General features: G+C 37.2%; 1 pseudogene; it reads right to left on the bottom strand.

The window, feature by feature from the left end:
* Window positions 1-261: 261 nt before the first annotated feature.
* On the bottom strand, window positions 262-56,423 carry LOC149264927 (longifolene synthase-like; annotated as a pseudogene).
* Between the last annotated feature and the right edge of the window lie 15,666 nt (window positions 56,424-72,089).

The following is a 72,089-nucleotide window of genomic DNA, read 5'->3' on the forward strand; positions in this document are numbered from 1 at the left end:
GCCCCAAAAAAAACCATCAAAGCATTGCGGTGATAAACTATTTTTTACAAAATAAAAAGGTTTCTATTCATTGTCGAATTGGCCGCTATCCATTCAAAATCTTCACGGAGAGAGTGCGAAGGTGAAATCGAATTGGCCGCTATCCATTGTGAGAAGGTTTTAAATGGTTTATGATATTAGAAATATATTACGACTGCCCACCAAAAGACATGGAATATTTTGAACGACATTTAGTGTATAGCGGTGGCAAATAAAAGACGATCAAATATAAACCCCTCTGCGCAAATTGATAAGGCTCTGCGCCATGACCATAATATTTAGAGCTGCACTGGCTCCATAAGAACTTTGAATATTTGGTCCTTTACCTCTTTGTCAGAAATGGATACGAAATCTTTGTATTTGTAGAGGAAGTGCATGCCTCGTGCAACATTGAAAGAAAACCTTTTGCAACACGGAGGTACGTTGTCATGCTTTAGAAATTCCCAATTCAGTTGGCTGACAGAAACATCCAGGATGCCTTTCATATGATTTAAAGCATCTTCACGGGTACATTCCGGATTGTCTTTGAGGTAACACTCTAAACTAGAAGCTAACTCACTGTCGTCCTTCATTCGGACCGTTAATTCTAAGAGATCATGGATCTTGGATGGATAGAATATTTCCTTCAGAATGTCGTCTGGTAGAATTTGGCCCATTAACAGAAGCGGAATCAAATTTAACACACACATCCCGGAGCTAGCGAGGCCATTCTTATAGTACTCATTAAACGAGGGGATATGTCCAGCCGCCGTCCATTCCGCTTCTTGCAGATAAGACTCAAGGCATCGCTCCCACTAAAAATGAAGGCAACATAATCATAACAACCTTTTTATTAGAGAAAAACTACAAGTATGTTTTGCGTAGTTGTCTATAATAACTATAAATAATACATACGCCATTTTTTTGTATGTACGCTGCCATATCCCGCCCTTGCATTTTTTCCACTTCAGCAGTCCATTCATTGAACGTATTCATGAAGAACTCGAACAATTTTTTAATGTGGTCTGGAAGGCGGCCTGTTAACGAACTATCCCATCTGTAAATAATACAAGATGTTTATTAAAAATATAAAAGTTTTTGGCTATCATACAATGTCACTGGCACAGAAATTACAACGAATGAATGGATAGCGGCCAATTCAACTTCACCTTCTCACTCGCTCAGTGAAGATTTTGATTTGGTCCAAAGTTCCGTGAGTATCATATAGGTCATCTAGAACAATCAACAGTGTTGAAACCTGTGTGAAGGCGATTCTGCTGCTACAAAATTCGGGCTCGAATGTGCTTAGAACCGCCCAAAAGTAAAACTCCACGTGACGTGTCCTATAGAAATTCAGCCGCGCGAGATATGAGTCTGCCCACCACCTATATTATATTGCACACGGTCATGTCCCTAAATAGGCAGGCAATCAATCTAATGATGATGATGAGATACATAATCTCAAATCCTAGTGCACCTGGAGATAAGTTGCATCTCTTTCTTATGCGCGCATTACAGAATATTGAAGTCCAATTTCGCCAACTCTAAAATTTTCTGGTTCATATTAAACCTGAAATAATAAATGGCGAACATAGATTAGTGTATTGAGAACACTTACTGGAATTCAGGACTCTTTTTTCTGTACTCATTTGGACAAGGTTAGTACTTGAGCCATGAATAGTTTTGTTCATATATTTCGATAAAGTTCCTAGCCTCCCATCTAGGCACACTGCAATGCCATGGAAATTCCAATGCAAATTCCAATTCATATTTCACCTTGAAAACAGTAATTACACTACTACACCAAGGGCACTTTTGAGACATTTTTTTGAGACAAAACGAATATTTTGTCTCAAAAACTTATTTTTTATTTTACATTAAAAATTAATATCAATTGATTTGTCTCAAATATAACAAAAATAGGTTGAGACAAAAATATTTTAAGACAAAACGTTATGTTTAAGACAAAAATATTTTAAAACAAAAGTAGTTTGAGACAAAAATTTTTTAAGACAAAACTTTATAATTAAGACAAAAATAATTTAAAACTAAAATATTTTGAGATAAAACTTTATATTTAAGACAAAAGTAGTTTGAGACAAAAATTTAAAGACAAAAATAGTTTAAGACAAAATTATTTTAAGACAAAAACAATTTAAGACAAAATTATTTTAAGACAAAAACAATTTAAGACAAAATTAGTTTAAGACAAAACTTTATATTTAAGACAAAAGCATTTTGAGACAAAAATATTTTAAGACAAAACTTTATATTTAATACAATGACCACTTTAGATCAAACCTATGTTTAATATGATATTTCACTTCGAATGAAAATGGAGAGCGGAGCGCTCAGGGTTTGACGTTGCTCTGCAACTGGCAGACCTTCACAGACTGCGCCGTTCTACCATTAACCTTCAGCCATAAGGAAACTACAGCACAATAAGGAACAGCTATTGGGCAATGGAACCCGCTCAGGGGGAGGACATGATGCCTCCCCCCGTTGATACGGAAAACGGCCTGCGACAGACTGAAAATGTTAGGATGGACCATCCAGAAGATACAGCAACAGAGAATGAAAATATGCCGACGAATAACAACACAAATGAAGAACCACAAGTGACGTCAAACACCTGCAAGCTGGTAGCAGTTGACAGACCCAAAATTGAGCTCCCAAATCTGTGCATTAACACTCAGATCTAGTTTATGAGGGATCATGCTTTGATAGGAAAGTTCATAGGCCTTTGGCCAATGGAAAAAGCTTTGCATGACTGGATCGCAGCCAAATGGAAGCCAAAATGGCACATAACATTGTAGTTAGGGCCTAAGGGCTTCTTTACCGCCATTTTCAATTGTCTGGAGGACCAAAATAGGGTATTGGATGGAGGACCATATTTCTTCAACGCAGTAGGGCTATACCTAAGAGGATGGATCGAGCGCTTTAACCCGGACAAAGAAGATCTGAGCTAGGCCCTGGTGTGGTTGCGCCTTTATTCTCTCCCTCTGGAGTATTGGGACGAAGACTCTTTACGAGACATTGGGAATCGTTTAGGCGAATTCATCAAAGTGGCAGAGGAGACAAAGCTGAAGCGATACACCTCCTATGCGCGGATTTGTGTATACATCCACCTCAGCAAAGCTCTCCCGGACGCGGTAAGCCTCTACCATGATGATTATGAATGGTTACAAACAATATATTATGAGCATGTACCATTCCGCTGTCGAAAATGCCACGCCCTGGGCCATTTATTCTTAGACTGTCCCTCCAATATGAAATCCATGACCACACCAGCAATGGACAAATCTGACTCGGATGGGTTCACAAAAGTTCCAAATCGCAAAAAGACCCATAAAAATCCCTCTACCTCAGTCAAAAAACCTGTCACCGGCACCTCCTTGCCTTCGACAAGCAACAGCTTTGAAATCCTGCTCCAGCTGGAGGTTCATATTTCAGATAATCAGAAACAACCTGAAGCCATTCCTAAGACTTCCGCCCATTCTGCTCCATCAAGCTCAAAGAAAGCCCTCACTTCTAAGCAACCCGCGGACACCAAAACGCCCTCTCCCAATAACATGCAGAAAAGGACTGCTCAAGGTATGGAGGTAGATAGCACTCAGATGCAGCTCATGATTGTAGACGATACAGAGGCAGAGCAAGAAATAGTACAGCACATGGAAGAGGAACCGGAGAGCTTCGACATCGGAGATCTAGATATACTAGGACTTGAACAGGCTTGTAAGAAAAAGGAATATGACGAAATTCTTGAGTGACAGCTAGAGAACTTAGAAGTAATTCTCTCAAGAGCACAGAAGCAAAGATTATTAGGCGTCCAAATTGGTAGTCAGTTGGTTGGAAGAAATATCTTCAAAGACAACAAGAAACGAGGATGGAAAACCGATCTTTAGAGAACCATCCACATAGGGGAGATGCTGGTGGAATTTGGAAGATACTCCAAGCTCACCGAATACTATAATCCCCTTCCCAATCGTGAATCATGAAGCTCATATCATGGAACATCACAGGGCTCAATGACCTAGGGAAGGGACGATTAATAAGGAACATGCTACAACAGGAAAGGCCTCAAATTCTCTTCTTGCAGGAGACCAAGTATAATTCCACAACGTTGGATCAGATCCTTGCCAAAGCGTGGCTAGGAAGCAAAGAAGTGGTGGTGGAAGCCATGGGAGCCTCAAGAGGGCTAGCCATCATTTGGGATGATAGAGCTATAACACTTACCAACATACATGCCAGTAAGCACTTTATTCAGGCCAAGTTTCATTTAACAGGGTCAAATGTTCATGGAAACTTAACTAATGTCTACTTCCTCCAGGAGGCAACAAAAAAAGTAGACACATTGAACACCCTAACTCAAATCAACTCAAAACGATCCCACCCACTTTGGATCACAGGAGGGGACTTCAACATGATTACAAGATTGGAGGAAAAAAGAGGAGGACGGATCAAGCTGGACTGTGAAAGCACACACTTCAAAAACTACATTCATAACAACAGGCTTATAGATAGGGAATTCAACAATGGCGTTTATACTAGGAACAACAAGCATGCAGATGCCCACCAAATTGCATCTCGGTTAGACAGATTCCTGATTTTTGATAACGCAATACATCTTGGTGGGGATCTCTTGGCCTCTATATTGCCACTCTCTAGCTCGAACTATTAGCCTATTAGGCTTCAATGGCAAAGACCAAGAGACAATGTTTGTAGGCCCTTTTGCTTTGAAGCCTTTTGGCTGAATCACCCGATTTTCATAACCTGATAACATAGACATGGAGAAATTTCACACCACCAGAAGGCGCAAAAATGTACAAGCTCCAACAAAAGCTAAAACATATCAAGGAAAAAATAAAACAGTGGAATCACTTTACCTTCGGCAATATCTTTCAGGCGCAAAGCACTATTGAACAAGAAATGCAAAAATTACAGCAGAGAATCACAGCTGAAGGCAGATCCGAAACCATAGCAGAACAGGAACGTCAACTACAAATGCAGATCTCAAAAAGAGCAAGACAAGCAGAGATTCTTTGGAGACAAAAATCGAGAATCCGATGGCTTAAAGAGGGCGAACACAATACAAAGTTCTTCCACCATACCACTATCCAATGGAGAATGCACAACATCATTACTCTCCTCCAAAATCGACAGGGGGCACATCTAGAGAAGCATGAAGATATAGAACAGGAACTCCTCACCCACTTTCAGAGAGTGCATCAGGAAACGGAGACTGATCGGCTGCCAATTATAGAGAAGATCATCCAGATTATTCCTAAGGTCGTAATTGAGGAACACAATCAAATACTCCTCAGGCCTATTTCTTTACAGGAAGTGGAGACAGCGATGTGACAGCTCAAAGTTGGGAAAGCACCCGGACCAGACGGCTTCACTTCGGACTTCTTTCACAACTTCTGGGATCTAATCAAGGAGGAAGTCTGGCAAGTAGTCGAGGAGTCCAGAGTTAACAGATGGATGCTTCCATCCTTGAATGCCACCTTCATCGCCCTCATCCCTAAGGAGGAGAAGAGCCAGACTCTAGACAAATTCTGACCTATTACACTATGCAATGTATTGTATAAAATTGTCTCCAAAGTGATCGCCACACGCCTCAAGTCCTTGCTTCCTCTTCTTATATCACCGGAGCAATCAAGTTACATGGAAGGAAGGCAGATCACCGATGGCATAATTCTCACTCATGAAATCATGCACTCCCTAAAGCAAATCGAAAAGGCAAGTATGCTCCTAAACATCGACCTCTCAAAAGCTTTCGATACTTTAAGCTGGAAATATATTCAAAAAATATTGCTAGCCTTTGGCTTTACCCCCCCTTGGGTAAGATGGATTATGAGTCTCATCACTTCTACCCTTTTCTCAATTCTTGTCAACAGGACCCCCTCCACCCCCTTCCACCCGTCCAGAGGTATCCGACAAGGGGACCCTCTCTCACCCTTTCTATTTGTTATTATGGTGGAAGGTCTTGGACGTTACATCAAATATGCCCTTCAAAACCAGCAATTACGTGGCCTTTCTTTCCAGAATACCCCTACTTTCACCCACCAGCAATTTGTGGATGACAATATGTTATTTGGTCATCCTTCAGTCCAGGAAGCCCGTAAGCTAAAATCAATTTTATCTAACTTTTCGGATGCCTCTGGCGCCTGCATTAACAAATCAAAATTGCAAGTCTTCTTCTTTCACACACCTCCCATCACTCAAGCCTCTATAGCCAGAATTCTGGGCTTCTCGATTGCATCTCTGCCCTCCAAATACCTGGGAGCTCCAATGACAGCCTCTGCCTTAAAGCACTCATCCTAGAAAATTCTCCTAGAAAAATTGGAAGCCCGTATCTCTTCATGGACCTTCAGAGCTCTCAATATGGCGAGTCATCTAGTTCTAATCAAGGCAGTGCTACAATATATGCCGCTCTACCTCTTCACAGTCATGGCAGCACCCAAATGGGTTCTTAAAGCAATCAAAAATCTTCAACGGGATTTTTTATGGGGGAATATGAAACAAAAAAGAAAATGGGCTCTGGTAAAGTGGGAAACAGTGTGTCACCTAAAATCCTCTGGAGGCACTGGATTACGGGATCCTCAGGATAGCAACGAGGTCATGGGAGCGCGCATCTAGTGGAGATGGCTCTCGAACCCATATACTCCTTGGGCTATCCTCTCGACAGCTAAGTATGCTCATAATAAACCAGTGGATGATTTAATTTGGCTCAAAGAAGTTGGCACGGGCTCTCTAATTTGGAATGCTACCAAACAACATAAAGATCTAATCCAACAACACAGTTTTTGGGAAATCAGGAATGGAGATAATGCAAGGTTTTAGGAGGACTGCTGGCAGCAAAGACCAAAATTGAAGGACCTACTCACGCCCCACCAGCTTCAGGATTGGGTAGAGCAACTGATGATCAAAGTAAATCAACTTTGGGAGGAAGTTCACAACCAAGGTTATAGGCAATGGTTATGCTTGAACCTCATTCTTGGGCAAGCCATGCTATCCATCAAAGATAGCCTGGATACAGAACTCTCAAACAGGAAAATTCGCCTATCAAATAAGAAAGATATCATCAGATGGGGTTATGAAACGAGAGGTACTGTCACTTCCTAGGAAGCATATCACATAATACTAAGGGACCATACTGTCAAGGATAGCCTCTGTCACAAAGTTTGGGAACCACCAATTTGGCCAAAAATCTCCACCTTTCTCTGGTTGTTGTGCCAAAATAGAATCCTTACTTGGGATAATCTAAGGAAACGGAGTTTTCACGGACCTTCCATCTGCCCAAATTGTAAACAGGCATAAGAAACTAAGGAACATCTCCCAAACTCATGTCTGTTAGCAACCCGACTTTGGCAGAAGGTTAGCTTCAGATGTCAAAGAGATGGATGAAATAAGGAGAATTCAGCCAGCACTATTCATTGTTGGGCACCTCACCCTTATAAAAGAAAAATCTTAAACACCTTATGGAAGCTAATACCAGGTTTCCTCATGAGGACAATCTAGATAGAGAGAAATAGCCGCATCTTCAAAGAGCATTCCTCTCCCATAGAAGTTCTATGGATCAATATATGTCAAAACATATGAGAAACCTTGATGCTCCAAACGTGGCTTGATGATGATTTCCCATCCACACCACAGGAACAAAATATATGGATGAACTGGAACCTTCAGTGGAACCATGAACAGGTACACCTAAGGAAAATCCCTCCCTCTGGAGATACACCTGACAAATGGACTCCACCCCCACCACACATGGTACTGCTCAACTTTGATGGAGCATCAAAGGGAAATCAAGGTAAAGCATGATTTGGGGGAATATTTAGAAATCACAAGGTCAATGTTCTCCAAACATTCATGGAGTAAATAGGTTGGGATACAAACAACTTAGTTGAATTAGAAGGAATTTGGCAAGGACTTCTCCTGGCTCAGAACAATAGATTCTTCCCACTCATAATTGAAGGGGACTCTCAGATCTTAATTAACATGATCAACAAGATCTTACAGGGAACTCTAGCACATAAAGTGGATAGCAGTTGGAGATTGGCGTAAAGGCTGGAATAGATTGAAAAATGGCTACTCATTCACAGAGCAGTTACCATCAGGCACACTCGTCGGAATGGTAACAAAGTAGCAGACCTCCTAGCAAACATTGGCATTGAAAGTGGTAAGACTCTTCATGTAGGAGCTCTTAGCACTATAGCCAATACTCATAAATTGTAGTATTTCAATGATCTAGTGCAAAAGGAAAGGGGAAATGCAGAGGAAATGTACCCGGATGCGGTTGTCATCAACGAAGTTTAAATGACAAGACGGATCGCCGGCGGGTTGGGAAGCCATCTGGCTAAGTTCTTCGTCCTAAGAGCTCACTGCAGATGGATTAAAAACACCTTTCAGGTGACATTTATTGACTCCGAAAGTTATGATGAGCTCACCTTCTTCAACACCATGGCCCCTGCAAACCATTTGTTACTCCTCCCCTTGTCCATGGCATTTGTCCTCCGCAAGCGGCTGAACCATGTTTCAAAATTGCTACAGGCAGTGGCTGCCTAATTCTCCCTTGTTAAGATTTCGGTAATGGTTTTCATTTTTCGCATTCCTGTCATTGTCTTCTTGATTGTGGTTTGCCCACCCCTGCTACCACTCATCGTTGCCTTCATTCCAATTCTTCTGTTGTCAATTCAGCCATGGCTCGCCTAAGGCACCGCATGCACAGTTGGCGTGGAGGTTCGCGTGGAGGTTTTAACTGCTCGCGAGCTTCTACCAGTTCCACCTCCGACTCCCCGGACTCAACTACTAAATTGCCCAACTCACTCATTAACCCCACTCATAGCTACCTGAATACCAGAAGTGGGAGAGGTTGGAGGGACAACGCTGTCCACACTGTGGATCTCCCACTCCCTCCTCTTTCTGGCCCTCACAGCACACAATTTCGTTTCTACAGTTCACTAAACATGCCTACAATCACTGCTACCATCACAATTTCTTTCAAGGAAGAGTCTGCGATGCAAGCTACTCTGTCCAGTTATGGGAACAAGCAGAACAGGGAAGAGACAGGTAGTCATGGGATCAACAACAAGCAACAAGGTGAAAGCAGTAAGGCTCTGCATGACAAAGATAAAGCTGGGGATGCTGGTAAGCGACAGATGGATGCTGAAGGCACTATAGATTCTCCAACTGCTCAAGGTCGCGACGCATCTGAGGAGGATGACGATTGGTATCAGTTTACCTATCGGCTTGAGGAAGAGCCAGCTCCGGAGGAACCACCAGCGTAACACGTGGCCTCATGCAAAGGTCTCCGGCTCCCAGGTGGATTCGTCTCACTTTTTGTGCTTTTTGGTCTCTTGCAAAGGTGTCCGGCTTCCAGGCGGATATGTTTCTATGATTCATGGTTTTGTGGTCTGGATGTGTTCTGTCTTCACGCCAAGTGTCTTGAATTCTCCATTTGACTCTCTGCTAGGTGGAAATGGCATATTGTTACTTGGTTATGTCCCTGTCTTTTTGGTTCAGGATTGCATTCCTCTTTGTTCATTTTGGAAAACCAAGGTCTACTTTGAAATAGTTATTCTAGTTCAATGGCTGGTTTCCCCCATAATGGGGGTAGTCTTCAAAGCTTCTTGGACTGGTTTCCCCTCTGTTGGGGCAGTCCAATACCAACAGTTGCATTTTGTGATGATGACTGATGCTTAACATCTCTGAGATCAGGTTTCTTTATAACTTTTTTTGTATTATATTAATAGATCAATACTACTTAGAAACAAAAAACCTATGTTTAATACAATTAACAATTAAGACACAAACATATCAATTTAAGATGATATTATCTAATTACAACTGAAAAATTGACTGTGACAGTGCACCCTAAGTCAGCCAGCTTGTAGACAACTATTGTCTTGCGCCTATACCGAGGTTGTTATTTTATTTACCATTCACGTTATCTTATATAAAGACAAAGATTTGTTGGGCTCTTTGTTTTGTGGGGGTAATCGACTAAGAAGAACGCGACAAGTTTTACTGACAAGATTTCTCGGACATCAATTCCTCTTCTGTCCCTTTCATATATGCTGATACGATTAGAGACAACTTGTCTATTGTTGCATTCGGTACTACTACATGGAGGGGGACTTTAAGACAATTTTTTAAGAGAGAAGAAATATTTTGTCTTCAAAATTTCAATATGAGGCGATAGTAAAAAAAGGTAAAGGTAAAGTATTAGGGGTCTATCTACTGGCATTCACTGAGTGGTTGGTTTACCATGGTTGTGAAGTGATATTCAACAAAGGAAAAGCATTCCTGAGACACATAGCCACGGGGCAGGTGAAGCAAATCGGGGTTTGTGTGAAGAACCTGTATAAGCTAGATGTGGAAGAATGTGCTACATTAAGCACTAAGGCGGAGAAAGTGAAGGTCGCGACGTCGATGAACTTTGGCACAAAATACTTGGTCATTTGTATCATGGTGCCTCGAATATTATAGAACAAATAACCACTCGCCTCTCTAAAGGAGCACTTAAGCAATAGGATATATGCAAAGGATGTACATTACAAAAGTACATAAAATCCACATTCCATGATCAGGAAAACAAAGCACATGCAGTCCTAGAAAGGATCCACTATGACGTTTATGGACCTGTCTTGACAACCTACACTGTCAGACACAAATATTTTGTCACTTTTATTGCTGACTTCTCACGGAAGTGTTGGATCTTCTTCACGTGGAATAAAGATGAGACATTCTCTTAGTTCGTAGAATTCAAGACACTAGTTGAAAACGAAGCTAGCAAGAAGGTGAAGGCTCTGTTGTAGAGGCTGCAACACCCTCCAAAATTTTGGCCTGCACTTAAATTTCAGAGCCTACTATGGATATAGTGATCAATCATTCCTTAGTTAGTTATTGGTAAGTTGATGATCTCAAGCTCCCCTTTTCAATCTTAAGAGTCGTTTATGCTTTTATCTTTACATAGAATGTGTCATCTTTGGGCATGGGGGTAATCGCTTGTCATGGAAAGGGACGTTTGTTTTGCTTCAAGGGGAAATATTTATGAGAATGATACATGTTTAACACTCATTTCACACACTCTTACACAAGTGTCGCCTTTATCCTCCCGAAATCTATAATCGAAGTCGCACTTGCCATAAGCTACCACAAAGGTTGTTGCATTAAGTGAAGTATGTGTTATATGTTCTAGATGGTCTATGTTGTATCGATAAGTTTTCAAGTGTGTGATCGTAGTGAAGTTTTATCACTATTCACATAAGTTCCACTGATCCCACACTTAGCTAAATTTCGGAGTTTCCTCAGCAACCTAGCCTCATCCAACTTTCCTGAACTACATACTTCACATATGTAACCCTCAAGCTTTTCCGTTGCTTGTTCGAACCGTGCAATGTGCAAAAATCCCAACCTCCCTTACCATTCAAAAATGCGCAGTGGTTTCCTCCAGTGTCCTTCCCTCAGGCGGAACCCACTGTCTCCAAAAACTGTGCAGTTTTGTCCCTTAACTACCCAGTCTGCCTTGCATCCTGAAATTGCATAGATGTGTCCTCCCAGGGCCTCGTCCCAAGTAGTGCCTTACATCCTAAAACTGTGTAAATGTGTCCTCCTAAGGCCTCATCCCGCAACAGTCACTGCCCATTGAAACTACACAATTATGTCTCTCACGAGCCACGAAGAAAGATGGTAAATACTTTTTTAGCTGTGTGCGTATGAAATTTAAAGTTAGACACGTTTTAAAGAAATTGAAGAATTCCAATTACATATAAACTTAAGATCATTGCATATTTATTGTGTTAAAGGAAATATGTATTTAAAAGGAATGGAAACTCCACTCCATTTATGTTTATCTATTTAAATATATGTTTGGGTGGAGTACTCCACTCCATTATCTCCCACGGTCTTCAAACATTTTCTCAACCTTTCGGTTAAGCGTTGCCATAGATGGGCCAGTCATTGACCCTTCCTTTGCACTCTATGCTGTGAACTTTCCTCGTTATGCCACAATCTCATCCGACAGACGTTTGGCTGTGATGCACTGCATGTCAACGTGGGGTGAGCTTCCCTCAAGTGGCTCCCATTGTGCGTTTACTCCACAACCCATGAAGGCCACTAAACGAAACCGTCTAGGGGCATTGTGCAACTACCACGTGCCAAATGCTAAGGGACAATTACGACCTCTATGACCTAAACCTAAGTTTTCTACCTCTACTATATTAGGTATCATGGTATTCTCCTAGTTGTATAGCCAAGTGATTAGGAGTAGGCTCCCCTACCGTTTTCCACTACCTCAGTAGGCTACCCTACCGTCCACTACCTTCCAGGGTAGTCTTTGTTCTTATTTTTTAGGTTATAAATTCCTGCTATATTTTATGTTTGACATATATATTTTAGAAATGTATATTTTTATGCTTTTACACATATAAAGTTGTTTATACAAATTGAAAATATATAATTTAAAAAATATATATTTTTACGGTTTTTAATATAGGTTTGTTTTGTCATATATAATCTTAAAAAACATTTTTTTTTGTTATTGCTGCTATAACAAATAAGTTTTGAGCTGCATTAGTAAGATTCAGATTTACCATTTATTTTTTTTAAACTCTATGACTCTTTTTCAACTTAGCCATTTCAAAAATAATTTATATGTTTTATTAGCAAGATTGAGATTTACAAAAAAAATTAATGTTAAGGTAATTTTACCTAATATTAATAGGTCTTATAATTTTAAAGATAAAATAGCTTTCATAATTTTAAAAAATACAAAATTAACAATATAAATGTTGAAAAATAATATTGATGTAACAGCCACTATACAATCCAAAATAATAAAAAAAAACAAAAATTATTATCTTAATACCTGGCAATAGTATTAACACCAACATTTAACTATGGTGTGATGAAAAGGTCTAATGGGTGATTGTTTTAATTTTAACCTTACAAGGGACATGTACTATGCATATACTTTGGTCCTATGCAATCTACTGTGCAATATTCGGTACAATGAATTTTCAATTATGAACATGTCATTCATATCGTTCTCGTCTTCCAAGGAGTGTGTGTCAATCTCAATAGTGCTTCTCCTACCGTCCAAATGCACTCCACAACGCATGCCACTTGGAGTCAATTATGTGATTGTTGAAGATGGGAGAGATTCGACGGTTCTGGAGGCTTTGGTTAGGGTTAGGGTAACTGTCTTCGAGGAATTGGCTGAGGGTGGTCATTTGTGTTCATGCACCACCGATGGGAAGCCTCTACAACCATTCCCTATTCTTGCCTCCTGCGGCCTGAAAACTAAGTCGGTTTCCTCTATTTCCTTCTTCTGATGTCGTTACTATGAAGCTTCTCAGTCTCCTCCGACAATTGGCTTGCTCAACAACATTTTTCATGTGGTTAGCAAGGCAAAGGGTTCCTCTTTACCTATTGCCTCTGCTCGACTTGTTGCAATCCTATTGCATGACGGCTACTGCAGCTCAGAATGTGCATCTTCGTGGTTGCAGAGGGTCTGTTCATGCCTTGAAGTTGATTTCTTCACATCAAATTCAGGTAAATACACATTTGGGTTACTTGATTCATTTCTCTGTCACATATTCAATTTTAATTTGTTCACAGACAACACCTAACGAGGGTTTATTTCTATGCCATAGGAAAATTGGTTGATGGTCCAGAATTTGATAAGTACTGAGGTTTTAGAGCCACCGAGCTCGATTCAGTCTCCGGATTGGTCAGGTTGGCTTCCATTTTCTTTAAATACATGCTATGGTTTGATTGGCCAAGGTTTCACTTGGTATGCTTCATCTCCTATTTGGAGTCTATAAATCCTTGTATAGCTTGTAATTACAACCATCTAGGCCTGAGATTTAGGTCATATGTGGCTAGTTTGTTCTAAGTTTCATGCGCAAGAAGTTCTCATTTCTTGTTGTTTTCTTCTTTGTACACATATTCGCTAGCTGGTTAACACTCGAACTTTTGAGAATGCAGTTATTGGTGTAAATGAAACTTTATTGCATACAAACTTGGTTGGCCCAAAATCATTTCTGTTGTTAATTTTGGATTCTGAACATATTAGGTTGCCATACTATTTAATGACATATTTATGATTTTTATAACCCTAGATGTTTACAGTTTTTGTTACATTATTGAGTAATACTAGTCTTAATATGATGAATGACAGGCGTTCGATTGTTTTCTGTTTGTCTTGCACTTAAGCGCTTCTGAATGATTTCCATAATGTTCAGTTATCTGGTTATCTTGCAAGTTCGTTTGTTTAACATTCTTTATGATTGGGCGCTTGTGGGCATAGTATTATATTTCAGTTTTAATTAAGAGATTCTCTACTTAAATTTTTTGATGCATAATGGCCACAGAGTTGAACTCTATTCTGAGACTGCATAGGAGATCATTGGAAACAACTTGGTCTCTAGCTAACCCAATAACAGTCCAACTACCTTTCACCTTTTACCATGTAATTTGTGGATTGTTCTATTAGTGAGTTATTTTCCATTAGGATGTGATCATGCAGTTTTCTTCATGCATCGCTACTATCTGGTATCCATATGTTCATGCATTAAATAGGATATTTTCCATTATTACAAATACTTTTGGGTTATTGGCAACTTGAACACTACATTCATCATTCATACTAGAACTAACCACTAGGGTGCAATTGACAGTTTTTTTAATTATGTTTATGGAATTCATCACTCTTGTTTCCTTTGCTTTTTCTAGCAGTATGTGAAATATCTATTGTTTTCCTTAGCAATTAATTCATCTGCATACATTATCTACATGATTTTCTTTCAGCAAGTACTGCTAGAATTGCTCTCCTTATTGTTGCTTCTTTTTTTTTTAAACGCTAAGAAAAGAGTTCCATTCAAATACTCAGATTTCGGACCTCTTGGTAGATTGACCTCTTTTGATCGGTATCTACACTCCTTATGAATAATAATAAATCTCATATGATTTCTTCTTACCGAGATGATGCATTGGTACTGGAGATTTATCATATTTTTGGTGTTATATCCACTGCATTGGTTGCATATTTTGAAAATCTTAGATTTATGCTCGAACCTAATTGTTATGGAATTAAGGATTGGAGTTGACTTATAGAGAAAATCCACTGTAAACTTTTATCATGGGCATAGAGGTGGCTCTCCCTAGGAGGCAAGTTTACTCTAGTTCGAGCAGTCCTTCAGAGAATCTTTGTATATTGGCTTCATATTTTCACTCTGCTTAAGAATATCAGTAAATGTATATTTTTGGCTTCATCTTGGCATGAGACAATGTGTCGTAAAGGACAGAGTGGGCTTGGTTGTTGTTTACTATGTATGGAGGCAATGGATAGCTAGACTCATCTATTCCTTTGATTCTCCTCAGAAAAATCATTTTGGAATGGTGTATTTAATATGTTGCATTTATAGGCAGATTATAACTACTCTTTGTGGTTGATTGTATTTGAGACTGGATTATTGAATATAAGACATTTGGACCACTTCCAATATACATTGAGGTTTCGACCCAAAGAATGCATTATTGTCCCGAGCTCCTTTGTTGTGATACATCCACCTCCATCCTTGTCAATAAAGCTAAAAGCCTCCCTGAACTTAGACATAACCTCCATCCCATATTCCTTTAGTAGATAAAACCCTTCTCTCATTTTCAGACCATGCCAATCTACCCTTCGTCCCATATTCTCTCATGAGCCCTGCGTAAACCACCATTTCATTCAAGGATGGGGAATTCGATGCGTACTCTAACCATATTTGTTAGATACTATCCCCCTTTTCTTGCTTATTCATTCATTGCCAAACACTATACCACTAGTTCGAAGAATCTTGTGGATACTATCACCACAATAAATGTATATTTTATTTTATAGGAGACAAGAATTGTATATTTACCATTGGGACACTCCAAAAATATTTTGATGCACCTTTGTGACCTTTATGACTTTATGACCTTAATTCCCATTCCATTTTCATCCATGTTGATTCACTTTATGATGTTCTACGACAACCTAATGTCCCTGTCAACTTCCTCTCATCTTCCTTGTCATGTTTTCAGGACTTGTGTATCCAACAAGAAATTTGGGAGATGAGTGCCATCAAGGTAGAAAATCAAGGGGGTTTCTAGTCATTTATATAGGGTTCCCACTAGCATAGTCCCACCATATGATCCACCCAATCCCTCAATTGGGGTCTATTGCTATTTCAATTAATTATTAGATGATCATGGTGGGCCATAATTCCAAGTTAAATATTATGACTCTTCATATGATATTATTGGAGATACTTGAGGAGACATATTTTTGGCTAAAGGGTTAAGGGAGGATTTTGACTTCAATATCGAACCATCAACCATATCCTCAACATTTGTCCCATCAACCATATCCTCAACATATCTAACCAACAATCAAGAAGACAACTTAGGTCAAGCATGGGCATCCTCTCTCGCCCACGTTGTTCATGATATATATCAATCTATGAATGCCTCTACACTCCACCAATTGTGCATAAATAAAATTTTGGGTTTCCCCACTATCCTCCAAGATGGATACATGTTGTCCCTACATTGTGCCTTTGATTGCAGAGTGGATAATAATCATAGTTTATCGTGGATGATTGTCATCGTATGTAACATCCATGGTCTAATTCATTTGTTTGGTGCCTAATGTTGGTGAATCATTGTATTGCATCATCGTAGCATATATTTCCTTTTTTAAAGCAAAAATATATTGAAAATAAATTAAGTGCCAAGGCAGACCTAAGGGTGGTAAACTAAGTGCTTCCTATGTTCATGTTACATGCTTGTATTTTTTCCACTTAGCATCTCAATTTTTAACTTCCTGTAATCTTGTTTAGGAGGCTAAAGATCATTTTGAAAAGGTTGTCTTGGATGGTTGACAATTGGCTTTGAAGGTAATTACAGCTTTGTCAAGTCTGTATTAATTATAGCTTGGACATGGAATAAAAGTAAAACTAGGTATGCTGGTGAAACACATAAAATAGTTTTGATTGTGTGCACTTGCAGATCAATGCGAATTCAGTTTATGGGTTTACTGGTGCCACTGTTGGGAAATTGCCCTATTTGGAGATTTCGTCGAGTGTGACGAGCTATGGTAATTTCACAGTTCTTCCATGGAAAAAAAACATTAAATCCATGGACACCTTGATTCTCCCCTTGTTTTTCCTAGTTGTAATGTTATTGGTGCTTCTTTTACTTACAAGATAGAGATGCTTGTAGTCCTCTCTTATTCTATATATATGCATGTATCAACCATTCACATTGATTATTTTTGGGCATCAATTATATCCATGTAATTCTTTTCTTCCTCCTGGCATAATGTTTTTGGTATGAACTGTAATTGACAATCTTGTACAAATAAGATCGAGTTCTTGAATTGCATTAATTAGTCATGTGTACTTGTACAACTAAGATGATATGCTTAGGCCCTCTTATTATATTTTGATTACAAGTCAAGTTTGATCTTTTGACACATTCTCTGTTCCATCAGACAATATCGATTTTACGTATTGTTTTAAAATTTCATATCATTAATCATCTCATTTTTTTCCACCTGTCAGGCCATCAAATGATAGAGCATACAAAGAGGCTAGTTGAAGAAAGGTTCACAATAGTTGGTGGTTACCACTACAATGCTGAGGTAGGCTATTATTTAGCAACTAAAGGCATTTATAACCTTTGAACTGGATCAGTAATGACAGGAAGTACACTTGTTGTATTGGTGATAGTTTAAGTTCTTGAAATCATAATGGGTGATCTGATCCTAACCAAGATTTCTACTGTAATACTTGATATTATATTTTTATATTTGAATCTAGGTTGTATATGGAGATACAGATTCAGTTATGATACAGTTTGGTGTACCAAATATAGAAGAGGCCATGACGCTAGGGAGGGAAGCCTGAGATTATATTAGTGGTACATTTACAAAGGTACAGTGTCAAGAATTTTAAATATCCGTGAAGCCTCTAGAGTTGTTAATGATGTTTTTGTAGGGATGAATGTTTTAATATCACCTTTCTTTTTAAAACTAATCTTCTTTTGACATTCCACTTCCATGAGATCTTTGTAAATATGCATAGGACAATATGATCAGTTATGCTTTTCTGTGGCTTATCTACATCTGTTTGGTGCATCTTTGGCATCTAATCAGTGCGTTATTTAACATATGCTTTTATGCAGCCTATTAAACTAGAATTTGAAAAAATATACTACCCATACTTGTTGATCAACAAGAAAAGATATGCTGGGTTGTTGTGGACAAAGCGAGATGCTTATGACAAAATGGATACTAAAGGTGACAAACTTGATCTTTTTGTTTCAAAGACAGGCCTTAGTGTTTGTGAAGGCTCAAAATGCTCTTAGAAAAATAATTTATTTTATGCCTTCTTAATTATTAAATATTCCTGATCTTTTAAATATTCCATATCAACAGGCATTGACACAGTGCGAAGGGACAATTGCCTGTTGGTGAAGAACTTGGTTACAGAGTGACTTCACAAAATACTCATTGATCGTGACATACCTGGTGCAGTGAAGTATGTCAAGAACACTATTTCTAACTTGTTAATGAACATAATGGATTTGTCACTTTTGGTGATAACTAAGGTGAGAACAATGAATCCTTCTGCATGTTTATGACAAAATTTGTTTGACCATTTGTTACTTTTGAAATGGAGAAAATATGATAGGGGGAAGAGGAGATTTACATTACAAGCAAGTCACTTATTACACATTCCTAGTTTCAAGTGTTAGAAGTATATACTATATACCTAGTTGGGGCAGGCCATGGAAGTTTCCTTTTTAAGTCTGTCATGTTTCTTCTTCCTACATTCTGTACTTGGAAGGGATTCAGTCAATATTTACTGCTAGCAATGGGAAGAAGAAGTGTCAAGGGAGGTTCTGATACAATTGAAGAGAATTAAAACGTGACAATATATAATATATCTGCATTTCTAATTTCATCCTGAGAAAAATTGATTACTGTTTAGCTGCAGCAGAAACAGATGTTTGCAGGTCATATCCTTTATCAAGGCTATCAGCATATTCTTAAGGGCATTGTTGTTTGCCTGTGCTAACAATCTCTTTGTTGAGTCAGGGTCTGACAAAGACTGGAGATGATTACGCAGTCAAGGCAGCACCTGTGGAACTAGTTGAGCGAATGCAGAAGGTAAATACTGGAAATAACTTCTCAGAACAAGTATAATGAATGGTGCAATGCCTTCTGGTTCCATTTCAATCGTATCTCTCTATTTTTATTACTGCAGTGCATCTAAAGACTCTTGTAATATTTTTCTTTTTATTGACAATGAGTCCATTGTTGGATTTTTTAAATTGATGTCGTGTTTTAAAGCCAAGTTGCCCCTGGTTTACAGAGGGTTGCTGCAACTGCTCCAACTGTGGTTGATTGTGTTCCATATGTCATCATAAAGGTCGTGAAAGGTGCCAAGGTAATAATTAACCCCTTCTGTGCTCAGCATAAGTCTCTATATTGCACTAAAAAATGGTTATTTTAATTATTTTGTTATGTTTTATTTGGAGGCATAATTTACAGAGGGATATGGATATTAATTAACCCCTTCTGTGCTCAGCATAAGTCTCGATATTGAAATAAGTTTTGTCATATTCAAGACCACCTCTACATATTCCGTAGATTAAAGGCTGAGTAGAATTATTCTCAAAAATATATCGTAGATTAAAGGTTGAGTAGAATTATTCTCAAAATTCTAGATAGTAAGAACTTATTTTGAGCTACATTATGCTTGATCTTGATAGGCTTTTAAGCCTGTTAAAATAATTATCAAAACTCTACACGTTCAGTTCTTATTTTGAGCTCCATTGTACTTGATCTTGCCGGTTTTTTCAATTCCTTTGGTCTTTTCCTTTTCTCAACTTGTAATTTGCCAAAACCATAGGTGTTAAGTGCTTATTTTGAGCTTCATTGCACTTGATTTTGACCCTTTTTTCATTTCCTCTGGCCTTCTCCTTTTCTCAGCTTGTAATTTGCCAACGAAAAGCATAGACAAACTTTACAAAGAAACGGTAGCCAGTTTCAAACCCTGCTTAAATAACTTTCAGAGGTAAGAGCTTTTCAAAGTTTCCTATTATGCAAAAAGAAATTAAAGTTTAGAGCATAGGCTTTTTCAGTTTTATTTTTTTGCAAGTGTTTGGACATGCCAGAAAAGAATTAACAACGTAGGGAGCCTGGTTACATCTGAGCCAGTGGCTAGAAAATGCTCTTTGCTTCTTTCGCTTCACAATCGTATACATGCTCAAAAATGTATTGAAGGTATGTACGTAAATATAGGTTGCAAACCCCTTACCTATGTTAAAAGACGTAGAATTTTCTATTTTAAGAAATAATGAGCAATGGTTAGCTACAAAGTAGAGTATTAAGGCTTATAATTTTAGAGTTTCACGCAGACAAGGCTTAAATATCACGGACTTTACTCCATACTTTGATGAGGTTCCATTTTTACATGCGTGCCATGACCTTAAGGTAGGTATGCAGGCACCAAGAGGTAAGAATTGAACATATGGCATTGGTGAGCCATTCGGGTACTTGAGGTAGCTATGCTGGCACTCAGAGGCAAGGATCGAACTAAGCGTTGGTGGGCCATTGGGGTACTTTCTGAGCAGTAGGAATGAGGGCACTAAGAGGTAGGATTTGAATTTATCCCAGCGTAATGCTTATCCAAATGTTACAGACCCTAACCCATCTCCATGCTCTAATTAAGGCCTGCATTTTAACATTTGTTGGTTGGCCTGTAGGAATTTATCATAATTATCCAGGTTCGAGTCTAAGAATGGGCTATGCTTGAGAATTTCGCTTCTGCCAAAAATTATGACTTTTTCTTCTTTCTTCATGGATATAAATATTTATTCAATTCCAAACGGAAAAGAACATGTCTAACATTCAGGAAGAAAGGGGAATCCCTTGAATTGCTTGTATTTTCAATTTTGTTCATGGATATGAATATGTTTAATTCCACATGCAAGAAAACATGTCTAACCTTCGCAAAGAAAGGATAATCGCTTTTCTTGTATTGTCAAGTTTAGTCCCTTTTTATGCTTTGCTTCTTTTACTTTTCTTTATTTTTGTTTCATTGTAGGAACACTCTTGTACCTATTCCCTTGAAGCATAATATATAGGGTGGAAAAGCTTGGCAAGAAGTGTTAAATACAGAGAAGTGTTATATACGAGGATGTATAAGTTAAATTTTCTATAAGCCTAGTGGGCTAGTTTAATTGGTTCCTTTGGACCGACCAGTTTCAAGTGGAGATTGTTGCAAATTTCATAGGTTCAAGTCCAATAGAATGTGACAAATCATTTTCAGGATTTCCTCCAGCTCTGCTTGAGTTATGCATTTCGTCAAAACAAACTTCTAAACCATTTGAATGAAATGATAGTTGGAAGCCATATATGTTTCTAGAGGACCAAAATGATGAACTTTATCAAAACTTTGCTAGTTAGAGGAAACATAGCCACAAGAATGACCTGGTTCACTTCCGGGTTAAGGAGAAATTGTTGCCGCCACGATTGCACTGTGGAAGCCATCGACAGTATAGACCTGTAGCTTTCCCCTGCAAAGAAGGGGAAAAGGAAGTTGTATACGATGATGAGCATGCAAAACAAAAAGATCTATGATAACAGAAACATCATATATTCAAAAAGAGCCTTACCTACGAAGGTTGGCGTGTAGTGGGTGATAATGTTGAAAAACTTTCTAGGAAGACCTTACGCTTTTATTGAATGAACCTAAGATCCAAGTGAAATTGGGAAAGATTTATCCAAGATAGATTGAATATATGATGTTTCTATTATCATAGGTCTTTTGTTTTGCATGATCATAGAAATCCACCGTTCGATCATATTTCAAAGCTTTAGCACTTGCTTTTGAGAGAGAAACCCCATAAAATATCGCCTGAATGGCACAGTTTTGAGGTCGGTGAAGAAATTAGCGACTCGATTAGGTTTTGAAAGCTTCCGCGTTCTCTTTCCCGTTTGGATGCAAGTCTTTTGATAAAACTGTAAATATCTTATATGTAGTACTTCTTTCTTTTGTGAAAATCTGAAATTATACATTGTGATGACTTGTACCAAGAAATCTTAGGTTTATTTAACACTTCATGAGTTTGCAACTGTGTTCCCCTCGGTTATGATTTTCTGAAGTTTTTGGTTGTTGGAATTGTCAAAGTCTCCAGTCTTGATATCCTCGATATCATTGCTACAATATATAGAGCTGTTGCTAGTTTCGTTTAAGCAGTTAAGCCTTTTTTTGGATTAAAAACTGTTGCACCACAGATAATTGAATATTTGTCATTTTAAATATCTATACGAGTGGTATTTTGGGGCTAGCTTGTGGTTGAGACTTACAAGTTGGAAAACTTTAGCCTTTCTTGTTTGATTTTGATAAGTTTTCAAATAACTGCAAACAGTTTAACTTCACGACTTGCTGTCATAGGTTGCGTATTTTAGTGTAGAGTTACCTTCCCTAATTTTGTATAGGGAGCTCATGTTATGTCGTTATTTTGAGTCCTATTATTGTAGTGATATGCATAAAGGCTTTCCTAATTTCTAGACATTTGGTATTTTGGTCTTCACATTTTTATTACTGTAAGTTGTATATTAGGCAGTGTTAAGTTTCATGGCTTTAACGTTATTTCTCCTATGATAGGCGGAATATTGTCGTCAACTGCTTAAGCCTATAACGTAGATGGGCAGTTGGCATTCTTAGCGTATCAACCAATTTTTATTTTCAAGCTACCTTTATCTAAAAATACTGATCTTGCGGTGGAAGAGAATATGGATGGGCTAATGTGGTTGCCATCATCCACATGGACCTTATGACAATTGTATATGGTAAAAGAAATTAATCAAAAAACGCTGTGAACTCATATTCATTTGGTATGCTTATTATGATCTATTACGCATCTGCTATTTTGCTATTCCATATTCAATAGAGTTGCAAACAGATGAGATATTTTGAAGCTTTAATGTCTGTCTTACATGATTTCATCATGTGTTTATACAGCTGGTGATTTCATTTCACAAAGATGAGATATCAGCTGCCTCATTGCTTTATCCATGTAAAGTTGGATTTCTCAGGAAAGGCGTTGAACTTCCTTCAGGCATATCGTCATTTGTGTGTAGGAGAGTTTATGACACTACGAACAGGTGTTTATGCTGGTTAACTGATCAAGACTACACTGATGTAAGTTTTCCCACACCATACCTGGTTAAATGATGGAAATAGGGAACTTGTTTAGATTTTCATTTTTTCTATTTGTATATCTAAATGTCATGCTGGGTATGCTAAATACATGTTTGAAGGGGCGTTTATTTTGGAGGAGTATTGTTGTCCTCAATGACTTGAGAATCAGCCTACGAGCAGCCTCTGCTGGTCAAAGTTCAAATTTGTCTATGATGCAGTGCAAGTATAGAACACGTCCAAAGTTATTTGAGTCTTTGGACTCAAGGATCGAGGTTTGACAAAAGACGTTCAATTAGCATCATATCTATTGATGCCAGGTCGTTAGTCCCTGAAGAAATAATATACCGGATGTTGTAAAAGTTCTACTTTACAAGTGAAACATATCTGGCAGATATTGGATAGTCCTTTTTGTTGATTTTTTCTTTTCCCTCCAACTTGCATTTCAGAACATCTTTTTCCCACTTTTTCCATTTGATATAATTGCTATCTGGAGCTAATTTCCAATTTTAAAGCAGTCTAGGATTACTCTACATTGATGAACAATGTTAGATTGAAGGTTTCAAATTTAAATGGATTTGTGGTACCAAGGTCCCATTCTTCTTGAATTTTCTGGAAGGGGAGTGTCTTTTGTTTTATTGATTGGAATCCTGTCCAGGCTGACTTTTTAGATTAAAGTTATTTGACAGTGACATGGATTTAAATAAATAGATATAATGGGAGGTGCAACTTTTGTGAATGATTTCTTCCTCAGCACTATTTTGTAGGATGGCTTCTTTATGTAAAAGTTTTCGTCTGGATATAATGACTAGTGTGTTTACTTGGGCTCAGGCATATGAGAAATCTGAGGATCCAATTTACGTACTGGAGAATAACATCCCTATTGATCCACAATATTATCTAGAGAATCAGCTGAGCAAGGTGAAAGACCAAAGCATCATCACTTGCAGTTTATGCTCTTTTTGAAAATTTCACCAGTGTTTCAAATATATCTTGATAGATAGTAATTCTTTCCAGCTAAGTGTTTTTTATTAGTGCCTGTTTTTGCTCTTTAGTCGCTGTTGAGAATATTTGAGCCCATTTTGAAGAATGCAAGCAAGGAGCTTCTTCATGGTAGTCACACACAAGCAGTTTCCATATCAACTCCTTCAAATAGTGGAATTATGAAATTTGCCAAGAAACAACTCAGTTGTATTGGTTGTAAAACACCTATCAGGTATTTAGTTAATACAAGTAGAGGGTGTCCTGCATGTGGTTTCCTTGCTTATAGTAGTGCACAATTGAGAGTAACTATTATTTCAGTTTGGCGCTTTAGAAAGCTACTAGGGTTCATCTTTTTGATGTGGAAAAATCTACGAGGTTGCATGATTCCATGCCTGCTCTCCTTGTAAGAAGCTGTCTAGCTTTCTTATAATAAGAATGTCTGGTTAGGTTGCTTCATACTGAAATTCATGATGTTACCTGATTTCATGTTGCCATTGCAGCAAAGAAGATCAGACACTTTGTTCACATTGCAAAGGAAGAGAAGCAGAATTGTATCAGAAAACAGTTGCAAATGGTAAGCTGGTATTCTAATACCATTACTCTTTATTTGGAGAATTTAAAGTAGGCCTTGTGTCTATTGTTCTCACCTAGATTTTCTATCATATGACACTAATATTTGATCAATGTCAGTGAGGGAATTAGAAATGCTCTTTGGTAAACTATGGACACAATGTCAGCGGTGCCAAGGCTCTCTGCACCAAGATGTTCTTTGCACAAGGTTTTTGAATGCTATATTTCAAGTATTACATTTTCATAACATGATTTAAATTTACATTATGGATGTATTTTGTAACATTTGTGTGATCATGCATTTGTTTTTAATTAATAGGATGTTTTTTTTTTTTTTTTTTTTACAATTACTATCTCTTTTATACTTGCATTGATGTCCTATCCTTATTGTAGTCGTGACTGCCCAATATTTTATCATAGGAAGGAAGCTCAGAAAGACCTAACTGAAGCAGAGGTGCAACTAGAGCGCTGGCAGTTTTGAGGATGCTGCCTGTGTAGATTGTAATTTTTTGTATTATCGAATATTTTTGTTTTCCTGAATTTTCTCTGGTGTATGTTTCTCTGATTTAATGGACCAGGGAATTTATTTGGTCCCTGAATCAGGATGAGCATGGTTTATTTATTGTACAGTAATTGTCACATCTTTGTTATTTAATGTTAACCAGTTTGATATATCTTTTCTCCTTGCAAATGAGATGGAGAAAAAGTCAAAATAGATACATACTTCCCAAGGCACACCCTATAAATGCAATGTGCACGCATATCCCAAATTTTAGGAGAGCACACACTATAAAACATAGATCTGTAGGCTTACATATGTATATCCAGACATGCATATAGTTGAATGGATGGATGGATGGATAGGTAGATAGAGATGGATACACAGATAGATTGGCAGGAGCATTGCAACTACAGTGTTCACTACTAAAATGACTGGAAATAACATGACAGATTTTACAGTTTTATTATTCGAAGAGTATCTTCTACGTTTAAACAATATCATTGAGAGTGAACACTGCAAGGATGCATATGATGGATTGAGGATAGTGGAACTGAAGTTTAGATCACCATATCTGTGATGCGCTGACTTTGAAGTTATTTCATTGGGTGTCATGCGACTGTTGATTAAGTACGCTTATAATACCGGTTTTTCATATGGGAAATTTACCATTGGTTATGTGATTAAAGTCCCTACAGGGGATCTTTCATTTACTGTCACTAAAACAGCTATTTCTTTAAATGATTCTCATGGGAATGATGTTCCAAACATGGATGTATTTAACATGATCATGAAAGTGGTAATGAAAGCTGTCGAGGATTATGAAAAATAATTTATCTCAGGGTTATTCCTTCGCTTGTATATTTCAGGGATGCAGGACAAGGAGGTCACTCTTAGCGAGGATGAAATTAATTCCCAACTTAGGGAATTAATTAAGTCGGCATAGTGGGTGGAAAACCACAAGCAGTGAAATCTATGGTTAGGAAACCTCATTATCCCAATTATGTAACGGCACTCCCAGCTAGGCGTAAGGACATGAAGCCTTTCATTTTTGCCGATACGGAGACTGTTCTCGTCAATGATGTTCATGTCCCTTATGCAGCCGGTTCCTTAATTGTATACCCTGGTGATGATATTGCAGCCATGCCTGATTATGCAACTCAAATCTTTTTCAGTGAGGATTCTACCTTCATCATGCCTGAATTTGAAGAAAGAAGTCATAACATGTTGTTACAATTTCTAATGCACTTAGTTTTGGTTGCTGAGAGCAGGAATATTAACACTGTTTACTTCCATAACTTATCTTGGTTCGATGGTATTTTATTGATGAAGTATTATACTTCTCATGAAGTATTTTGAGCAGATTTATCTTTTTTTAAATAATTTTTGGCAGGAGAAAATCCGAGACAATAGTTTGAGCAGATTTATTTATGAACATTTATTTTTTTTTAAATAATTTTTTATATTGTCTCTAGAGAGACAATAGTTTGAATTACGGACATTTATTTTTTTTTAAATATTTTTTTATATTGTCTCTAGAGAGACAATAGTTTGAATTATGGACATTTATTTTTTTAAAATAAATGTTTTTATTGTCTCTAGAGATACAATAGTTTGAATTATGGACATTTATTTTTTTTAAAATAATTTTTTATATTGTCTCTAGAGAGACAATAGTTTGAATTATGGAATTGTCTCTAAAAAGACAAAATGGTAATTGTCTTTAAAGAGACACAAATGAAATTGTCTCTAGAGAGACAAATCAAATTGTCTTTATAGAGACAATAATAATATGTGTTCTATATTTTCATTATAGCGACAAATTTTTGAGACATTATATTTTGAGAGACCAGCTTAGAGACAATATTTAAGACAATATTTAAGACAATATTTGAGTTTCTTTTTGTCTTAAGTTAAGACAATTGATTCAAATATTGTCTTAAATATTGTCTTAAAACCCCCTACATGTAGTAGTGCTAAATCAGTATGCTAGAACGATATAACATACAAAATAAATAAATAAAATGCAGATGCGAAGAGTTTGCATATAATAACGGAAGCAGGAAAAAGTGATTGCAGCTTACCTCTCTCCGAAGGCTTTGATCAACGTCAGCTGGAGTCTGTCCTTTTAAAAGTTGGCTTAGATACTGTGTTGTGAATGTCTTTGTGTCCTCCATGACTTTTTCTCCGGGAAACGAAATGTTTGAAGCTCGGAATAATGACAACATGCTTCTCACTTGTTCATCACCTCTTCCTTCTTCACAACTGGAATTGCAGAAGAACTGCCCGTTTTGATATTTGAAATTCTCTGAGACATCTGTTTCATGAATGTACGATATTCTATGAGAACTAAAGTATTACATTTTTTTATTTTTTATTTAACTGTCAACCGACATCAATGGTATATTTTAATCTCTCTGACCTGAAGAGACGTTATATCGATGAATTTGGGGTGCCCGAAATGCCAAAGCTGTAGAGTTGAGATTTTTGATGAGGGAATCTCTTGATCCCAGCCCGACGCCCCTTTCGTTCCAACAGCTACTCATCATCAAGGAATCAGGTTTTAATGATCAACCAACGAGTATTTCTACTCTAGAAGTGCATGCAATCACTGAATCCTATAAATGGTAAATCAAATTCATGCATAATGATCAACCTGTAAACGTAATCCATGGCTAATTTTATTTCAGGTTGAAAATGTCTATCAATTCCCAGACATTCGATAATATCAACCATCTGAAGACGTCTGATTAAATCATCACCGCCATCACTACGGCGATCATTCATGTCACTCAAAAAAAGATGTTTGATATCTTGAACAAGCGTTTCGGATCGTTCACGATATGCAGGTGGCTGCTCACGGCGCATTTCAATGAAATACAATGTCATCTTGCAGAGATTGATGAATCATGGATTTTAACGATCAATTCTAAATGAACACAAGGGAATATGTAGAAGAATATATTGAGATTAAGATAAATAGTTGGTAAGGTGTTTACTTTTTAAGTTTGAATTTTATATAAGAGATTGAAGATTCAAGTCAATTATAGATTCTAGAAACATGATGATTTTAGAAACATAATGAATATAGCACAATCTTAATGACCATGAGAAAAAATTTATTCCAACTAACATGTCCGAGAGCACAATCTATTTTTTTTAGAAAAAAAAAAAAAAAAACATTACAAAATAAATTTGAAGAATTAGAAATTGCGTTCAAATTTTCTATCTTTTATATCTAAATCTTAAGTGGAGCTTTATTTTCTAGAAACATAATGAATATAGCACAATCTTAATGACCATGAGAAATTTTTTATTCCAATCAACATGTACACAATCTATATTTTTTGAAAACAAAAACAAACATTACAAAATAGATTTGAGGTTCAAAAATCTAGTCATACTTTCAGGATGGTTCTAAATGATCTATATGAATCAAAATATTCAAAGAGATAGCAGTTCAAAATATAGTGTAATTCATGTAAAAAATTGTTGCTATACATTTAACTTTTATGTGCAATATTGAAATGGGATATTTTACTTATAACATTCTAAATTATATTGAAAAAAATTGAGATTTTTTTAATGAACAAATACAATGAATGAAATTCTTAATTGGAAAAATTGAGGACCAAGTATGTCTAGCGTATTTGAGATTAAGAGTGAATATAAGTTATACTGTTAACTTGGAGGAATGATCAAATATAATTACACAATATATAATGAATACAGTGATTAGTCAGTGCATGACATATCTCTAGTAAGACATGATCCTAGCAATCATTTTCCTCTTGATTGTTATTAATTCAATATTAACCAATGCAAGTTATGTTGTTTGACTTTGAAAACAAATATTTATTTTTTAATATCATTGAAAACAAATATTTAGTTTTCAATATCATTGAAAAAATATTTTTCAATTATTTGATTAGACCATTACTTGAAGGTCTTATTGCATCCTTTGCACAATATAATGCAATGTGATAAATGCCTCATATTTTATTGCCATAAATTAAGGATGTAGTTGCAATATTTATGTCATGATTTTTAAATATTTGTCCAATGACTTTTCATTCTTATGCTTCATAGGAAAACCATCTAAAATCAAAATCTTTTGAAAATAGTTCATACTTACTTAAATAACATATTTGCCATCAAATACTTCCTAACATAATTTAATGAAGTTTTTGCATAAGAAAATGGATAGGAACAAGATGTAAATAAACATACTTACCATTATTTGGGTTCCTCAACACTCTAACAAGTAGGAGTAAATATGTAAATTTGCGGACTTACTAGTAGATACTACCCACCAAAGTGGATTCTACCCACCAAAAATATATGCAAGTCCTTGTCCCACAGTAGGAAATTATTATTCCCACTTCATATATAGTTTGTAATTTTTATAAACAAATAATTTCCATTTGAGTACCCAAGGGACTACACTTCCTTGCAACAGTTGTTTACTTGTGTAATAAATGAAATGTATACAAATTAATTAGTTTCACAATATATAAATGCTACTTCTAGAAATTGTGTTTAAATATTTTAATTTTGAGTTTTAGTATCATTGTCATATTACTTTTTATACAAAAAATAATCCATATATCTCGATTAGGAGTAACCAAATGATGGAATCTTGCTACAAAACATGTAAAGTTGTAGAGAATAGAGTACTCATGATGAAAGTGTTATAAGCATAGGATAAATATGAACAAGAACAAGCTACACTTATAACAAGAAGGAAATCCAACCAATGTCCTATTAAACTTTGGGTATATTTATACATAGATAAGATAGTTGGAGCAGTTTTACCTTCTCTTAACCAACCATCATTTACATTATCTTACATATTTACCGAGACAATGTGTATGATGACAACATAGGTCTAAAGACCCTTACAACAACCCTCTTACCCTCAACCTTCTCTTAACCAATCATCATTTACTTTATCTTACATATTTACCGAGTATTACCAATGTTTACGATGACAACATAGCTCTTACCCTCAACCTTCTCTTAACCAACCATCATTTACTTTATCTTACATATTTAGTGAGTATTACCAATGTGTATGATGACAACATAGGTCTAAAGACCCTTACAACATCCCTCTTACCCTCAACTTTCTCTTAACCAACCATCATTTACTTTATCTTACATATTTACAGAGTATTACCAATGTGCATGATGACAACATAGTTCTAAAGACCCTTACAACATCCCTCTTACCCTCAACCTTCTCTTAACCAACCATCATTTACTTTATCTTATATATTTACCGAGTATTACTATCATTTAAATAATGTGTATGATGATTACATAGGTCTAAATACCCTTACAACATCCCTCCACCCTCAAATGCACTGGATAGGAAGATGCACGTGTATAAGGATTATTGTGACTTCTTCATGTTCGATGGTCACATCTTGCAAATCTTCATTATTCACATTTCTAGTGCAGTGTTCTCAACCATATAAACTACTACTCTAACCAAGAACCTTAAGGAAGCTCCTCTCTAGTTTAGGGGTGTCCTTTTAGCTCTCTCTACTACAAGTCCATTTTTAGTGCAGTGTTCTCAACCATATAAACTACTACTCCAACCAAGAACATTAAGGAAGCTCCTCTCCAGTTTAGGGGTGTCCTTTTTGCTCTCTCTACTACAACTCCAAGGCATGACTGTTATTTCTGGGAGTCTCTACTTAATCATAAAATTTGTGAAACATCTACATAAAAACCATCCAGCTTTTTCTTCTACTACAATCAAACAACAATTATGCAATCTTCATATTAGGAGATTATCATAGTGTTTTCATCATCATTAACACTTCATCTCGTTATGTGCATGTTCTGCTAATTTGATTTGATGTTCTTGATTGCATCATTCACAACATGTATTATTTTAAAAATCATTTCTATTGTAAGTTCCTTTTATGTTGTCGGTTTTTATTATCTTATATATTATAAAGTCTTTATTTAAATTACATGAAGGATATCACTCGAAATTTCTATGACTCAATTAACTATTTTTGCAATCTTAATTGACTAATTGTCGACAGACATCAACAAAAACTAACCAACTTTATTACATGAAACAGATTCGACTTGACTCTATCATCCTTCGTGATAATTTTTTTCCCTTATACAAATCTCCATAAGTTTGACTGCGATAAACATATTAAATCATTCTAATAATAGGTAAAAGTTGACTCCTATAATAATCAACTTTATCAACCAACATAAATAGACCAATAAATCGAAGTCAACTATTATGGACTTGGTTGATGCTCTAATGAGACTTTTCTCAAAGTAAACTTGCATATGCTTTGTTTGTCGAATCTTTCGATTAAGTTCAAAGATGTGTGTCAAGAAGACTCATCCACTTCCATGTGCATTCTTGTTATCCATATCGACGAACGCCACACATCAACCATAACTAAATTCGGCTGCATGGACTAGGTCGAACTTTAGTCAGATGAACCCCAGTCAAAAGTAAAACAATTTCATCTATCCAATTAACAAAATTTTGACATCGCCCGTCCAATAACAATATACCAGTCGACCAACAATAAAATACGAGTTGAATACTTTGTATTCTTTATCGAAACTCGTACCACCGGAGCTACGCATACATTATACCCTACAACTTTTCCATGAATATACAAACAAAGTTTGAAAGGGTCAAATCACTTAGAAAGATTGACAAGGCAGTACTACAATTTATTCGTGACGCTTGCTTCGTGAAGCGTTCCATAGGAAGTTTAAATGGTCGACTATTACATTGGCCGGGTCAATCCTTATTGGTTTTCCATTAATGACGAGGTCGATTAACCAGTCAATCCTTACTTTAGCCTTTTCCAAATAAACATATTCTTTCTGGTATGGTTGACTGATTACTCTAACAAAATGAAATATTTTGTTAAAGTCGAAGTTTGAGTTCGGAAAAAAAATCAGGTTGAAGTCGATTTTTCCAATACTCGACCACAGGTTACTCGTCCAACTGGACTAAAAAAATTTAAAGTCCGCCAACACGTTTTGAAAGTTGTATGCAATCAACTGCTCATCCTAACAATAATGCATATAAATTAAAACCAAATTATTCGGTCTCTGTATTAGTATTTTCTTGCAGTAGAAAACTTTAGTGGGTTTTAGTGTGATTTTTTAGTGTAGGAATTTGGTAGAAGAAATTAAGATGAAATTTTGATTTGTGTTATTTAAACTGGTTTTTTTTATTTTTTGACTGTATATATAGATTCAACAAGCTGAAAAACCTTAGGGCATTTGGATTTTGCAGGGGTTGCCCATCAAACTTGTGATTTCAGTAAATTCCTGACAGATTTTAGAAAAATAGACAAAAAAAACCACTAAAAAACTTTAAAAAATCAGACAAAAACAAGTAGAATAAAAACTCAATTAAACAAAGCCATGGTGATCGGTTTCTACATTCTGCAATGAAAGTCACACAAATACGAGTTTTATGAGCTCATCCCCATTTTCATTTTCTATTTCATTAAGAATGGGAGCGCTACCATTCTTCAATATCTCGACCGCTGCAGGCCGAAACTAGAACAATCGACTAGAACATCCAGTGACATCGATGGATGAACTGGAGCCTTGGCATCAGTGATCCTCTTTCACGGGTCGAAAGCCAGAATTCTCTCCAACAGATCCACTGCCTCGGGGGTAGCATGTGGAACTATGCTTTTCAGGGACACCGTGGTCATGGTGGGCAACGTAGACCGAACATAGCGACAAATGACCTCGTTCTCGAGGAAGTCGAGGGGATCATTCAGGGAGGGCTTGGGAACCACACTGAAGATCTGTCTCAGCCACACTATGATGTCCATATCGTCGCTCAGGTTGTTGAAGAGAGCGTCGTCGCTATGGTTGTGACCAAGAAGCTCTGCGAAAATGCAGCAGAGAGACCATACGTCGATGGTCGGGTTGTAACACTTCTCGTCGGCATCATCGGTGCATAGGAGCTCCGGGGACCTATATCCAACAATCAACATCAACCGAGTCATCCAAGCACCTTCGATCAGGGAGAGACCGAAGTCCCAAGGTTTTGTGAGCCAGTTGGGGGCGATGAAAACATTTTGGGGCTTCAGGTATTCCTGGAGGATGTTTGCAGAGTGCAAGTACTATATTGTGTATATCAGCTGGTTTAGAACCAATTTGCATTCCATTGAAAATATTTAAACACCATATTTTACTCGAACTTCTTCATAGTCTTCTGAAATCTCCTCTTCTCTTTCATCATCTTATTTTTCTTCTTCGTCATTGTTGTCATTATCATCAATGTTATTACTATGGAAATGGTCGAAGTGCAATTTCATTTTATCCAAAACAATGGCAAAAGAGTCGCAACTTCCATTTTTTCAATAGAGCCACAACTTCCTTTTTTCAATAGGCCCCAGAATATCTATGATTCTGATGATAAAAGGGTAAGTGACTTATTGAGGAATTCAAACCTCTCGTAGCAATATCTTGGTGCCCAAATCTTTTCAGAATGTGTCATAGAATACCATGATGGAAACTTTATGGGCATGGCCCTTGGATCCCTCCTCAATCAACTTCTAATAAACATCAAAGTATGTCCTCCTTCTAACAACATCCTCACCAACAATTTCCGAGGAAGCAAGATTTTTCTAGATCAATAACTTGTCGAACAAATATTCATTTACAGAAAAATCTTAATCTTTGTCTTCCATTAGTGCAACCTAAAGGGGTCTTAACATTATGAAGGATTATAGGTCTTAGTCTCTTAATGTACCATATAATTTTTCTCCAAATGGTTAAAGGCCAGAAAAGTTATAGTGGAAATAGACAAGGGGTATAATTTACAATTTTGATGTATGTAAAGAAAAAAAATATTGAAAATAGTAAACACTATTAATTTCACACACGAAGACACACATAAGTTGACTCTATATGTGTATGTAGTTTCATGTACAACGGTTTTGTCGAACTTATAGAAAAATAACGTCAAAGATAGAGATATATATATAAAAAAATAGAAATTGATGGTTTCATATATTTGCAACCCAAACCACCACATCCATAATCTCAAACACATATCTAAAGAAGTCAAGTCATCGTGCACATAAGATTCAAGCTAGCAAAAGGTTAAACTAGAAAGATTGCATGTGTGTTCCTAGCACTAAAAATGCATGCATGTTCCAAGCACTAAAAATGTATGTGTCTTTCTAGCTCTAAAAATGTGTGCATGTTCCTAGCACTAAAAACTTATGTGCATTTTTAGCAAAAAAATGCACACACATTCCGAGAAGCAAAAATGTATGTGCATCCCTAGTGCAAGGAATGCATGCACGTTCCTATTTCTAGTGGTTTATCACATAAAAAAAGGTTGATGTCGAGTTGGGGGGTGGGGAGAAGGAGGGCGAGAGAGGGGGGGATAGAATGGACAAAGGGGAGAGAGAGAGAGAAGAATGAGTTGGTGAGTGATGGGAGAGAGTGAGTGAGAGAGATAAGGAAAGAGAGTGGGGAATGGATAGGAAGGAAGATAATTGTGGTTGACACAAGGAGGAAGAGAGAGACAAAGGTGGATGGGGGTTGTTGTGAAGGAGGGATTGAGAGAGAGAGAAAGAGAGTCTATATGACTTTGTGAGAGTGGGGGGGGGGGGGGGGGGGGGGGGGGGGAGAAAGAAAGAGTAGAGGGGAAAGAGATAATAAGAGTGAGAGATAGAGATATGATGTGGGTGAGTGAGGGAAGAGAATAATAAAGGGGGGATAATGAGGGAGATAGAGAGATAGGGAGGGAGAGATAGAAAGGATGAAGGGAGGGAGACAGAGATAGAACTGAATGACAGATAGAGAGAGTGAGAGGGAGGCATAAGAGAGAAGGAGAGAGGGAGAGAGGAGAGAGAAGGAGAGAAGGAAAGGAGGTGAGGTGGGAGGAATGAGAGAGGATTTAAGGGGAGAGAGAGGTCATGTGATAAAAAGAGGGAAATATAAAGTTGAAAGGGGGTTGTGAATTAGGGATTAAGGCAGTGGGGAGGATAGGGAGAGAGGAAGCATGGGAGAGCTGAGAGGGGAAGATGGGAGTTAGGAAGGGAGGGAGAGAATAAGAGAGAGAATGAGGAAAATATATAATTGGAAGGAGGAGAGAGGGACTGATTGAGAGAGAGAGAGAGGGAGAGTGAGTGAGAGAGATGTATATATATATGGAGAGAGAGGGCGGGAGGAAATGTAAATAGATCTGGAGGGGGTAGATAAAGGAAGGGAGAAGAAAGAAGAGAGATATATAGAGGGAAGGGCACAGAGAGAGAGAGGTTGAGAGACAAAGAGAGGGTGATGAGGGAAAGAGAGAGTAAGGGAGTGAGGAAGATAGGAGAGAAGGACGGAAGCAGGGAAGAGGAGAGGTGAGGAGGAATGATGGAAGGAGAGAGAGATAGAGGTTGAGAACAAGAGGGAGGGAGAGAGAGAGACAAGTAGATATGGAGAGAGAAATAGTGAGAGTTGGAGGGTGAGAGAAAGATATGGATAAGAAGAGGAGAGACAAAGAGTTAGAGATAAAAGGGGGAGGAGAGGGAGGATGTAACAACACTGGTGAAAATTCCATGTAATAAAAGTAAATAAAGGAAAAATATATTTAACCATAGATGATGGGACACTTATTCCAAGCTGAATGTTGGGCATAATCTAGTGGCCTAGCTGCAGGGTGGCCTAGCTACAGGCGTTAGAGACAATCATTCAAAACCTGAAACAATTTCTTCTAATTCAGGCAGAACATCTTCTTGGATTTCCTGTGTATTATCACTCATCTACCCCCAAAGTTAGATACTCTGCTAAATTAATAGAACTACTAATTTAGCCGCAATCGCCAAATGCCTTACAAACCCTCTAAACATCACATATCGCATGTCGCAAGCTCACCGGAAGGTTCCTTTACTTATTAATGATGCGATGTGATATTTATCAGCACTCTTTGTATCACATGTCACATTTCGCAACTCCACCGGCCAGGTCATTCACTCTTGAACCTTGCGATGCGATATTAACCAACGATCCAACGGTCAACATCAATAGTGATCCAACGGTCACTATGATATCGCATGGAGATCTATGTGACGATACCGCCTCACAGAGCCGATAGAATTATAAAACCCAACTTATAACACTTTAGGTCCGGACTTGAGATTAACACCCGATGACAGAGGCTTTTAGAATCTACAGCTCGCAGGACTTCAATTAACACAAGGTTTAATAACAGGGCCAACCCCCGCTGTTGACTATGCCACAATGTGTTGAAAATGAAATCAATGGTTAATAATGAGTGCGGGACTTCAGTCCTAGATCAAGAATTCATGCACTTCTAACCCCACAGTCGCTAATACATGACAAAATCAAATTAAATGCAATCACACAGAACAATAGAACTCTAAGTTTTAAGCCAAACTAGAAATTCAAAGATACACAGAGACACTGCGGAGGGACACGACTCCTCCGGGATTGACCAATTACACAACACAAATACACAGAGTTATGTTTTCTACAACTTAATCATATATGGCTAAAACAAGCCAAATCAGTCAAAATCCCCTTGCAATGATTCAAAACTAACATAAGTACTAGTTTATTAACAACCAGATCCTAAATCAAAGGATAAAATTAACTAATCCTATCTAATCTGCATGATACACTCCTCCAGAATCTCCACTACATCTAACTAATAGAATTTATTACATAATAATCCAAATCCTAGATTCTAGTTCAAATCCTAACTAGAAAGCTTTGTAAATTGATAGCTAAAGGATCCTACACCTTTGCCTGTAAACTTTTTTTGTATTTCTGGAATAATACGAAGCCTTTGGTCTTTAAGCCTCATGCTCCTGCATCAGACTCCTGAGGAAAAAATTCTTCATGGGCTTTTGTCCATGAGCTTTTCTATAGAACTGCCCAATTTCTGTAGCATGGCATCTGTAACCCATGTAGCATGAGCAATTGGTTGATCATTCCACTTGACCAAATACTAAAAATACTTATGTGCCCTTGTCTTCTTTAACAATTTCTTGTCCAGAATCCTCTCTTGTTGCAATTCCTTCGCTGTAGGTAACTGTTTTACCCAATCAACCTCTTGTTTTTCTCGATCCTCTGTTGTGTCATCTTCTTGTTCCTTTTCATACATGTATAAGTCATCAACATTAAAAATTGGAGATATTCTAATATCAGGGGGTAATCTAATTTCATATGCATTTGCAGAAAATTTTCTCAAGACTCTCCATGGTCCAATTTTCTTAAACTTTAGTTTGTTATAGTCTCTTTTTGGAAATCTTTCCTTCCTCAGGTGTGCTAAAACCAAATCTCCAACTTCAAAGTTAACTTCTCTCCTTCTCAAGTCTGCTCTACTTTTGTACTTTATGTTACTGTCCTGTAGTTGTTGTTTTACCTGTTCATGTATTGCTTGCATCTCTGAAGCAAAATCTTCCCCTTTAGCACTTCTCATCTCAGCTTTTCCCAAATTTCTTAATTCAGACACTCCTCTTGGGTGCATTCCATAAACTATATGGAATGGACTCTGCCCTGTGCTCCTGTTAGGAGAGTCATTATATGCATATTTAGCCTGTGCCAATACTTGATCCCATTGTTTTGGATGTTCACCTGTAAGACTTTTCAGAAGATTACCCAAGCTTCTGTTTACAACTTCAGTCTGTCCATCCATCTAAGGATGATAAGCAGAACTGAAACTCAGTTTAGTTCCAAGCTTCTTCCACAATGTCCTCCAAAAATGTCCAACAAATTTGGAGTCTCTGTCTAAAACAATACTCTTAGGTAACCCATGCAATCTTACAATCTCTTTAAAAAACAGATTAGCAATGTGAGTAGCATCACTGGTTTTATAACATGGAATAAAATGTGCCATTTTTGAAAATCTGTCAACCACAACATAAATTGAATCATTTCCTCTTTGAGTCTTTGGTAAGCCCAAAACAAAATCCATGCTTACCATATCCCAAGGTCTATCTGGAATAGGTAATGGAACATACAACCTTGTGTTTTGGCTTCTTCCTTTTGCATACTGACAAACTTTACAATTTTTCACATACTTCTCCACTTTAGTCCTCATCTTCGGCCAGAAATAAAACTTGTTCAACAGCTCATAATTCCTGTCTGCACCAAAATGTCCTACAAGTCCACCACTATGTTTCTCCTTGATTAAATTTTCCCTCATAGAACAATTTGGTATGCACAGTTGATTTCTTTTAAACAACAACCCATCTTGCAAGAAATAATCAAGCCACTTACTTTTGTCTAACAAAACAGGATTTTTACAAGCTTCAAATGCCTCTTTAAAATCTAAGTCTTTTTCATACAATTCCTTAAGAAAATCAAAACCCAACACTTGAATTTGACTTTCTTGAAGTAGTATGTTTCTTCTACTTAAGGCATTTGCTACTTTATTTGATTGACCGATTATATGTTTTAATACAAAATTAAAACTTTGTAGGTATTCTACCCATTTAGCATGCTTCTGGTTAAGTTTTGGCTATTGCATAATGTACTGTAATGCATGGTTATCTGAATATAGTATAAACTCCTTGGACATCAAGTAATATTTCCACTTCTTCAAAGACTGCAGCACTACATAAAACTCCTTGTCATAAGAAGAGTATTTCCTCTTTGATTCATTCAGTTTCTGACTGAAATAAGCTACAGGTTTGTCCTCTTGGCTTAAAACACCTCCAATGGCTTGTCCACTGGCATCACATTTCACTTGGAAAGGTCTATTAAAATCAGGAAAAACCAAAATAGGCTTTTCAGTGATCTTCCTTTTCAATAGCTGAAAGTTCCTTTCTGCTTCAGTAGTCCATTTAAATGATTGTCTGTCCTTCTTTATTGTGTCAATAATTGAAGCATTAATCTTACTAAAATTCCTTATGAATTTCCAATAAAAACTAGCAAGATCGTGGAAACTTCTTACCTCAAAGACACTTTTTGGTGAAGGCCACTCCATGATAGCCTTGATCTTCTCTGGATCCATCTTTAACCCCTCAACAGAAACAACAAAACCCCGATACACCAACTCCTCCTTCATGAATGAACATTTCTTTAAATTTAGGAGTAACTTCTCTTGCTGCAACCTTTGTAAGACATAATTCAGATCTCTCATGTGTTCCTCCTTAGACCTGCTATAAACTAATATATCGTCCAAATATACTATTACAAAATTACCAATAAATTCCTTAAAAACTTCATTCATAAGCCTCATGAATGTACTAGGTTCATTTGACAACCCAAAAGGCATTACCAACCATTCATACAATCCTTCATTTGTTTTAAAAGCAGTTTTCCATTCATTCCCCTCTCTAATTCGGATTTGATGATAACCAAATTTTAAATATGACTTTGTAAAATATCTTGCTCCACCCAAACAATCCATCAAATCTTCAATTCTAGGTAAAGGAAATTTGTACCTGATTGTTATCTTATTGATTGCTCGCGAGTCAGTGCACATTCTCCAGCCTCCATCCTTATTTGGGCTCAACACTGTTGGCATTGCGCAAGGACTCAAACTATCTCTAACCAGTCCCCTGTCTAACAGTTCCTAAACCTATTTCCTAATCTCTTCATTCTCTGTGGGAGTCATCCTGTAAGCTGCTTTATTAGGTAGATTTGGTTCTGGAATCAAATCTATGTGATGACTGATTTTTCTAATGGGTGGTAACTCATCAGGCAAATCATCTAACATGATATCACAATAACTGTCGAGCATCTCTTGAATTTCAGTTGGTAAATCAGAAACTTTTGTGGGAGTAATTATTACCTTAGGTTTTCAAACCAATGCAAAACTTACCTCATCTTCCTCCATCTGCTGTAAATACTCCTTTCCACTCAGCAAAAGGGTCTTTGCTTCAGGTTTCTTCGATGTATCTTCTTCTTCTATTGGCAGCAATGTATGATTGGCACCATCCTTGCTGAATTTGTAGGTGTTCTTCTTTCCATCATGCATAGCTCCTCTATCATACTGCCATGGTCTACCCAACAATATATGACACACATCCATAGGCATCACATCACACAAAATTTTATCTTTATACTTGCCCAACTGCAAATCCACTTCACATTGTTCATTTACTAACAACTGATGTCCCTTTTGTAGCCATGACACCTTGTAAGGTGTTGGATGTTTCTTTGTCTTCAATTTCAACTTCTCCACCACTTTTGTAGAGACCAAATTATCAGTGCTGCCACTATCAATTATCATCTGACAACATTTTCCTTGAACCTTGCACACAGTCCTAAACAAAGCCTTCCTTTGTGCTGGTTCAACAACTTCCTTTGCTGGCTTTAGCAATACTTTGTTAACTACCAAATATTCTCCTCTCTCTGGTACATTTTCTTCTTCTATCATTGTTGTTGCTTCCTCTTCAGTCTGAGCAACAATTGCATTTCTCTGAGGTGTTCCTGCATTTTCTGGGCACTCATAGGCTTTGTGTCCCAGCTTGTTACATATGTAACATCTAACTTCTCTTCCTCTACCTCTGCCTCCTCTTCCTCTAAAAAAACTCCCTCTACCACTTGCATCACATCTTGTGGGTGCATGCTAACTTGAGCTGTTGCTAGCTCCATCTCTAGGTGTTGTAGATCTTCCTCTACCACCTTGTCTTCCCCTTCCTCGAAAAGTACCTCTATTTCTGGCAGACTGCTTTCTCATGATTTTTTCTTCAGCCTTCAATACCATTTGATAAGCCTCTTCTACTGTCTTAGGAGACAATACACTTATCTCATCTTGAATTTCCATTCTAAGACCATTCACATATCTGGCAACCTTCTCATCTATATCTTGGATTTTTCCTGCTCTTATACTCACTTTGTAGAATTCCTTTGTGTGTTCCTTTACTGTCATAGACCTCTGTCTAAGATTCTACATCTGTCTAAATAATGTTTGCTGATAGTCACTTGGCAGAAACTTACTTTTCTGTTTTGCCACCATCCTATTCCAATTCTTAATTGGTTGTTTGCCAAGTCTTCTTCTTTCTTCCTGCACTCCATCCCACCAAAGTGTTGCATGTCCTTTCAACTTTGTGACAACAAACTTCACCTTCTTTTCATCCTTTGTTTCTTCATAATCGAAGAATTTCTCCATGTCATTAATCTAGTCTATCAGCTCCTCAGGATTTAATCCTCCTGCATAAATTGAAACCTCAGTTCTGGGTCTAGATGTGGATTTCAACACTGACTTAAAGAATCTCATCTCAAGAGTAACTTCTACAGGTTCCTCCTCTTCTGCAGCTTCAGCTTCAGGTTCACTGACATCTCCAACATCTGCATCTCTCCCTGTTTCCATTGCTTCTAATCTAGCTTGCATTTGTTGCATAGCTTCCATCACTTCAACATTTGCAACAGGTCTTCCTCTTCTACCACGTCCTCTTCCAACTCTGAAAGCCATGGTGGATTTCTTTCTCTGATCCTTGAGACCCTGTTCAATGTCAGTAGGCTGCTCTGATACCACAAATGGTGGCCGGGGTGCAGGCGTTAGAGACAATCATTCAAAACCCGAAACAATTTCTTCTAATTCAGGTGGAATATCTTCTTGGATTTCATGTGTATTATCAGTCCTCTATCCCGAAAGTTAGATACTCTACTAAATTAACAAAACCAATAATTTTGTCGCAATCGCCAAATGCCTTACAAACCCTCTAAACATCGCATATTGCACGTTGCAAACTCACCGGCAAGTTCCTTTACTTATTAATGATGCGATGCGATATTTATCGGTGTGCTTCGTATCGCATGTTGCATTTCACAACTCCGTTAGCCAGGTCATTCACTCTTGAACCTTGCGATGCGATATTAACCAATGATCCAACTGTCAACATCAACAGTGATCCGACGGTCACTGTGATATCGCATGGAGATCTATGCGATGATACCACCTCATGGAGCCGATAGAATTATAAACCCCAACTTATAACACTTCAGGTCTGGACTTGAGATTAACACCCGATGACAAAGGTTTTTAGAATCTACGGCTCGCGGGACTTCGATTAACACAAGGTTTAATAATAGGGCCAACCCCCGTTGTTGACTATGCCACAATGCATTGAAAATGAAATCAACAGTTAATAATGAGTGTAGGACTTCAGTCCTAGATCAAGAATTCACGCACTTCTAACCTCGTAGTCTCTAATACACGACAAAATCAAATTAAATGCGATCACACAGAACAATAAAACTCTGAGTTTTAAGCCAAACTGGAAATTCAAAGATACACAGAGACACTGCAGAGGGACACGACTCCTTCGGGATTGACCAATTACACAACACAAATACACAGAGTTATGTTTTTTGCAACTTAATCATATATGGCTAAAACAAGCTGAATTAGTCAAAATCCCCTTATAATGATTCAGAACTTACATAATTACTAGTTCATTAACAACCAGATCCTAAATCAAAGGATTGAATTAACTAATCCTATCTAATCTACATGATACTCTCCTCGAGAATCTCCACTACATCTAACTAATAGAATTTATTACATGATAATCAAATCCTAGATTCTAGTTCAAATCCTAACTAGAAAGATTTGTAAATTGACAAATAAAGGATCCCACTCCTTTGCCTGTAAGCTTTTTTTATTTTTGGAATAATACAAAGCCTTTTGTCTTTAAGCCTCATGCTCTTGCATCATAATCTTAGTGATTGGGATCACTTGTGATTGGTTATGGCCGAGGAAAGTGGCAAAGGTAATGACTAACTTGGCTTTGGAAAGGTAAAAAAGAATTTTTGGCACATTTATGAAAATAATGAAAATTAGGAGAAAAGGGAGGTGAAAGGTCACAGGTTGAATGTGAGGAGGAAATTGAAGGAAAATAATGGAGAATGAAAAAAATAGAGGCCTCATTCATAGAAAGGCTTATGAGGATTAGTTGGTAACCTTTCGTCAGTTCAGTTTTGGAGCTCTCAATATTCTCTCTCTCTCTCTCACATACTCTTGGAGACTTAGAGTTTTCTTGGAGCACTCTTGGAGGGTGTGGAATGCTTGGATTTTTGGAGAAATAAGGCAAAGGAAGAGCAGGAAAGCACAAGAAGACATCGTGATCATCATAGAAAATTTTAGGGGTGAATGTTCGCCCTTTGGCGAAATTAAGGGGTTTTAAATTTTTAGTGGGTGAATATTTTGTATCATAGTACATTTTTACAAATCACCTCAAATAGCCCACCTTATTTTAAGGGAGAGGGTAAAAAAGATAAATTTAGCCCTTGAAATTAGGAGTTACAACCTTCCATTCGCCCATTTTCAAGAATAGGTTTTATTTAAGTGAATCCTATGGGCCAAAGGCCCAAATACCATTTTTATAAAAGAGGTATGGTAAATTAATAAAAATATAAATAAATGAGAGGTATGGTAAATAAATAAAACATTTTTTATATTTACTCCATAAGTCACCTTATATACATGCAAGGGTGTAAACAAATAAAAATATAAGTAAAGTGGAGGTATGGTAAATAAATAAAACGTCTTTTTATACTTACTCAAAAGGTATGGTAAATAAATAAAAATATAAATAAACTAGACGCATGGTAAATAAATAAAATATATTTTTATATTTAGTCCATAGCCCTCGTTCTATTTATGAAGGTTCAAGAAAGAGGTTTTATTTAAGTGAATCCTATGGGCCAAATACCATATTTGTAAAAGAGGTATGGTAAATTAATAAAAATATAAATAAACGAGAGGTATGGTAAACAAATAAAACATAAATAAATAAAAATATAAATAAACTAGACGCATGGTAAATAAATAAAACATATTTTTATATTTAGTTCATAACCCTCGTTCTATTTATGAAGGCTCAAGAAAGAGGTTTTATTTAAGTGAATCCTATGGGCCAAATACCATATTTGTAAAAGAGGTATGGTAAATTAATAGAAATATAAATAAACGAGAGGTATGGTAAACAAATAAAACATTTTTTATATTTACTCCATAAGTCACCTTATATTACGAACACTCAAAAAATGCATTATATTTAGGTTAAACGTATGGGCAAAATACTATGGGACAAATACCATGGACTAGATTGTTATTAACACCATGCAAAAAAACATTATTAACCCTAATATTAGTATTAATAAAAATAAAAATGGCACATGGTATTGAGCCATGGTATTCACCAAAATGGCACATGGTATTGACCCATGGTATTCACCTGGAATGTAGCCTATTTAAATGAGGAAATTAAACCAGCATAGATCCATCTTTACTCTGGATCTAATAAAAATAAAAATGGCACATGGTATTGAGCCATGGTATTCACCAAAATGGCACATGGTATTGACCCATGGTATTCACCTGGAATGTAGCCTATTTAAATGACGAAATTAAACCAGCATAGATCCATCTTTACTCTGGATCTACTAACCCTCGAGAGGTATCAAATATCGTGATATGCAAACTAGCATAGAGTGAAAAAATATTTGATCCGATCAAGAGTAAAAATGGATGTTGTAATTTAATGTATGTTAAACATTTTAGCTTGGTTAAAATAAAAAATAAAATAAAAATCAACTATTAATTTTTATAAATTACTAATAGTAATTTTTAAGCTCCAGGTTTATGATAACCCATGGTATTGACCCATGGTAATACCATGGTATTCATGTGAGAATAGACTATTTAAAGGGGAAATTATATCATCTTAGATCCATCTTAATTATGGGTCTACCAAGTGCTCAGAGGGATAAATAGATTTCATCCCCCTAAGAGTGGTAGATGTGGAGTTAAGATGGATATAAGTTGGTTTTTATGATAATGAAGATATTAAATAGACTTAGGAAATTATATTGTAAAAACATCTTAAGGTGAATGGTTAAAGCATAGACATTGTACAAATATATTTGTATACTTCTGTTTTAAACTGAAACAAATCCAGGGCTAAAAGGAATGGATTGATTGCACTAGTCATCCTTCTATAACTTTCCAACATATGCTGGAGTAAACAGATTGTAATTTGGGTAATTTTTCTAATTGCAAACAGGAACATACTTGTGTATTGGCAGGGTGGTTACGAGGTCCCTAGAAGTGATGAATTTGAATTTTTCTTGGTTTTATATATAGTATTAGGTTTTTTCTCATGCTTTCTGTGAATGGCATGGGTGAATTTTATCCTACACCCACTAGGTTATCAATATGTAATTTCGGTAATTTTGATTTCAAAAGATATTTTAAAGAAATGCAATGATTTCATTTGTGTATTCAATAAACACAAGATTTTATAATTGAGTAAAATATTCGCCATGCCTGGTGAGAGATTCGCCAAAAAATTATATATACATATCATATTATTGATAAAAATAGCCTTCCATTTTTCCTATATACCATGGAGATTCGCCCATTTATTATACATGTAAATTTAGGGGTTTCTTAAAATTTTCCTTGGTGATCATCAGCTACATTAGATTTAATTGCAGGTACTAGTTGCAAGTATGTTTCCTTCACTAGTTTTGGTATGCATGGCATATGCATATGGATTTTTGGTTGTGATATGTCATTGGCATGGAGGATGACCGAGATTAATAATGGATTGCCTAGCCTTGCCATTTCCTAGATAGCCATGGTGATTGTGGCTTTATTTTCATTTTTGTTTTTTTGGTTGGTTCTCATGTTTCCTTAGTTTGGGTTGAGTTACTAGTCCTAGAGCCTTGGTTGGACAAACGCTTTGGAGCCATGGAACAACTTGGGTTAAGTTTCTATTCCTAGAGCCTTGGTTGGAAAAACGCTCTGGAGCCCTTGGTGGGTTGAGTTACTAGTCCTCGAGCCTTGGTAGGATAAACACTCTAGAACCCAGTCAAATTTTTGGGCTGAATTACTAGTCTTGGAGACTTGGTTGGAAAAATGATCTAGAGCCCTAGAAGGATTGGATAGAGGTTGATCTAATGATGGTTTTGTGATGTTTGACCATGAGGTGGAATCATTGTTTGATGGGTTGAGATGGATGGCCTCTAGAATCCCTATATGGTTTTTTATTGACGTTTTCTATGAAATCCCACATTCATTCTTGGAATATGGCATAGGGGTGAATGGCTTAAGAGAGATTTGGCTCAAGCATTCTACAGTTGGGTGGAACATGGAAGTCCCATCTTGGGTTTGGATATTGCATCCTTAATGAAAGATTACCTCTCCTTATATTTCTATGAGAATTTTAATGGATTTTATGTGGTTTATATGGTTGTACTTTGATGAATATTTTTGCTGCTATTATGTTGGTTCTGTATGTGTTTTAAGATAACAACGATGTATGGCTCTCATCATGTTTTACTTGTAATTGAATTATAAATGTATCTATGACCTAATGGATGGAATGGAAGTTGATTTGTTGAGGCATCAATGCTTCCTAGTGATTCTCAGCTAAGTATGAGACACCTATGCTCAGAACGCTTAACTACACCTGCAGATTACACATTTGCAATATATTTGACGAAATGCCTGTCATGGCTAGTAGGGGCCTAGTCAAGGTCTTAAACAAGTATTTTCTTTAATACTTTCATTTCCATGTTATTTTACTGATCTGAAGATATGTTTCAATTCTAGGCAGTGACTTGAGCTCTGGGCTTGAACAAATGGCTCAAATTCTAGAGTTGTTGCGATATCATTGACATTTTTGGTCTCTGGTCACTGGCAAGCAAGCCTGTGAGAGTGACTTTGGGTTGCTTGTCTCACTCATGCCTATAGAATGGGAGTGTTTGAACCTTAAATTTTCCAAAATATAAGGGGGACCCCAAGGCAAGTTGTCTAAAGTATTGGATTGGTTCTTGAGGGTCCTGTAGCTGATAATTAATGTCTGTATGGTGTGTTTCCGTTGGTTCCACTTCCTTAACATGACTTAGGAGGTCGAATCATATCATAATGGCCTCTTGTCGCATGTTTACCCCAGCTGGTCGGTTTCTTGGGTAGATGTGGGAGGAGGGTGTTACAGAGTGGTATCAGAGCATGATTCACCCCTCAGACTAGATGGGCTATGTGTTGGTCATGCATGCATGTCAGTTGCATGTGTGTCTCTCACCCTTGCATTCCATGTGCTTGTTGCATTTGCATGATGTTGTTCATGGTTGTAGTGATGTCGTCATGTGAAATTTGAGGTGTTATTGTGGAATGCATCATTGTGAGTGTATGACTAGGTATATGTTGATTTATGTCACTTACATGTATCATTGTAGTATTCTTGGTTACATTCTTGCATGTTTGGTTACATTCTTGTATGCTTGGTTGCATGTATCATTCTTGCAGGTTTGATTTCAAGTATTGTTCATTCATGCTTGGTCATATGTGTTTATGCATATGTGTGGATGTTTATGCATCACTTATGCATGTTCATGTTTTCAAGTGGTCAAGTGTATAGTGACGTAATGATGGTGGTTGACATGCATGAGGTCGTGGTGTGTGTTGTTATTGAGGTCTTGCATTGATCACTGGACCCTAGCTAGAATGGAAGTTGCATGGTCGTATGCTTATGTTTTATGTTTCTATATGTTGTCATGATTATGCTATACACGTGTCACGTTGATTTGTTGATCTTACAGACAAGCTATCCCCCTCGAGCTATACTAAGGTGTGTTGGTTTATTTTGATTTGGTTTAGCTGACATGATACACCTTGCAGGAAGAAATATCAAATGGCTAGCAAGATGGTTGACTACAAAGACTCTCCCTATGAATTCGAGGAGTAGTATGGTGTTGGGAACTCTTCTGATTTGGAAGTTACACTGAGAAGCTTAAAGGAATAAATAAGGAGTTGTAATGCAGATAATGACTGAATCATACAGGAACAAGAAAAGTTAATAGAGGTAAATGTAGTCATACTTCAGAGTTTTTCATATTTGTAGCTACAGGGACTGCTTCAGATGAACCATGAGAAGGAGGATAGAACTAACGGGGCATATGGCAGTAGATCGCATGGTGGTTACTAATCATATATATATGACACAATCAGAGATGGAAGATTGTTGAGCACTTAAGATAGGAGAAGGGATAGACACATGAATGATTCTAGTTATAATTCAGATAAGCACTATGATCATCTTTGGTATCATACTTACAGGAGGAGTGATAAGGGGTATTTTCCAGATGATTTTAAGAAAGCAAAGCCCCCTACTTTTGATGTAGAGGTAAAGAAATCACGAGATGCAAAGGCATGGTTGCTAGGCATGAAGAAGTTCTTCAGATTGCATGACTATTCAGAGAACATGAAAGCTAGAGTGGCTACATTCAGTCTTAAAGGAAAAACAAACATTTGTGGGAAGAAGTGAAGAATGTCAGAGGTATAGATGAGGAAGATTTGACTTGGAGTGAGTTTGAGCAGCTATTCAAGAAGAAGTATTTGTCAGAAAGATACTTTGATGACAGGGTGAAATAATTCTATGAGCTAAAGATGGGATCCATGATAGATGATGAGTACACTAGTAGATTCTTGGAGTTGTTGAGCTTTATGCCTTACCTCAAGGAGGAGAAGGCTAAGATTCATAGATCAGTTAGTGGGTTACCGGTTGCATTCAAAGATAGGATTGAGTTCGATGAGCCTATATCATTGGAGGAGGCTATCTGAAAATTGAAACATTGCTATGAACAATCGAAGCACAGAATTGAGACTAAGCCAGACTATAGAGGTAATGCAAAGAACAAAGGAAAATGGGACAAGAAGCGAGTACGACCACAGGACACAAGTAACAAGGAGAATGTTGCACCACCTAAGAGGTTCAATGCATTAGATAGATGACAAGGACACAGATCTAAGGAGCATAATAAGGAGCCCGTGTGGTGTTTGCTTTGTGGAGGAGATCATCACAGGAAGGGTTTTCTGCAGAATTAGAGTGGTAGACCTTAGATATAGAGTGCGCAGGAGGCACAAACTGTTGGGGATGTTGGTTAGAGTATTCCACACATCTATGCAACATTGGATAACAAACAGACAGAGCATCAAACATCTATCATTGAAATGGATGGTAAGCTTTGTGATCAAGTTATTTCTATTTTTATTGACCTTGGATCTAATTATAGCTATGTTAGTCCCAACTTGGTGGATAAGTGTGGTTTGAGTAAGGAATTGCATGTAGAGTCTTGGTTACTGCAGTTTCATACATGTACGATGAAGTGAGTTAATCATTAGGTAAGAGCTTGTGAATTTGACTTGAATGGTATGCCTACCGTAGCACATTTAAATGTATTACTTTTGGGTTCTTACAATATGTTGTTGGGCATGGACTGGTTGTATCTTCATAGAACCAAGGTGGGTTGTTATGACAAATCTATTGAGTGTGTTGATGAGAATGGGGAACCAAGAGTCTTAGAGGGTAAGAAGAAAGATACATTAGTTAGGATGGTGACAAATATGCAAGAAAATCGTAGCTGCAGGAAAGGGTGTAAGCTATTCGCAATGCACATTTCTAGTGATAAGGGTAAGGAATTTGAGGATATGGATGTGTTCATTAGGTACTTAGTTTTACAGCAGTTCAAGGATGTATTTCCTAAAGATGTGACAGAGTTGCCACCTCACAGGGAGGTATACTTTTCTATTGTGTTAGTACAAGGGGCACCTCCAACATCGAAATCACCTTACAAGATGAGCACACCTTAGTTAGTTGAGTTAAAGTTGCAGTTGAAGGAAGTGTTGGACAAGGGATACATTAGGCCAAGTGTGTCACCATGAGGCACACTGATATTTTCCATGAAGAAGAAAGATGGAAGACTCAAATTATGCATTGACTACAGGAAGTTGAACAAAGTGATCATCAAGAATAGGTACCCTTTGCTGAGGATTGATGACTTGTTCGATCAGCTGAAGGGAGAAACAATTTTCTCCAAGATCGACTTGAGATCCGGATGTCATTAGGTATGCTTCAAAGAGGAAGACATTTACAAGACCACTTTCTAGACCAGGTATGAGAATTATGAGTTTGTTGTTGTTCCATTTGGATTAACTAATGCTCCAACTACATTTATATGTTTGGTGAATAGTGTGTTGTATCCATGTTTGGATAAGTTTTTTATTGTGTTCGTTGATGATATACTGGTATATTTTAAAAATAAGGAAGAGCATGCCAAACATTTAGCAACAGTGTTGAGGTTGTTGAGAGAGCGTCAGTTGTATGCTAAGCTCAACAAGTGTAGTTTATTTCATACTCAGGTACACTACTTGGGGTATGTTGTCTCCAAGGAGAGCATTGCAGTTGATTAAGAGAAGATAAGAGCCATCATGGAGTGGGTAGCTCCTAAGAATGTGGATGAGGTGAGATCTTTTATGGGTTTGGCAAGTTATTATAGGAGGTTCATCAAGAACTTATCGCATATTGTTTATCCTATCACATCATTGCAAAGGAAATGTAAGAAGTTAAAATGGACTGAGGAGTGTGAGGCTAGCTTTGAGAAACTCAAGCATTTGTTGACACATGCACTAGCGCTACATATTGCATATCCAAACAAAGGGTTTATAGTATGCACAGATGCTTGCAAGACAGGACTTGGTGGAGTCCTTATGCAGGATGGACAAGTGGTATGTTATGAGTCCCAGAGATTAAACGAGCATGAGAAGAACTACTCGACACATGATTTGGAGTTAGAAATGATCATACATGCATTAAATATGTGGAGACACTATCTTCTTGGCAGGAGATGTGTACTTACGAGTGATGACATTGGTTGAGGTATTTGTTTGACCAGCCAAATCTGAATGTCAGGTAGGTTAGATGTTTGGTCACGATCAACGAGTTTGATTTCGACATCAGAAACATCAAAGATAACAAGAATAGGCTTGCAGATTCTCTCAGCAGAAGGGTACAGGTAAATCACTTGGCAACTATGAGCTCCTATGGGATGAAATTACATGATAAGATCTTGTAGGTAGGTTAATCGGATGCTGGTGTAGGTACAGGGGTAGGTATAGGTACAAGTAGTGGTATAGGTACAGGTGCAGGTGCACAAGGTGTGGATAATTTTCTTATAGAATATGGGTTGGTCAGGTTTCGAGATAGGACATATGTATCAGATAACAGTGAGCTTAAGAAGGTGATCTTGAGGGAGTTTCATGCAAAATCGTATTCAGGTCAACCAGATTATCAGAAGACATCAACGACAACGAAGAGATTTTAGTATTGGCTGAATCTGAATAGAGGTGTAGTAGAGTTCACGGCTAGATGTTTCGACTATCACCGATTGAAAGCAGAATGTAAACATCCAGGTGAACTGCTACAGCTGATTGCGATTCCAAAATGGAAATGGGAGGTCATTTCCATGGACTTCATTATAGGGTTTCCAAAGATAGTGAGACAGCATGATTCCATCATGGTTAATGTGGATAGGTTGACAAAGGTTGCACACTTCATTCCAATTAAGTTTACATTCTCAGCTAGTGATGTAGCACAGGCATTCATCCGAGATGTGGTTAGACTGCATGGTGTTTCAAAGAAGATTGTTTTAGATAGGGGTGCGAAGCTCACTTCCAAATTTTGGAAGGAGTTATTTATAGGTTTGGGAACAAAGTTGGCCTTTAACACAACTTATCATCTGGAGACAGATGGAAAAATAGAGAGGGTCAACAGGATATTGGAGGACATGTTGAGGATGTGTGTGATGCATTAGTAGTGGAAGTGGGAATAGTATCTCCCTTTGGTAGAGTTCGCATACAACAAGGCTTATCAGTAGTCATTGAGGATGAGCCATTTTGAGGGATTCTATGGGTGGAGTTGTAACACTCCTATCAGTTGGAGTGATCTTGTTAAAAGGGTGTTGATTGGACAATATATGATGGTAGACACGGAATAGGAAATGTAGGTAATCAAGAAGAATCTAAAGGCATCACAAGATAGGAAGAAGAGTTATGTAGATAAAAATAGGTTGTTCAAGGAATTCCAGGTTGGGGAATAGGTATAATTGCGCATCAAACCAAAGAAGCGCTCCTTGTGGATTGGATCATGTGCTAAGCTGGCACCATGGTTTTGTGGACCCTTCAACATTATTGAGAGCATTGGGAAAGTAGCCTATCGACTTGCATTGCCTCCGACAGTGAAAGTCCATGATGTTTTCCATGTATTGTTGCTTAAGAAGTATGTTAAGGATGTTGATCATGTGATTGACTGGTCTGTATTGCATGTGGAACCAGATGGAGAATTCCATCTGGAGCCTTAATGCATATTGTAAAAAAAGGTGCTCATGCTCCGGAATCGAGCAATCAAGCAAATTCAGGTGAAGTGGAATCACTTTGGGCCCGATGAAACTACATGCGAGATGGTGGATCAGATGCGGGCTATGTATCCTTCCTTATTTTCTAACTGAGGCAAAGAAAAGTCGACATGTTGGTTTAGTATATGCTATATGATGTTTTGATATATGCTTAGATATGTGTTTAGTATATGCTTTGGTATATGATTTAGTATATGTTTTGGGATATATTTTTGGTAATGTTGCTATATGTACACATGTATATGGATGTAAATACCACCATGAGCTATGTTATAAAGCTCCACTATGTGGTATGGGTGTCATGTTATTATGATTATGTTGTCATGTCACTATGATATCATGTGGTTTTGTTATCAGGATGTTATGATGTCATGTGGATTGGCACTCAACAAGATGATCATTATAAATACCATAATGAGCTATGTTATAAAGCTCCACTATGCGGTATGTTGTTATGGTGTCATCTTATTATGTTGGTACCTTATGAGTAGGTTGATCATTGTAAATATTTCGTCGAGCTAAGTTATAAGGCTCCATCGATAGTATATATTTCTCTCACAACAGTTTTGTGGTTATAGGTGTTGTTGAACACCTAGGATAGTGTTCCCCAGGTTTGTGCATCAGTGCTATGCTTCTGATTATTGGCGCGATAAATTTCTTTGGCATTAGCATTCCAGTGTTTGAAAGTTGTTGACAGAAAGCCAATTGATCATTTGTGGATTTCATCAACAATTTGTGGACGCCCCATCTGGAAACTAGCAGCGTTAAAGAAATCCATTAGCACTTGCTTTTTGTATAATGTTTCGCATTCTTTGCTGACCTATTTATACTACAATTTCAAAAGAGAAATTCAAAAAAATGGGATCTTTCATTTCGTGCAACTTTGCATACTTGATTTCTTTTGTTTAGGTAAAGGATTCTTTTGTCCAATAAAGCTATTGACAATTTAATGATGGTGAGAATAAATGGTTTTAAGTATAAAATAATTTTAATATTTTGAATAGTAAAACATATCTTTAAGGAAGATTTTAGGTCTGTCTGTTATATTATAATTATATGGGAATTTATAAGATAGTTCCGTGTTTAAAATATATTTAACAATGATTCCATTCCTGGCCTGTTATAAATTTAACAAAATCTATTTAATGTTGACTATTAGCCACAAATATTTGAGTTCGATTTCAACATTCTATGATGTGCACATAAGAAAGAGATCGAACTTTTGCATTTGACAATACGATGGATATATTTTCCATCTGTAAATATTCATTATAGTGACGTGACATGATGGTGTGCAATACAGTACGTCCCCACACATATATATAAGTGGTTGAAATATTGATATCTGTAGTTTTCTACCTTAGATTTTGCATGTGTAGAGATTCATGGCTTATGAATTTAGTGATGTGATATAATGCTATATAGTAAAATAAGTCATTTTTTATATATAATAATAATAATGAAAATGGTTATATATTGACACCTGAAGTTTTTAATCTTAAATTTTCCATGGAGCTTTCTTTTGAGTGTACAAGTTGATAAAAATGGCAATGTTTGTATTAAAATAAAACCCACTGGTCGGCTCTACGAAAGAGAGTTTGAACTAGGAGAGTCTGACTCTGCAGAACGCTCTACATTTTTCATCAACATTACACAATAAATAGAATACATGGTTCTAGGGAAGTTAGAACAACATCCTAAGAAATAGAAACTAATTCCTATCCTGAGGCTAAGTGAACCAACTCTACCTATTCTAGGATATTGTCCATTATCTTCAACACTCCCCCTTAATGGAGAATGGGTTCACATATATGCCTAACATCTCCCTAAACATTTGAAATTTTACTTTTCCAAGAGGCTTAGTGAAAATGTCTGCAACATTATCACATGTGTTACAATATTCCAGATGAATTTCTTTCTATCTTCCTTTGGTATGTGGGAAAATGCTTTACATCCAAATATTCTTTTTTTTTTCTCGGTAAAGACTAATTCTATTAAGTAGAAAATATAGTACAATCAGGAAAAGCAAGAGACCGGCAGACCAGAAATGATGTATCCATCAACCTCAGTCCCGGTGAAAAGATTCAAACTAATGGCAACAGCAGATAGCATGTAATCACAGACATACCAAATGATCTTTACCCCATAGGGGTAGAAGCTACAACGCATTGTTTTTTCCCTTTCTTTTTGTTGACTTTTGTCCAGCCATCCTGGGGAGGATGAGCTAGGACAACTTGTAGGCTGGGAAACTCTGACATCTGGAATTCCTTTTCAGATTCTGATGAGGTCTCATGGCTGCGCTTCAGGGTGATTGCTGTGTCCGGGGGATGGCCCATGGTATCCATGGGAGGATTCATCGGCTGAGGCTCCTGATCTGGTTCTGAATCGCTATCCCCATCCTTCGAACCTGGGGAGCTGGGGCTCCCAGTCAGCGGAGGAGGGCAGGGAGCCCAACGCTTGGGCTTGGATTTTACGTTGAATCCCTTTTTCGTTCTTGCTGTTAGCGATGGGCAGGAGTTCTGCAGGTGTCCTGTAAGGTGACAATGGCGGCACCGAAAGGCAGTGTTCTCGTAGTCTAGAAGCTGAGTCCAAACAGAGTCCTTGATCTTGAGATTGATTTGCTCTGGCAATCCCTTGCTTAAATCTAGCTCCACACAAATTCTGTCATATGTGTAAAGACCCTGCATTTCCCTCTCGTAATCTCCCATTAAGAAGCAACCCAAAGTGTTGCCTATTTGCCTGTATACCTCTGTGCGCCACAGGTGAATTGGGAGATTTGGAAGTCTGATCCATACAGGGGCTTTTGTGATAACTGCAGAAGCTGGATCAAAGTCTGGGAACCATGGATTTAAGAAGAGGCCTGTCGAACCCATGAACCAAGGGCCTTCTTCTAAGGCCTCTATGTAGTCCTTGAGATTGTCGAACAACACTATAAAATATCCCTTTGCACAGAAGTAAATCTTGCATCGCTGAGTCCAGTTGTCCTTGATCCAATCATAAAGATCCTTTGAGCGTGGCCAAAGACCATTGAATCTGCAGATGATGGCCCTTTCAGCAAATTGCTGGGTGTCATCTGCTAAGTCAGGGTAAGAGATCTCAACAGAGGGGACCTCATCCGATTTGTCAACCAGAAAGGGCTTGGGAGAAGCCTGAACTGGCGGATCTGTCTTTTCAGGCTTATTAGCATGGACTGCATCTTTATAAGAAAATGCCTTAGCTGAGGAAGACTCTCCAGCAGCTCCTCCCCTCAAACGAAGGGTTAAAATAATGCATGCATCTTTCTCAATGCCGAAAAAAGAAATGGGATAGGGATCCTCAAGTTGTTTACCTTCATGGAGAAGCCGTTGAGCTGCAGAGGGGATTCCCAGTTTGATGCTCAGCGTATGCTTGAGATTCTGCACTAGATCCGTCTGGTTAACCCATTGTAGCATAGTTTTTCCTGTAATGAGCTTGATTTGTATCTGGAATGATGCAGAAAAGTCCGAATGCCTCTTTCCATTGTAGATCTGTGCAGAGAGGCAGCATGCGTGAAGATTGGTTTTCGTATTTTGGATTTGGCTCATTTGCGGAGGAGGCATACCGCCCATCGAAGCAGGCTTTTCCTTCCCAGTATCCAAGATCAGTGGATACGCTGCGTGGGGTTCTGCTGGAGCGCCCTTGGCTGCTGCGCCGACAGGCTGAGGATGGCTCCATGAGCTTTTTGTGAAAGCGGGGAGCTGATGCCATGCTACTCCAGGGCACTCTGCAAAGAGATCCGCGCGAGTAATCTTGTTTGTGGCCACAACATTCACAAAATGAGCATCATGTGCGTCTACAGTGGGGGATAAATCCCTTGATCTGTGCCTGCAGTACTCGATTCCATTCGCAGCAGAGGCGATCTGAGAAACCTTGGCGGCCAAGGGCATGGCGGCGGCTGCAGAGCTAGGGTTCCTCCGGGCTTCTTGTTTCGATCTATTACCCCTACATCCAAATATTCTTAAGTGTTTTATTGCAGGTTTATATCCATATAAAGCTTCAAAAGGAGTTTTAAACTCAAGACTTCTTGTAGGACTCCTATTTTTCAAATAAACCACAGTATTCACTGCTTCAGCCCAAAAACCATTTGAAAGATTCTTACCTTTAAGCATACTTCTAGCACATTCCACCAGAGTTCTATTCTTCCTTTCTGTCACTCCATTCTACTATGGAGTATGGGGTACTGTGAACTGCTACAAAATTCCATGATCTTTACAATATCTGATAAGATCTTCTTTCCTGTATTCTCCCCCTTGATCAGAGCGGAGAATTTTTATTTGTTTCCTTGTTTGTCTTTCAATCATATTTTTAAACTGCTTAAAGTATTCGAATGTATGACTCTTCTTACTTAAGAAATACACCCAAGAAAACTTCATACAGTCATCAATACCTCCTAATGATTTTGTCTGCATGGGACCACAAAGGTTTGTGTGCACTAACTCCAGTATATCCTTCTTTTCTTTTCTACTCTAATAGGGAATTCTTCTCTATGCATTTTTCCTAAAGTGCAAGCATCACAATCATTATGTACTTGCTTTAGCATAGGAAGATCTCTTACCATTTCTTTCCTCTGTAGTAACAACAAATCATTGTAATTGATGTGGCCGAATCTCTAGTGCTAAAGCTCTTCTATAGTCAGGCTCGCTATTGTCAATGCTCGAACTGGTGTAGGTCTCACATCCAACTTGTACAATCCTCCTGTTCAGATTCTTGTAGTAATTGTCTTCATTCCATCTAGAAGATCCTTAATGTAACAATTAGATTTTAAAAAATCAACTTCCAAATCTTGATTTGTAATCATAGATATAGAAATCAAGTTCTTTGTTATGCCAAGCACATACATAACATTATAAATTTGTTTGATATTACCATCAGGTAAAATGACAGAAACTTTCCCACATCCTTTGATTTAATGGCTTCTGTCATCACCTAGGTAAATCTGTGCACCTTCATTGATCTCTTTAAAATCCTCCAGCCAGTTCTTGTTCCCTGTCATGTGTGTTGACGCTCCTGAATCTACATAACAGATGTCTGCATCAACATTTTCATCACAATCTGCCATGAACAACCTCAAATTCTACACCTGATCATTGTTCACCAGATGACCTGCATTTCTCTTTGGCTTCTGTTGTTCTTCATGATGCTTCCTTTTCCTACATTCCCTCGCAATACGACCCAATTTTCTGCACTAAAAACATTTAGTTTCAAAGTATTTTTTATTCGGATGTATACCTTGGGTCAAATTTGGCCATTTATGTGAACTTGCTCCGTTTTGCTATTATGGACCTCCTTTCCCTTTGTGTAAGTTTTTCCTTGCCATCAATGCAAGATCGGCACTCTGGGGCTTTAGAGTTTATCTCCTCTATTCTTCTTGCATCAGTATACCTGTCAGCTCTTCAAAATGCGGGATCTTTTCTCTGGAATTGATCCTAGTGATGAACATTTGATAATCATTAGTGACACCATTCCTTGTAATGGTCACAAGATCTGTATCGTTGATTGTATGACCAATATCTGATAATTTGGTTTTCATATCCTTGATCCTTGCTACAAATGTAGCAATCATTTCATTCTCCTCCATCTTGATGGACATGATTTTACTCTTGAGGAACAAAAGATGATTTGAATTTCCAATCTCGTACAATTCCTCCAGAATTCCCTAGATATCGTTAGCTAACTTACCTTCTCTGATGTTCAGTATAATGCACTCTTTCACTGACATATTTAACATTGTCCTTGCTCTACTTTCTTGTTTCTCCCAATTTGGGACCGATGATGATCCAACCGCGGGCCTCGACTCATCCCCATTCACAGTCATCCAAGCACTCTGCGCTTCTAGCAAAGTCTGCATCTTAAACTTCCAATTTGCATAATTGGAACCATCGAGCTTGTTATGCTCGTTCATGCATGATTCAAATATATTGTTATTCATCTTAGCAATTTAGAAAAAAAAAATCAATAGGTAAAAGATGTTAAATTTACCCCAGATCTGTGACAAAGACAGATCACTGTTCTTCGATCTCGCAGCACACGTGCAGATCACCATGGCTTTCTTCTCAGCTCCCAGGAAACCTCCTGTTGTCAGCTACAACGTTGTTATTGGCTTCCCCATGTAGCTTCTCTGACCGCTACAGCCTTGTTCTTGGCTTCCTCACGCAACCATAACCTTGTTATTGGCTTTCCTCTATCGTCGCAGAAGTCCCTGTCTGTTCTGCAACGTCGTCGCAGGGGTACATGTCTTTCCTGCAATGATCTGCGATGGAAAATTTGTGCGAAGTGCTACAATGCCCTTGTCGCAAAGGTACACACCTTTCCAGTGATGATTTCGGAAACGTCGCAGTTGTCTACTTCAGAAATGCGATGATGTCGGTTCAAAGAACCACCCACCAGCCAGTGTACAGGTTTCTCAGCCCTGATGCTTTGATACCATGATAAAAATGGAAATGTTTGTATTAAAATAAAACCCACTGGTCAGCTCTACGAAAGAGAGTATGAACCAGGAGAGTCTGGCTCTACAGAACGTTCTACATTGTTCATCTACATTACACATTAAATAGAATACATGGTTTTAGGGAAGTTAGAACAACATCCTAAGAAATGAAAACTAATTCCTATCCTGAGGCTAAGTGAACCAAATCTACCTATTCTAGGATATTCTCCATTATCTTCAGCACAAGTAGGTTGGTATGGTGTTATGTTAAGAGTGGTTGATATATTGATATTTTTTATTTTTTATTATCTTAATTTTAGGTGGACTGTATAAGTTAATTGGTGTGGTGTTTATTTTTTAAGTAAGAGTTTTATGGAAGTGATTGGAGATTCAAGTTAATTATAGATTCTAGAAATATTACAACACAATCTTAATGACCATGCAAATTTTTTTATTCCAACTAATATGTCTCGAACACAATTTATTTGTTTTTGGAAAAAAAATAAAAAATTACCAAATAAATTTGAACAGTTAGAAATTGCTTTCAAATTTTCAATCCTTTTAATCTTAATTTTAGGTCAAGCTTTATTAGTTGGTGTAGTGCTTACTTTTTACCGTGAGAAATTTTTTATTCCAACCAACATGTCAAGAATACAATCTATTTTTATTTTTTTTTTAAACATTACAAAATAAATTTGAAGAGTTAGAAATTTCATTTAAGTTTTCTATCTTCCCTATCTGAATTTTAGGTGAAAATTTAATTTTAAGCATATAAGTTAGTTGGTATGGTGTTTACTTTTTAAATTTGAATTTTATAGAGGAGATTGAAGATTCAAGTTAATTATATATTCTAGAAACATGATGAATCTAGAAACATAATGAATATAGCACAATCTTAATGACTATGATTTTTTTTTATTCCAACTAACATGTCCCATAACACATTCTATTTTTCTTAGAAAAAGGAATAAATTTGAAGAGTTAGAAATTGCGTTCAAGTTTTCTATCTTTTCTATCTTAATTTTAAGTGGAACTTTATTTTTAAGGGTATAAGTTATTTGGTGTGGTGTTTATTTTTTAAGTTAGAATTTTATGGAAGAGATTGACGATTCAAGTCAATTATAGATTCTAGAAACATAATGGATATAGCACAATCTTAATGACAATGAGAAATTTTTTATTCCAACCAACATGTCCCTGAACACAATTTTTTTTTTTTGGAAAAAAAAAACAAACATTGCAAAATAGATTTGAAGAGTTAGAAATTGGGTTCAAAAATCTAGTCATACTTTCACGATGATTCTAAATGACCTATATGAATAGAAATATTGAAAGAGATAGAAATTCAAAATATAGTGTAATTCATGTAAAAAATTGTTGCTATACATTTAACCTTTATGTGCAATCTTTAAATTGGATATTTTACTTATAACATTGTAAATTACATTGAAAAATTTTGAGATTTTTTTAATGAGCAAATAGAATGAATGAAATGTTTAATTGGAAAATTTGAAGACCAAATATGTCTAGTGTATTTGAGATTAAGAGTTGTTATAAGTTATACTTTGTTAACTTGGAGGAATGATTAGAGATACTTACACAATGCATTTAATGAATACAATGATTAGTCAGTGCATGGCATATTTTTAGTAAGACATAACCCTAACAATCATTTTTTGTTGATTATTATTAATTTAATATTAACCAATGGAAGTTATAATGTTTGACTTTGAAAACAAATATTTACTTTTCAATATCTTTGAAAACAAATATTTAATTTTCAATATCACTGAAAAAATATTTTTCAATCATTTGATTGGACCATAACTTGAAGCTCTTATTGCAACATTTGCACAATATAATGCCATGTGGATAAATGCCTCATATTTTATTCCCCTAAATTAGGGATGAAGTTGCAATATTTATGTCATGATTTTTAGATATTTGTCCAATGATTTTTCATTCTTATGCTTAATAGGAAAACCACCTAAAATTAAAATCCTTTGAAAATAGCTCATATTTACCTTAATAACATATTTGTCATCAAATACTTCCTACCATAATTTAAGGAACTATTTGCATAAGAAAGTGGATAGGGACAACAAGTAAATAAACATACTTATCAAGAGTTATTGTCCACCATTATTTGTGTTCCTCGACACTCTAACAAGTAGGAGTAAATATGTAAATGTGTAGACTTACTAGTGGATACTACCCACAAAAAATATATGGAAGTCCTTGCCCATTAGTTGGCAATTATTTTTTCCACTTCATATATAGATTTGTAATTTTTATAAACGAATAATTTCCACTTGAGTACCGGGGGGACTACACTGCAACAGTGGTTTACTTGTGTAATAAATGAAATGTAGACAAATTAATTAGTTTCACAATATATAAATGTTACTTCTAGAAATTGTGTTTAAATATTTGAATTTTGAGTTTTAGTATTATTGCTATGTTATTTTTTATGCAACAAATAATGCATATGTCTCCATTAGGAGTAAGTAAATGATGGAATCTTGCTACAAAACATGTAAAGTTATAGAGAATAGAGTGTTCATGATGAGAGTGTTATAAGCATACAATAAATATGAACAAGTACAAGATACACTTATAACAACAAGGAAATCCAACCAATGTTCTATTAGACTTAGGGTATATTTATACATATATAAGATAATTGGAGCAATTTTACCTTCTCTTAACCAACCATCATTTACTTTATCTTACATATTTACCGAGTATTACTATCATTTACTGAGACAATGTGTATGACGACAACATAGGTCTAAAGACCCTTACAACATCCCCCTACCCTCAATGCCTTGCTCGTCCCAAGAAAGGTTGCATCAATGTCTTGGGTGTATTCTTATTGTACATTGTGACTTCTTCATGTTAGATGACCACATCTTGCAGATCTTCATTATTCACATTTTTAATGCAGTCTTCTCAACCATATGGACTACTACTCCAACCAAGAACCTTCAGAAGCTCCTCTCCAGTCTAGGGGTGTCTTTTTAGCTCTCTCTACGATAATTCCAACACATGACTATCATTCTTGGGAGTCTATAATTAATCATAAAATTTGTGAAACATTCACATAAAAACCATCCCACTTTTTCTTCTACTACAATCCAAGGACAATTCTGCAATCTTCATATTGGGGAATTTTCATAGTGTTGTCATCATCTTTAACACTTCATCTCTTTATATATATTCTACTAGTTTGATTTGATGTTCTTGCATCATTCACCACCAGTGTTTATTACCTTATAATATATAAAAACTGTATTTAAATTACATGAAAAATATGACTGGGAATTTCTATGACTCAATTAACTATTTTTGCAAGCTTAGTCAATTCGTTATCGATAGACACTGACAAAAACTAACCGACTTTATTACATGAAACGCATTCGACACTCTAACATCCTTCATGATAATTTTATTTTTGTATAAATATCCATAAATTTGGTTGCAATAAACATATTAAAGCAATCTAATAAGAGGTAGAAGTTGGCTCCTATAATAATCAACTTTATCAACCAACATAAATAGACCAATAAATCGAAGTCAACTATTATGGAATTGGTTGATGTTCTGATGAGACTTTTATCGAAGTTAACTTGCTTATGCTTTGTTTGTCGATTTTTTCGACTAAGTTCAAAGATGTGTGTCAAGAAGACTCATCCACTTCCATGTGCATTCTTGTTGTCCATATCGACCAACACCATGGACTAGGTGGAACTTTAGTCAAATGAATCCCAGTAAAATATAAAACAATTTCATCTATCCAATTAACAAAATTATGGTAACTAAAATACCAGTCGACCAACAATAAAATACAAAGAGTTGATAACCTTAATTAAATTTTCTTGAACCTATATCTACTTTGTATTCTTTATCGAAACTCGTACCACCGGAGCTACGCATACATTATACCCTAAAACTTTTCCATGAATATAGAAACAAAGTTTGAAATGGTGAAGTCAGTAGAAAGATTGACAAGGCAGTCAAGCGTTCCACAGGAAGTTTAAATGGTCGACTATTACATTGTGGGGTCAATTCTTATTGGTTTTCCATTAATGACCAAATCGATTAACCAGTCAATCCTTACTTTAGCCTTTTCCAAATAAAAAAATTATGAAAATAAACATATTCTTTCTGGTATGGTTGACTGATTACTCTAACGAAATGAAATATTTTCTGAAGTGGAAGTTTGAGTTTGAAAAAGAAATCAGGTCGAAGTCGATTTTTCCAATACTCGACCACAGCTTCCTCGTCCAAGTGGACTAAAAAAATTTAAAATCCGCCAACACGCTTTGAAAGTTGTATGCAATCAACAGCCCATCCTAACAATAATGCATATAAATTAAAACCAAATTATTCGGCCTCTGTATTAGTATTTTTTGCAGTAATATGTAGTCAGAAAAACTGAATTGTTTTTAAATTAAAACCAAACTATTCGGCCTCTTTTTTGCAGTAATATGTAGTCAGAAAAACTGAATTGTTTTTAGTGTGATTTTTTGGTTTTTTAGGATTGGAATTTGGTGGAAAAATCTGACATGAAAATTTGATTTGTGTTATTTAAACTGGTTTTTTGATTTTGAAGGATTACCTATCAAACTTGTGATTTCAGTAAATTCTTACCAGATTTTAGAGAAATTAGACAATTCAGTAAATTCCTGCCATATGTTTGAGAAATTAAACAAAAAAAACCACCTAAAAAGTTTCCAAAAAAATCAAACTAAAAACAACTGGATGAAAAACTCCAGGTAAGCAAGGCCATGGTGATCAGTTTCTACATTCTGCAATGAAAGTCACACAAATACGAGTTTTATGAGCTCATCCCATTTTCATTTTCTATTTCATATCTCGACCGCTGCAGGCCATTACTAGAACAATCGACTAGAACATCCAGTGACATCGATGGATGAACTGGAGCCTTGGCATCAGTGATCCTCTTTCACGGGTCGAAAGCCAGAATTCTCTCCAACAGATCCACTGCCTCGGGGGTAGCATGTGGAACTATGCTTTTCAGAGACAACGTGGTCATGGTGGGCAACGTAGACCGAACATAGCGACAAATGACCTCGTTCTCGAGGAAGTCGAGGGGATAATTTAGGGAGGGTTTGGGAACCACACTGAAGATGTGTCTCAGCCAGACTATGATGTCCATATCGTCGCTCAGGTTGTTGAAGAGAGCGTCGTCGCTATGGTTGTGACCGAGAAGCTCTGCGAAAATGCAGCCGAGAGACCATAAGTCGATGGTCGGGTTGTAACGCTTCTCGTCGGCATCATCGGTGCATAGGAGCTCCGGGGTCCTATATCCAACAATCAACATCAACCGAGTCATCCAAGCACCTTCGATCAGCGAGAGACCGAAGTCCCAAGGTTTTGTGAGCCAGTTGGGGGCGATGAAAACATTTTGGGGCTTCAGGTATTGGTGGAGGATGTTTGCAGAGTGCAAGTACTATATTGTGTATATCAGCTGGTTTAGAATCAATTTGCATTCCATTGAAAATATTTAAACACCATATTTTATTCGAACTACTTCATAGTCTTCTGAATTCTCCTCTTCTCTTTCATCATCTTATTTTTCTTCTTCATCATTGTGGTCATTATCATCAATGTTATTACTATGGAAATGGTCGAAGTCCAATTTCATTTTATCCAAAACAATGGCAAAAGAGCCACAACTTCCTTTTTTCAATAGAGCCACAACTTCCTTTTTTCAATAGGCTCCATATTATCTATGATTCTGATGATAAAAGGGTGAGTGACTTATTGAAGAATTCAAACCTCTCGTAACAATATCTTGGTGCCCAAATCTTTTCAGAATATGTCATAGAATACCATGATGGAAACTTCATGGGCATGGCGCTTGGATCCCTCCTCAATCAACTTCTTATAAACATGAAAGTATGTCCTCCTTCTAGCAACATGGTTGCCAACAATTTCCAAGGAAGCAAGATTTTTCTTGATCAATAACTTGTCGAATAGATATTCATTTACAAAAAAATCTTCATCTAGGGGTCTTAACATTACGAAATATTATAGGTCTTAGTCTGTTAATGAACCATATAATTTTTCTCCAAATGGTTAAAGGCCAGAAAAGTTATAGTGGAAATAGACAAGGGATGTATTTTACAATTTTGATGTATGTAAAGAAAAAAAGTATTGAAAATAGTAAACACTATTAATTTCACACACGAAGACACACATAAGTTGACTCTATATGTGTATGTAGTTTCATGTACAATGGTTTTGTCGAACTTATAGAAAAATAATGTCAAAGATAGAGATATATATATATATATATATATATATATATATATATATATATATATATATATATATATAATAGAAATTGATGGTTTCATATATTTGCAACCCAAACCACCACATCCATGATCTCAAACCCATATCTAAAGATGTCAAGTCATTGTGCACATAAGATTCAAGCTAGCAAAAGTTTAAACTAGAAATATTGCATGTGTGTTCCTAGCACTAAAAGTGCATGCCTGTTCCAAGCACTAAAAATGTATGTCTTTCTAGCTCTAAAAATGTGTGCATGTTCCTAGCACTAAAAACTTATGTGCATTTCTAGCAAAAAAATGCACACACATTTTGAGAAGCAAAAATGTATGTGCATCCCTAGTGCAAGGAATGCATGCATGTTCCTACTACTAGTTTTTTATCACATAAAAAAAGGTTGATGTAGAGTTGGAGGGTGGGGAGAAGGAGGGCAAGAGAGGGGGGGATAGAATGGACAAAGGGGAGAGAGAGAGAGAGAAGAATGAGTTGGTGAGTGATGGGAGAGAGTGAGTGAGAGAGATAAGGATCAATTGGTAACCTTTTGTCAGTTCAGTTTTGGAGCTCTCATTATTCTCTCTCTCTCTCTCATACTCCTGCAGACTTAGAGTTTTCTTGGAGCACTCTTGGAGGGTGTGTCATACTTGGATTTTTGGAGCAATAAGGTAAAGGAAGAGCAGGAAAGCACAAGAAGGCATCGAGATCAGTAGCTACATCAAATTTACTTGCAGGTACTGAGTTGCAGGTATGTTTTCTTCACTAGCTTTACCATGCATGGCATATGCATGTGAATTTTTGGTTATGATATGTCATTGGCATGGAGGATGACTAGGATTTACAGTGGATTGCCTAGCCTTGCCATTTCCTAGATAGCCATGGTGATTGTCGTTTTATTTTCATTGTTGTGTTTTTGGTTGGTTCTCATGTTTCCTTAGTTTGGGTTGAGTTACTAGTTCTAGAGCCTTGGTTAGACAAATGCTCTGGAATCCTGGAACAACTTGGGTTAGGTTACTATTCCTAGAGCCTTGGTTGGACAAACACTCTGGAGTCTTTGGTGGGTTGAGTTACTAGTCTTGGAGCCTTGGTTGGACAAATGCTCTAGAGCCCAGTAAAATTTGTGGGTTGAGTTACTAGTCTTGTAGACTTGGTTGGAAAAATGCTCTAGAGCCCTAGAAGGCTTGGATAGAGGTCGATTTGATGATGGTTTTGTGATGTTTGACCATGAGGTGGAATCATTGTTTGATGGATTGAGGTGTATGGCCTCTGGAATCCCTATATGGTTTTTTATTGATGTTTTCTATGAAATCCCACATTCATGCTTGGAATATGGCATAGGGTTGAATGGTTGAAGAGACATTTGGCTCAGCCATTCTACGGTCGGGTGGAACATGGAAGTCCCATCTCGGGTTTGGATTTTGCATCCTTAATGAAAGATTATTTCTCCTTGTATTTCTATGAGAATTTTAATGGATTGTATGTGGTTTATATGGTTGTACTTTCATGAGTATTTTTGTTGCTATTATGTTGGTTATGTATGTGTTTTAAGACAACAACCATGTGCGGCTCTCATCATGTTTTACTTGTAATCGAATGATAAATGTATCTATGACCTAATGGATGGAATGGAAGTTGATGTGTTGAGGCATCAATGGTTCTTAGCGATTCTCAGCTAAGTATGAGACACCTATGCTCAGAACTGTTAACTACACCTGTAGATTACAAATTTGCAATATGTTTTACGAAATGCCTGTCATGGCTAGTAGGGGCCCAATCAAGGTCTTAAACAAGTATTTTCTTTAATACTTTCATTTCCATGTTATTTTACTGACCTGAAGAGATGGTTCAATTCTGGGCTCTGGGCTTGAAAAAGTGGCTCAAATTTCAGAGTCGCTGGCATATCAGTGACAGTTTTTCTCTCTAGTAATTGGCAGGCAAGCCTGTGAGAGTGACTTTGGGTTGCTCATCTCACTCATGCCTATAGCATGGGATCGTTTGAGCCTTAAATTGTCCAAAATATTAGGGGGACCCCAAGGCAAGTTGTCTAAAGTATTGGATTGGTTCTTGAGGGTCCTGTAGCTGATAATTAATGTTTGTATGGTGTGTTTCCGTTGGTTCCACTTCCTTAACATGACTTAGGAGGTCGAATCATATCATAGTGGCCTCTCATCACATGTTTACCCCAACTAGTCGGTTGCTTGGGTAGATGTGGGAGGAGGGTGTTACAGAGTGGTATCAGAGCATGATTCACCCCTCAGACTAGACGGGATATGTGTTGGTCATGCATGCATGTCAGTTGCATGTGTGTCTCTCACCCTTGCATTCCATGTGATTATTGCATTTGCATGATGTTTTTCATGGTTGTAGTGATGTCGTCATGTGAAATTTGAGGTGTTATTGTGGAATGCATCATTGTGAGTGTATGACTGGGTATATGTTAATTTATGTTGCTTACATGTATCGTTGTAGTATGCTTGGTTACATTCTTGCATGTTTGGTTACATTCTTGTATGCTTTGTTGCATGTATCATTGTTACAGGTTTGATTTCATGTATTGTTCATTCATCCTTGGTCATATGTGCTTATGCATATGTGTCGATGTTTATGCATCACTTATGCATGTTCATGTTTTCAAGTTGTCAAGTTTATAGTGACGTAATGATGGTGGTTGACATGCATGAGTTCGTGGTGTGTGTTGTTATTGAGGTATTGCATTGATGACTAGACCCTAGCTAGAATGACAGTTGCATGGTCGTATGCTTATGTTTTACGTTTCTATATGTTGTCATGATTATGTTATACATGTGTCACGTTGATTTGTTGATCTTATAGACAAGGTATCCTCCCTGAGCTATACTAAGGTACGTTGGTTTATTTTGATTTGGTTTAGCTAACATGATACACCTTGTAGGAAGAAATATCAAATGGCTAGCAAGATGGTTGACTACAAAGACTCTCCCTATGAATTCGAGGAGTAGTATGGTGTTGGGAACTCTTGTGATTTGGAAGTTACACTGAGAAGCTTAAAGGAAGAAATAAGGAGTTCTAAGGAAGATAATGACTGAATCATACAGGCACAAGAAAAGTTAATAGAGATAAATGCAGTCATACTTTAGAGCTTTTCATATTTGTAGTGACAAGGACTGCTTCAGATGAACCATGAGAAGGAGGATAGAACTAATGGGGCATATGGTAGTAGATCGCATGGTGGTAACTGATCAAATAGATATGACACAATCAGAGATGGAATATCGGTGAACACTTCGGATAGGAGAAGGGATAGACAGAAATTATTCTAGCTCTAATTCAGATAAGCACTATGATCGTCATTGGTATCATCCTTATAGGAGGAGTGATAAGGGGTATTTTCAAGATGAGTTTAAGAAAGAAAAGCCACCTACTTTTGATGGAGAGGTAAATAAATCACAAGATGCAAAGGCATGGTTGCTAGGCATGAAGAGGTTCTTCAGATTGCATGACTATATAGAGAACATGAGAGCTAGAGTGGCTACATTCAGTCTCAAAGGAAAAAAAAACATTTGATGGGAAGAAGTGAAGAATGTCAGAGGTATAGATGAGGAAGATTTGAATTGGATCAAGTTTGAGCAGCTATTCAAGAAGAAGTATTTGTCATAATGATACTTTGAAGACAAGGTGAAAGAATTCTATGAGCTAAAGATGGAATCCATGATAGATAATGAGTAAACTAGCAGATTCTTGGAGTTGTTGAGGTATGTGCCTTACCTCAAGGAGGAGAAGGCTAAGATTCATAGATTAGTTAGTGGGTTACTGGTTGCATTCAAAGATAGGATTGAGTTCGACGAGCCTATATCATTGGAGGAGGCTATCCGAAAACTGAAACATTTCTATGAACAATCGAAGCACAGAATTGAGACTAAGCCAGACTAGAGAGGTAATGCAAAGAACAAAGGAAAATGGGACAAGAAGCGAGTACGACCACAAGACACAGGTAACAAGGAGAATGTTGCACCACCTAAGAGGTTCAATGCATCAGATAGAGGACAAGGACACAGATCTAAGGAGCATAATAAGGAGCCCGCACGGTGTTTGATTTGTGGAGGAGATCATCGCAGGAGCTATTTTCTGCAGAATTAGGGTGGTAGAGCTCAGATGTACAATGCATAGGAGGCACAAACTGTTGGGGATGTTGGTCAGAGTATTCCACGCTTCCATGCAACATTGGATAGCAAACAGGCATAACATCAGGCATCTATCATTGGCATGGATGGTAAGCTTTGTTATCAAGTTATTTCTATTTTGATTAACCTTGGATCTAATTATAGCTATGTTAGTCCTAACTTGGAGGATAAGTGTGGTTTTAGTAAGGAAGTGCATGCAGAGTCTTGGTTAGTGTAGTTGGATACATGTACGACGAAGCGAGTTAATCATTGGGTAAGAGTTTGTGCATTTGACTTGAATGGTATGCCTACCGTAGCACATTTGAATGTATTACCGTTGGATTCTTACAGTATGTTGTTGGGCATGGACTGGTTGTATCTTCATAGAACCAAGGTGGATTGTTATGACAAATCTATTGAGTGTGTTGATGAAAATTAAGAACCAAGAGTCTTACAGGGTAAGAATAAATCTACATCAAATAGGATGGTGACAAATATGCAAGCAAAGCGTAGCTACAGGAAAGGGTGTAAGCTATTTGCTGTGCACATTTTTAGTGATAAGGGTAAGGAATTTGAGGATATGGATGTGTTCAGTAGGTACCTAGTTTTACAGAATTTCAAGGATGTATTTCCTGAGGACATGACAGAGTTGCCACCTCACAGGGAGGTGTAGTTTTCTACTGTGTTAGTACCAGTGGCAACTCCAACATCGAAAGCACCTTACAGGATGAGCACACCTCAGTTAGTTGAGTTAAAGTTGCAGTTGAAGGAAATGTTGGACAAGGGATACATTAGGCCAAGTGTGTCACCATGGGGCACACTAATATTGTTTGTGAAGAAGAAAGATGGAACACTCAGATTATGTATTGACTATAGGCAGTTGAACAAAGTTACCATCAAGAACAGGTACCCTTTGCTGAGGATTGATGACTTGTTCGATCAGCTGAACGGAGCAACTATTTTCTCCAAGATCGACTTGAGATCTGGATATCGTTAGGTACGCTTCAAAGAGGAAGACATTTACGAGACAACTTTCCAGACCAGTTATGAGCATTATGAGTTTGTTGTTGTTCCATTTGGATTAACTAATGCTCCAACTAAATTTATTTGTTTGATGAATAGTGTGTTGCATCCATATTTGGATAAGTTTGTTGTTGTGTTCATTGATGATATACTGGTATATTCTAAAAATGAGGAAGAGCATGCCCAACATTTAACAGCAGTGTTGAGGTTGTTGAGAGAGCATCAGTTGTATGCGAATCTCAACAAGTGTAGTTTATTTCAGACTCAGGTACACTACTTGGGGTATGTTGTCTCCAAGGAGGGCATTGCAGTTGATCAAGAGAAGATAAGGGCCATCATGGAGTGGGTAGCTCCTAAGAATGTGGATGAGGTGAGATCTTTTATGGGTTTGGCAGGTTATTATAGGAGGTTCATCAAGAACTTCTCACATATTGTTTATCCTATCACATCATTGCAAAGGAAATGTAAGAAGTTCGAATGGACTGAGGAGTGTGAGGCTATCTTTGAGAAACTCAAGTAGTTGTTGACACATGCACTAGTGCTACATATTGCATATCCAAACAAAGAGTTTGTAGTATGCACAGATTCTTGCAAGAGAGGACTTGGTGGAGTCCTTATGCAGGATGGACAAGTGGTATGTTATGAGTCCTAGAAACTAAACGAGCATGAGAAGAACTACCTGACACATGATTTGGAGTTAGCAATGATAATACATGCATTAAAGATGTGGAGACACTATCTTCTTGGTAGGAGATTTGTATTTACAAGTGATGACATTGGTTGAGATATTTGTTTGACCAACCAAATCTGAATGCTAGGCAGGCTAGATGGTTGCCCATGATCAACGAGTTTGATTTCGAGATCAGATACATCAAAGGTAACGAGAATATGGTTGCAGACTCTCTCAGCAAAAGGGTACAGGTAAATCACTTAGGAACTGTGAGCTCCTATGGGATGAAATTACAGGATAAGATCTTGTAGGTAGGTCAGCAGGATACTGGTACAGGTATAGGTGTAGGTATAGGTACAGGTGTAGGTGCAAAAGGTATGGATTATTGTCTTATAGAAGATGGGTTGGTTCGGATCCGAGACAAGATATATGTATCGGATAACAGTGAGCTTAAGAAGGTGATCTTGAGGGAGTTTCATGCAAAATCGTATTCGGGTCACCCAGATTATCAGAAGACATTAACAACAATGAAGGGATTTTAGTATTGGCTGAATCCGAAGAGTAGAAAAATTCGTGGCTAGATGTTTCGACTATCAGTGAGTGAAAGCAGAATGTAAACATCCAGGTGGACTGCTACAGCCGATTGCAATTCCAAAATGGAAATGGGAGGTCATTTCTCTGGACTTCATCATAGGGTTTCCAAAGATAGTGAGACAACATGATTCCATCATGGTTAATGTGGACAGGTTGACAAAGGTTGCACACTTCATTCTAGTTAAGTCTACATTCTCGGCTAGTGATGTAGCACAGGTATTCATTCAAGATGTGGCTAGAATGCATAGTGTTTCGGAGAAGATTGTTTTAGACAAGGATGCGAAGTTCACTTCCAAATTATGGAAGGAGTTTTTTACAGGGTTGGGCACAAAGTTGGCCTTAAACAAAACTTATCAACCACACACAGATGTAAAAACAGAGAGGG

This window comes from Pinus tabuliformis, chromosome 6 (genome assembly GCF_031772625.1).
Source record: "Pinus tabuliformis cultivar Carrire ecotype Pingquan chromosome 6, CPIR1, whole genome shotgun sequence".
In the NCBI taxonomy this organism is placed as follows: Eukaryota; Viridiplantae; Streptophyta; class Pinopsida; order Pinales; family Pinaceae; genus Pinus; species Pinus tabuliformis.